Source organism: Phalangium opilio, unplaced genomic scaffold (genome assembly GCF_054372755.1).
Source record: "Phalangium opilio isolate 3A_F unplaced genomic scaffold, DU_Popi_V2 ptg000043l_1, whole genome shotgun sequence".
NCBI lineage: Eukaryota > Metazoa > Arthropoda > Arachnida > Opiliones > Phalangiidae > Phalangium > Phalangium opilio.
The window spans coordinates 5,144,485-5,205,432 of record NW_028324167.1 but is presented as its reverse complement, the minus strand read 5'-3'; the positions used below and the strand labels follow the sequence as shown (position 1 = coordinate 5,205,432).

General features: G+C 37.3%; 3 protein-coding genes, 1 long non-coding RNA gene and 4 other non-coding genes across 10 annotated transcripts; 5 read left to right on the top strand and 3 right to left on the bottom strand.

Moving 5' to 3' along the window:
* Window positions 1-243: 243 nt before the first annotated feature.
* Window positions 244-8,097, top strand: LOC149677890 (uncharacterized). The gene is made up of 8 exons (XM_089837402.1): window positions 244-412; window positions 472-556; window positions 2,699-3,179; window positions 4,230-5,410; window positions 5,513-5,637; window positions 5,757-5,961; window positions 6,031-6,606; window positions 6,648-8,097. The coding sequence occupies exons 1-8, from the start codon at window positions 244-246 to the stop codon at window positions 8,095-8,097; spliced, it is 4,272 nt and encodes a 1,423-aa protein (XP_089693528.1).
* A 3,145-nt stretch (window positions 8,098-11,242) lies between these two features.
* On the bottom strand, window positions 11,243-11,919 carry LOC149677889 (uncharacterized). Its single transcript, XR_016366435.1, has 3 exons — window positions 11,870-11,919; window positions 11,472-11,662; window positions 11,243-11,348 (listed from the first exon to the last, which is right to left on the bottom strand). It is a non-coding gene; the product is annotated as an uncharacterized LOC149677889 (long non-coding RNA).
* Window positions 11,920-16,674: 4,755 nt separating this feature from the next.
* On the top strand, window positions 16,675-16,746 carry TRNAP-AGG (transfer RNA proline (anticodon AGG)). Its single transcript has one exon. It is a non-coding gene; the product is annotated as a tRNA-Pro (tRNA).
* Window positions 16,747-17,156: 410 nt separating this feature from the next.
* On the top strand, window positions 17,157-17,228 carry TRNAP-AGG (transfer RNA proline (anticodon AGG)). Its single transcript has one exon. It is a non-coding gene; the product is annotated as a tRNA-Pro (tRNA).
* A 246-nt stretch (window positions 17,229-17,474) lies between these two features.
* TRNAH-AUG (transfer RNA histidin (anticodon AUG)) lies at window positions 17,475-17,546 on the top strand. The gene has a single exon. It is a non-coding gene; the product is annotated as a tRNA-His (tRNA).
* An 86-nt stretch (window positions 17,547-17,632) lies between these two features.
* Window positions 17,633-17,704, top strand: TRNAP-AGG (transfer RNA proline (anticodon AGG)). Its single transcript has one exon. It is a non-coding gene; the product is annotated as a tRNA-Pro (tRNA).
* Window positions 17,705-18,580: 876 nt separating this feature from the next.
* LOC149677884 (uncharacterized) lies at window positions 18,581-20,578 on the bottom strand. Its single transcript, XM_089837401.1, has 4 exons — window positions 20,575-20,578; window positions 19,154-20,000; window positions 18,825-19,013; window positions 18,581-18,701 (listed from the first exon to the last, which is right to left on the bottom strand). The coding sequence occupies exons 1-4, from the start codon at window positions 20,576-20,578 to the stop codon at window positions 18,581-18,583; spliced, it is 1,161 nt and encodes a 386-aa protein (XP_089693527.1).
* A 13,694-nt stretch (window positions 20,579-34,272) lies between these two features.
* On the bottom strand, window positions 34,273-35,717 carry LOC149677883 (uncharacterized). Of its 3 annotated transcripts, XM_089837311.1 has the most exons (4): window positions 35,516-35,717; window positions 35,125-35,455; window positions 34,620-34,762; window positions 34,273-34,546 (listed from the first exon to the last, which is right to left on the bottom strand). In XM_089837311.1, exons 1-4 carry the CDS (start codon window positions 35,685-35,687, stop codon window positions 34,503-34,505), a joined length of 690 nt encoding a protein of 229 aa, XP_089693437.1. In that variant the 5' UTR covers window positions 35,688-35,717; the 3' UTR covers window positions 34,273-34,502. The 3 variants fall into 3 exon arrangements, 2 of the variants coding, with proteins under 2 accessions (XP_089693437.1, XP_089693438.1); XR_016366377.1 differs by having other exon boundaries at window positions 34,273-35,433; XM_089837312.1 differs by having other exon boundaries at window positions 34,273-35,455.
* Between the last annotated feature and the right edge of the window lie 25,231 nt (window positions 35,718-60,948).

Genomic DNA, 60,948 nt, shown 5'->3' with positions numbered 1-60,948 from the left:
ATTTAATAGGCCTATTAATTTATCGTTAATCAAAGTTTATTTTCAGAATTGATTTCAAGTAATTATTTCTTTGCACAGTTTTGCTTAGGTTGTTTTAATTTTCTATCATTATCAGATTTATTTTTGTTAGGCCTATTTACGCGTAAATCAAGATTATTTTCAGATGTCTAACAAGTTATGAACTAAGTTACATTGGACTTTGTGCTATTAAACTCGGCTGTTTTACAAACACGGGATAGTTAAATGGCTTCTTATGTGAAAGAAACATCAGCCGAAAAGATGAGAAGGCTACGTTTGAATCCAGAATACAAAGAAAGAGAAAAAGCTCGAAGTCGAGAGAGATATGCGGCCAAAAAGAAGCTAGAGAGGCAGTTGGTGTTAGAATCTCCGGCTAGTCAGGGCCCTTCTACTAGTCAGAGTTCTTCAACTCTGCAGGACCCATAAACCAGTCAGAGTTCTTCAACTTTGCAGGACCCATCAACCAGTCAGAGTTCTTCAACTCTGCAGGATCCATCAACCAGTCAGAGTTCTTCAACTCTGCAGGACCCAGCAAGCAGTCAGAGTTCTTTAACTCTGCAAGACCCATCAAACATTCAAGATTTATTTAACTCTGCAGAACCGATCAACTAGTGTGGGATTTTTTACTGGTCTATCAACTAATGTTGGCTTTTTTACTGGTCAAAACCCATACGCCAGTCAACATCCTTTGACTGCAGTTGTCACTCAGAACACTAATAACAAGCAAAATTATCTTTTGAAAAGGATAAAAGAGCGTACAGATTCAAATTATGCCCAATCCGAGTTAGAAATGGATAATATTTCCAGGAAGAAAAAAAGAGGAAGAGATAATATTGCAAGGGAAACTAGGCTTGAAAATTCTGTGTATTATCAAGCCGAAAACCAGATAGATAATTTTTCAAGAACTGAGAGTCGTCAAGATGCCAATTATAGAGAAGTCGAAAACTAGAGAGATAACTTTTCAAGAATTGAGAGGCGTCGAGATTCCAATTATAGAGAATCCGAAAACCAGAGGGACAACACTACAAGGCAGATTAGAAGACTTGATGAAAATTATATGCTGAATACGAGCTTATAACAAATAATGCTAGTAGAACCATTAGGAGACAACACCCACAATATTTTGAAAGCAACTATCTCAAAAATATATCATATGGTCCACACTGTTAAAAATAAAGGTATTTTGAAGGTACTATAAAATACCTCCGCGACCTTTTTAGTACCCATGAACGTATTTTATTAGTTGTCTCACAGTGCGGGTATTAAATGATTTCGAAAAAGGTATTTTGGAAATATAAGGTATATAATGAAACCTTTTAGAGTTTCTGCGCTTCTGCTGGTATGTTATCGTACCCTGGAAGTAGAAAAGGACTTAACAGACTCCTTTAGAGGGAGTTTTTAGTTCCGGCGTGCTGATTATAATTAACACTACGAAAGTAAAATACATGATATAATACTTCAAGCCCAAATTCTCTAACACTAACTGTTTACTTCACCAGTAGCACTAGTAATGACAGCGTAGAAGAAATCTCTGTTGGAATATTATTAATAACCATAAAGAATAGGTTCGGTAGGGTAGAATAGGGTAGTGGTTTTCTACCCGAGATTTCAATTTCAATCTCAAGTTTCCTAGCTAGTGGTTTTTCTTAAATATATAATTACATATAATTAACATTAATTATTTTCTTTGACAGCTATATACACTAGCATACGTTACATCATTTAAAGGCAATACAATTATGATATAAGGCTTACATAGTTAATATAAAGGTTTGAATCCGAGCTTACGCCTTCAGTCGCCATTCAGAAAATATCCATGTATATGTGACCCTGAATTACCTTTACACTATAACAGTATCACACCTTCCTTAACAAGGGGAAGCTAAATATAGTATCGGGAAATGTAGAGTGGTTAATCCCTTGCTTACTATGCGAACTCTCACGACCCCGCAAGCCTATGGCGCAGACACTTAAAGGCGAGATGGAAGGCAAAATTTTACCCTCATCCCGTAAGCCCACAACACAGACACTAAAAGTTGAGATGGAAGGAAAATATTACTCTCGTGTCTTTCAGTCTCATTTGCATCGAAGTGGTGTATTGCTTACCATGTCTGAAAATGATTCAAGCCCGCGGTAATAAAGGAAAGTTTACTAGTTTCAAATGTGGCGCAAATATTTTTGATGGCGCGAAAGTATAATTTAGACCTGTTTGTGGGTTTTATTTGACACCTAATTCGGTAGCACAAAATACCTTTAGAAGTATATTATCGAACCTTTTCGAGTGTTAACAGGTACCCTTTTCGGTAATAAGGAGTACCTTTCACAATTTGAAAGTTTTATTCCGACCTTTGTTGAGGTTTAAATGATACCCATTACGGGATCACAAAATACCTTGTAGTCCTCAAAAGTACCTTCTTCAAGAGGTATTTCATAGTACCCTTACACAACGGTATTTTGTAGTACCTATATAGGTACGTCTGGGGATGCATTGAAAAATACCTTTAAAGGTACTAGACAGTACGGTTATTTTTTACAGTGCAGATCATGAATGCGAATGTTGTTCTGGACTATTTTTCAATACTTCTGTTAAAAAAACAGAGTCGGTTAAATACTTGTCGGTTGAAGGAATACACCAGAGAGTGCTTCCGTCACATGTATTGTTGTGTTCTTCTTGCCACAGCTACATTTCTCGAAAGAAAGTACCACCAATCTCCAAAGAAAACGGCTATTTTTTTGTTGATTTACCTCTGGAGTTGAAAGATCTTTCTGAACTTGAGTGTAGAATGATATCTCCACGATTACCGTTTACGCAGATAAGAAAACTAGGAATTGATCAGCAAAGAGGGATTTGTGGTAATGTCGTAAATGTTACAGTTTCAATCGATTGTTCTGTTTCAATTCTGCCCAGAGGCCCCACTGAAACTCAAGTTATTCAAATTAAACTCATGAGGAAGAAGGAATATCAACACCACTATATTTTTGAAACAGTTCGTCCCAGAAAAATTATGGATGCTTTAAAGATTCTAATAACAACTCCTTTGTATTTAAAACATGAAGTTACAGTTCCAGATGAAGTGGCTTTGGAACTCAGCGAATCAAGTACCGTAGATTTCGTGTCGAACGAAGAAGATATGCCAACTGAAGTAGAACACACGCCCTCTGTTTGTACAGATCCACGAAATAATTCTGTTGCAGATAGCGACGAGCGAGGGGCTACTCACTTCCCCAAAAAATGTACACCAGATTTCTTATTTCCAAATATTTCCGATTTATTTCTATTATTTTTGTATTTCTTTATTTCCCGATATTTCTCCTAAAATTTCCAATATTTTCACTATATTTCCCTTAAATTTCCAATATTTTCACTATATTTCCCTTAAATTTCCAATATTTCGATTATTCCTTCGTATTTCTAATATTTCTCAGTATTTCTATTATTTTTGTATTTCTTTATTTCCCGATATTTCTCCTAAAATTTCGAATATTTTCCCTATATTTCCCTTAAATTTCCAATATTTTCACTATATTTCCCTTAAATTTCCAATATTTCGATTATTCCTTCGTATTTCTAATATTTCTCAGTATATCTATTATTTTTGTATTTCTTTATTTCCCGATATTTCTCCTAAAATTTCCAATATTTTCCCTATATTTCCCTTAAATTTCCAATATTTTCACTATATTTCCCTTAAATTTCCAATATTTCGATTATTCCTTCGTATTTCTAATATTTCTCAGTATATCTATTATTTTTGTATTTCTTTATTTCCCGATATTTCTCCTAAAATTTCCAATATTTTCACTATATTTCCTTTAAATTTCCAATATTTCGATTATTCCTTCATATTTCTAATATTTCTCAGTATTTCTACTATTTTTGTATTTCTTTATTTCCCGATATTTCTCCTAAAATTTCCAATATTTTCACGATATTTCCCTTAAATTTCCAATATTTCCATTATTCCTTCGTATTTCCAATATTTCCGATATTTCTCATTATTTCTTAATATTTCCGATATTTCTCATTATTTCCTAATATTTCCGATATTTCTCATTATTTCCCAATATTTCCGATATTTCTCATTATTTCAGATATTTCCCTATATTTCCGATATTTCTCAATATTACGATATTTCTCAATATTACGATATTTCTCGAAATATTGAAATATATTTCTTAAGGCTTGTACACCATATTTCCTTAGTGGCTAGCCCCTCGGCGACGAGGAATGGGCCAAAATTGATGAAGAAACAGCATTGAACAATGGCAACAGTGATACCCTTTTGCTTTCATATGAAGATCTAATTACGCCCCAGATTGAGAGTATTGCTTATGCTCCTGGAGAAGGGCAGACACCACAATCAATTGATGAGGACTCCGAATACCTTTCTTTCCCGAGTATTTACGCTGGCCAAGCTTTGAAGCTACCACCTAAGGCAACGTACACACAGCAAATAAAATGGGAGTTCAGATGCAGCGATAGGCGTTGTGCCTCTAGTATTCCAAAAATGTTTTATTCCTATGTTAAATTAGTATCGTCAAAACTACGGAGCGCTACTAATATTTGCATGAGAAAAACCAAGTCCAAAGCTGGCCAAGCATACACAGCGGGAGCATTAACAGCGCCTGGAAGTTTGGATTCTTTGGTGAAACACGATGATGGTTACAAAGTTTTGGAAAGCGTCAGATCTTCCCCTGGCTATTTACAACAGCGTGAGAAAGATCTTCTGGCTATGGTTCGCCAACTTGGTAATCCTACGTGGTTCCTCACTCTGAGTGCCGCTGAGACGAAATGGGAAGAACTTTTGGAGTCCTTGTGCGTCATTGCCGGGCACCCTCGAGAAACTGCGAAAGAATATGTAAAAACCTTGGGATTTATGGAGAGAGCTAAGCTTATCAACGAGGACCCTGTCACCTGCAGCCGATATTTTGATTATCGTTTGAGAGAATTTTTCAAGTTTCTGCGAAGCAAGGAGTCACCGATTGGAATCATTGATGATTACTACATTAGAATAGAGTTCCAAATGAGGGGATCACCACACGCCCATATTCTACTCTGGAATAAAAACGCCCCACAATTGAGAAGCGATAACTCCAATCTAGAAGAGGTTATCATATTCATTGATTCCAACATTACCTGCTCGAAAGGGGATGGAAGTGAAAAATGGAACAACTTGGTCAAGCTGCAAACTCACAAGCATTCCAAAACCTGTCGTAAGAAGAACGATAGTGGACAGTCATCGTGTCGTTTTGGCATACCTTTTCCGCCAATGGGAAGAACCCTTATTTACGACCCTTCTAAGCGTGATGAAAACGAAAACGTTGGAGAGGTTGAAGCCTTAAGCAAATTGGTGCGAAATGCTATCGAGAAATTGAAAGTCGAAACTGCACCGTAAACATTTGAAGAATTTTTGGAAACGCTGAACATAACGGAAGAGCAATATATTGCAGCTATAACTTATCCAATTAGAAGGCTCACTGTCCTTCTGAAAAGGTCGCCGCAGGAAATAAGAATTAATCCATACAACAAGAAGATTTTGGAGTTATGGAACGCTAATATGGATCTTCAATACGTCCTAGACCCGTACGCCTGTCTCATGTATATAGTTTCTTACATCGGCAAAGCCCAAAAGGGGATGTCACAGCTCTTGAGGGGGCAATAAAGGAAGCAAAAATTAAAGGCAGCGGCGTGAAAGATAGACTAAAGGTTATTTCTAACAAATTTATTCATTGTGAAGAACTAAGCGCTCAGGAATGCTGCTACATACTGCTTTCCATTCCAATTTGTTGGAGCAGTCGTGCTCACATCTACGTAAACACTTCACCCCCAGAAGAAAGAGTCCACATTTTGAAAAGACCGTATGAATTGGAATTATTGCCTGATGACAGTACTAACGTTTTTCCGGATGCCATAATTGAGCACTACATTGCAAGACCGGATGAGTTAGAGAATCTCAGTCTAACCGCTTTAGCCTCATGATATGAGTTTTCTCCAAGCAAACGTCTAACAAGAACTCATGATTTGAATGAAGAAGAAATTCAAGAAAATGAGACGATATCTGTTGGAACCTATCTCGAATTGGAAGATTCTTCAGGTTACGTGAGAAAAAGGATACAGGCCAAAGTAATCAGATTCCGAAAGTATAGTATCGTGAAAGATCTCAAAAACTATCGCCTAGTGGAACTGATGTTGTATTTACCTTGGCGTTGCGAAGAAACCGAATTGATAGCAGCTAACGTGGAAGAAATCTATGAAGCCCATAAGGCGGAAATTTTGGAAGCTAGAAAGGAATTTGTAAATCTTGTGGATGATTTAGATCTGGATCAAATGATTAAAGAAGTAAGGGAAAACCAACACACAAATGAGCCTCAAAATATCCAGCCCATGATTGAACATCAAAACGAACGTGATAGAAATTTCACATTATACGACCCGGATTATTATGTAAACTCGCTTCAAGAAGCTGTTTGTGACATAACTTCCGGAGTCCAACATCCAAGCGTTGCCGACTTTACTCCAACAATAACCCTCGTTAATAATGAAGAATGTTACGATATGCTTCGAAAACTTAACTTCAAGCAGAGAGAGTTTTTCTACTATGTACTGAATCATTTCAAAACGTGCCAAGAACCTTTGAGAATCCTGATAACAGGGGTGCTGGTGTTGGAAAAAGTCTTTTGATTAAAGCCATTTTTGAAGCCATATCCAGGCATGAAAAGAACAAGCCTGGTGCGGATCCATCACAATTGTCCGTTCTAAGTACAGCTTTCACAGGGAAAGCGGCATTTAATATTAATGGTGTAACGCTTCATTCTGCCTTTAACTTGCCAACAAATCAATTTTCTGGGAAGAAGCACCCTTTGGACAGCGACATTTTGAACAGAAAAAGATGTTCTCTTTTAGGGTTGAAACTTTTGATAATAGATGAAATATCTATGTGTGGAAGCAAAATTTTCAACTATGTTAATATAAGAGCCCAACAAATCTTCGGATCTGCAAAGCATTTTGGTGGCCTTTCAATTGTTCTCGTGGGAGATTACAATCAGTTACCCCCAGTCGGCGATAATTACACATTCCTGCCTTTGAAGGAAAAGAGTAACCCATACGCAGCTCTGATTGGAAGCCCACTATGGGAAGAATTTAAGCTCTACGAACTCACTGAAATTATGAGACAAAAAGATGACAAAACATTTGCCTTGGCTGGAAACCGAATGTCCGTCGAAGAAATGACAGCCGCTGACATAGACTTATTTCAAAGTCTAGAAAAATCTACATCAAGAGCTCTACCTTTAGAATCTCTTCATTTATTTGCAACAAACCATGAAGTAAATGCTTTCAATACGTTGAAGTTATGTTCAATGAAAGCTGAAAAGATATGCTCAATCTCATTTGACGCGGCTACTGGTGATGCTATCAATGAAATTAAAACAAGAATTTTGGAATCGGTTAAAAGCTTGAAAACCCAAGAAACCAGTGGTTTACCCAGAGAATTAACTCTAATGGTCTGTATCAGATATATGGTAACCAACAATTTGAACACCGCTGATGGTCTGGTAAATGGAGCATCTGGTAGGCTAAGGAAAATTCAGTATGGTGAAAATCAAAGAGGAGATCAAGTACCTGTTCGAGTTTGGATTGAATTTAACGATAAAAAGACTGGAGCCCAGTCTCAAGGATTAATGGCAGCCAATAATATTTATGAATTATGGACTCCTATTGAGAAGACTGTCAGAAGTTTCACCTGGCGATCAGGACAAAAGAAAATTTATGTTTCAAGAAAGCAGTATCCTTTAGTAAGTGCTGAAGCTATTACTATACACAAGAGTCAAGGAGACACCTACAACGAAGTCGTCGTTCATCTTAATCAAAAGCGAGCGATGAAAAGATCTCAACTATACGTCGCTTGTAGTAGAGCCAAAATATCGAATGGCTTGTTCATTGTGGGAAAGTTCAAACCGCCTAACCCAGTGGTTAAAGGTAAAGACACTGTAATGTTAGAGATGGAACGGCTTCGAAAAGATTGCTCGTCATTTATACCTAATTGGGATGAAAAATATCTATTTCTGTACATAACGTAGAGTCTTTAAATTGTCATCTGCAAGATGTCAGCTCCGATTTAAAAATAATGGAATCAGATATGATATTCCTAGTTGAAACCAGGGTCAAAGAGACAGATGAATTAAAAATTCCTGTATTTTCTGAGCTTAAGGGCATTAATCTCTCTCGCGAGTCTCGACGAAAGGCATACGATTATCAGCTTACATCAAGGAAAATGTAACAAAAAATATTTTGGTGCTAAGATTGCTTTAGAAAAATCCAAACGGCTAGGTATTGGTAAAAAAGACATGTGTAAGCTATTTGTAGATGAGATAATTGTTTTACATGTTTTAAATGAGACTAAAACTTAGACTAAAAAAAGTGTTCGCAATGTATATTTTTTAAATATGACGGAATTGCGGTTGATATGATAGCGCCCTATTTGCGAAAAAATCCTTTTTTTAAACAGTTGAATCACTCTTTGATAGAATTTCAAAGGCAGAAGTTAAGCGTTAAATTTGCTCGATTAATTTAGTTCGGCAAATAATATATTTAAGCGTTACGTATTACTGAAGGAGATTGATTTTGCCAATCTCTGTGAGTATTTAACTGATTAATAATTAAATGGGGGAAGATAATAATTTAAGTAAAGAGGAAATCAGGAAACGTAAAGCAAGGGAAAGAATGAGGGCAAAAAGATCAGATCCTGAATTTAGGAACCGAGAAAATGAAATGAGAAGAGTGTTAGCAGCTGAAAAAAAGGTTGTTTCGGGAACAGCGGCCGTATTCTGCAGAAAAAGTTAAGCTCCTCCTTCTGCCCTTGGCTCGCTGGTTGGACCGTCAACCACTGCCCTTGGCGTTTTAATTGGCTACGCCTACCGATGACGTTACATGCCTTGGCTCAGTGATTGGAGGTTCAACCGGCAAAAATAAGCCTTTGAATTCAGTTCAGTTTGAGTTTCAAGTTGAACCAAATTTCGGTGTAAGGTCAGTGTATAGTGTAAATTTGTCGCCAAAGGTCAGTGTTGCAACCTTTCACCCGAAACGTTTAAGCTATTAACGCCACCTATCATATGAACTGAATAGTAATTTCGTGCCGTCTGCTCTTTTTTAATTTTAAATGATGTCAACGTATTTGAGACAGCCGCTTGTTAAGGTAACATCGTTTAATGTTGGGTAAGTTGTATATTTTGACGTAAATAATGTGCTTGACATATTTGTATAAAAAAATAAAAACCAATTGTAATTGCCGAATTAAGTATTAAACGTCAAATCTTTCCCTGTTTCCATGTTGTTACTTTGATAACATCGAACCACAACTACCGAAGCGTAATGAAGGCATAACGTGAAGGGCAAACAGATTTTTGTGTCAGTAATTTTATTGATAATATAATGGTGAAACAGTAATTTTTTCATTTCTGTGTAATTTATCTTCAACTTAAGAAGTTGTAATTACATGTATATTTATATGTTCTAATATTGGTAAGATTTATTTTTAGTTATTGTAATGAATTATACATAGTAATGAAACTTGTTTAAAAAACTGAAAAAGGCGCCGCATTCCCTCTATAAGTTGAAGGTTGTACCCTTGTTAGTCATCAGTGACTTAGGTAACACTCCCGAAGAGAGGACAAAGATGTGATAACATATCACAAAGCAGGTAAATGATGTCCACCGCCAACAGAGAACACTTTCCCGAGGTTACATTCCTCAACAATATTCCACTTGTTATAGAAGAACGTGAAGCTCTGCGTATTGCAAATTTGGTTTAGTTCTCGTAATGTATTAACCATGTTATTAACATTATTTTTTGTTGCAGGTGGGTGCAAGCTTCTTGAATAGCCTTCCTCCAGTTTTTGCTGAAGATTCCTCAAAGAGCCTTCTGCTTTCCATGAACATGGTGCTCATCCAATTGCCACTGAAGAACACAGAAATGGTCATAAGAATGGTTTCTATTCGACGTAGGGTATAATAGTCCACCTTCTGAAAATTTCATTTGGACATTTTTTTGAGATAGAGGGTTGCTGCAAAGTCAGTTTACCATTAAGAGTTACTGCGGTGTCCTTTTAATTTTATTCTTCACTTCAACATTTCATTGTTCTTTTTTCCATCAATCCTTGCTGATGTTTCTGCATGCATCGCCTTCCTTTATTGTTTCATTTATAAATGGGCTAAACTATCTTATAGCTTAGTCGCTGCCTATTAAGAAAAGCAAGAAACGCTCATAGCTTCCGCTAATGCATGTTTGGATGCCCTACTCATGTTTGCGTCTGTTTGGCAAATAATGACTGAAAATGAATGGGCTAAGAATGAATACGAAAAGCTAAGCTTTGAAAATAAAAGGTTTAGGCTGGAAACCGAGAGTATTCAAGCCAACATAATGACCGAACTGAAAAATTGCAGCCAGAAAATAATGACTAATTTTGTTTTTTGAAGACATGCTCAACTTTACTGTAGATAATTTTCTTAATGCCATGATAGGTTGTTTGAATAAAGTTTCCCTGTATTTCGATTATTTTCAATGTTCAATTTGGCATGCACTTTCTTCATGACGGCATGAACTCTCTCTGATTATTTGTGATTTTATAGTACTCATTGTAGATATTCTATTTATTCATTTTCACTATAGTTGCTTTAATATCCAATTTGACACGTACTTCTTTCATTCTCTCATTATAAATAGTTATTTTTTTCGCGTTTAATCCATTTAATATACTAAATGCGCTATTTGCATGTATTTTATGATTTATTTCTCGCATACGTGTTAGTTTACTGTTAACTTATATTGTAATTAAGGAGACGCTTCATTTAATAAGCCAATTAAATTTATTGCATGGGTTATATGCATGCATTGAATAATTTATTAGACAGACTTCATAACATTATTTGAATTATTTGGATTTTTGTTATCATTGACTGTTATTAAAAGGGGTTGTGAGCCTGTGTGGATAGTGCTTGTCATCCTCATAGAGCTAAGTGGAGCCGAGGAGGGGTTTAAAAAAGAAGAAAAAGTCGGTTACCGCCTTTAATGCATTAAAACCGTTAATGGCATGTTTTCAATCTGTTCACATTAGGATTATGTTGGTGATGTCTAGCTTTTACTCAAGATGACATTATTTATAACCAGCATGCCAGCACCCAATCAGTCCCGATACGCTCTCAAACCCAAAAATTCGGCAATTTGTTTTCCACGTGTATTAAACTTTACATATTTCTGACTGTCAAGAGTTCATTGCTTCTTTCTGTTGCATGATTGCAATTTACATCCTCCGAAGTCTTCATGACCACATACCTATTTTAAATATAACTTTAACTATTCTATTGTCATTCATTAGACCTATTTCAGATTTACCATATTCATATTAAGAGAAACAAAGGGGTGATTATACCAATTGTTGCATACTGAAATGCTTACCTTTCAAGTAAATGTTCATTGGGAAGGTGTAAATATGGTTACTGGTTATGTTTTATAAGTTATATCGACTTGCAGTTGTAAAGCGCTAAGCGGGTGATCCGCGACTTCCAGTTTTAGTTGAGAGGCGCAAATGGCTTGACACTCAGTGTCTGGATAAGCTTGTTCGTCAGCAGTTGGAAGATATACCTCGTCTGAGAGAGGAAAAGATAAATATTGATTAAAGGGTATGGGTGTATCTCGCTCATTAAGACACCATTCCATTAGAATATAGTAAGTGCGAAATTGTTATTGCCACAAAGCATGAACGAATCATGGAGTAGCTCTTGCGATTTCGGTCATGCTAATTGCTCAAATAAGACTTTAACCATTCAGCTACCACGGGCGATCAGCCCTCTCACCTTTTTACTGCAGTGCCTTCTATAGTGCGATCCACAGTTGCCACACAATCTGAATAAGTAATAAATAATAAAAGAAATAAATTAAATGGTGTGTTTTTATTTAAATCGGATTTTTAGTTGAATACTTCATAAATTAATTAATCCTTCATAAATTACACTCACCACTTTACTCGACACGTTGATCATCGTCGGGAGGTTGATAGAAAGTGTTGAAATGTCGTCTGCTGTAAGTGCGTTCAGCACATAGTGTTACCGAAGCAACCAGTAAAACCGGTGTTTAACCGGTAACTCATTTGTCAGTTTGTGAAACAACATTTTAAATTTGGTGTATAATTTGATAGTTTACATCTGAGTCTGCGCGGAATTTTCACCAATCACTGAGCCAAGGCATGTAACGTCATCGGTAGACGTAGCCAATTAAAAGGCCAAGGGCATTGGTTGACGGTCCAACCAGCGAGCCAAGGGCAGAAGGAGGAGCTTAACTTTTCTGCAGAATACGGCCGCAGGTTACAAACTAGATAGTATTAAAAAGTTGTGTTTTGGCTCCGTTAACAAGATTTTTTAAGAGTTTGACAGACCTTTTTTAAATCCAAATATATCAAAGATAGTTACTTTATGGAACCAGGCTGAACCAGGGAGTAAGGAACGTTAGAGGGAGTTTTGATCTAATGCTAAAAAACCGTCATGCAGTGGCAAATGGGAAAGAAAGTGGGGGTAGGAATTTTTCATTTCCGTTCCACAATTTTAGCTAACGCGCAGGCGCGAGTGACGTCGTTTACTACCGCCAGCAAAGAGAATTTAAAAATTCTCTCTGCCGCCAGCTTCCGCTTCTATCGACTGTTACCCCACTCACTCTGTTAAACCAACAATCAACGTCTGTTGGGAGGAAACCGAGGCTTAATAAAAATGCCAAATTGTTTTTGTAACGGTTGTAGGAATGATTCAAGGTATTCGCTTAAAAATATATGAAAGGAATATCCTTCCACGCGTTTCCAAAGCCAAAAACCCAGATAGAAAAATGTAAAAGATGGATATTAGCTAGTGGAAGACCGATTTCCACTAGCTTCTATTCACTTTCAATAAATTTCAAGCTTTGTTTTTGGTTTGGAAAAGGGTTTGAAAACGAAATTTACCATGTCGGGTCTTGTTTAATACTTAGGGTTGCTTGAACAATTAAAAAACAACACTTCTTATAGTTAACCATGGCAGAAATTCAAACACGACCTTCCCCTTCTAGTTCAAAGCCGGTTTTTAAATTTGATGCATGCGCGCGGACACCGCCATGAGTCCCTGAGTCAGCGCCAGAGAGAGACGATTTTAGCCACGAAGCGAAAGAACGCGCCTATTCACTTTTATAGCGATTTCCACTGACTGCTCCAAAGAGTGCTCTCAGGGTTAGGATGACGTAACTGCCCTCAGCGAGTTTTGGAGAAAATAGTTTCGTCAGTGAAACACGATCGAGAGGTCCGAGCGCGCTCTGAATAATCAAAATTGGCGCCGGAGACGAAATTGTAATAAAGTGTGTATATCTTGGCGCAAATGAGCTGAAACCAATTAATAGACTTAACATTTCAATTAATTTACAAAAAATCTATTTTGAGTAATGATCGACAACGTCTCTGATATAATTATTGGTTTAAGGACGAGGCGTAATATCTTTAAAGTAATGATAAAACCTCGTATTCTTCATCTTCAGAACTTTCAGAATATGATTCCAGAAATATATAAGCATAAGCGAGAGCCTGTCTTGTATGAGATACCGCGTGGTCCGCCATTTTAATTTCATTACGTCATACTCGAGCACCGTCGCTCCGTCGAATTTTTCAGAGCACGAAAGAGCAGTTCTCGGGCAGTTTTTGTGGTCAGTGGAAAACGCGATTCTGGGCGCGTGTTGCACTCGTGTTCCCAGTGGCGGACGAAAACGCGCCGAGAGTGCACTTAGAGTGCTCTAGTGCAGTCAGTGGAAATCGCTATTACACTCCCTCTCAAGTCTCTCCTCCCTGGCTGAACCTAGGGCGGACATTAAGGAAAATTGGTTCCGGAAAATTTACTCATTTAGAAAAATTAGTGATACAATATTAGTCGCGTGGCTTTCCGGTGATGAAGCTGAGTATGCAAAAACATTAAGTGAAGATGAAATAGGGGAATTTTGCACCAATGCTTTAAGGAAGTTCTTAAGAGATCCTTATATACCATTGTTAAGGCTTAAGAAATATTTATCATAATTTTTTTTAATTATTTACCCTTACACACAAGGATCTTACACGTCTATTGGTTTGAGAGGATCTCAAAAAGAAATTGAAATGTTGGAGAAACCAGTCTATGTTGACCCTTACCATCATAAAGTAAGGGTTAATTTTTATTCAATCCCGAAATGGCGGCCACCTGTTGTCTGCTACTCTTGCATAAGTCTAGAGTTTCAAATTTAAAATTTCTCGAACAGTCTGTTTTATTATTTTCTGGTGAAGCTACCCATTCCACATTCTATTTCACCGTCCATGGAGCATATTCATCATGCATTAAAGCTGCTGATATTTTGCTAGAAAAGGACGAATTAGAAGGAGGGGCTGTCAGCAAGGAGAGTAGAATTAAAAATTGGGGATCTTTCATCTTGGTTAAAAGGAATTGATCTTGATTAAGTAATTAATTACTCAACACTCAAGAGATGTTTTGATAAGAAAGTGTTGAGAGTTTTATGACAAAAATTTATATTCATGCCTTTTTAATAGGCACATCAAAAGATAAGACAGCAGAACTTTTGGAAATATTTCATAATAACAACCATTTGGGCCATGAAAAAAAACTCCTATTAGATTTTTTTAGTCAAAGAAGTAAGAAAAATAATCTTTACAGTTTATATACACTAATTATTAAGAAATCTTAATATTAAAGAATATTTAAGCCTTAAAAATGTAATTATATTATAATTAGTACAGTTATTAATTATTGTTATAAGAGTGTCAGGCATTTACTCAGGTTATTTTTTGTTTGACTTTATTCTGTGATAATTATTTAATTTTTACAAAATGTTTATTTAGTTTTGTAAACCTAATTATAGTACATTCCAACTAAAATTGGAACCAACTATAATAAGTACTTAATAGTTGGTATGTTTTGTAACTACTAAAGCCTGTTTTGAGCTTATTTAAACTACTGAATAGCTGTCCCACTTAAACTTTGAATTTACGCAGTTCAGAGTCTCATATGTAGAAAGCGCTAATCTTATGAACAGATCTGATCTGAATTACTGAAGTGTCATAAAGCCGGCCCGGGAATGCCGCTCTATCAGAAAGGCGGGAAACGGATAAAGTGGCAGACGGCGCTTCTTTCGTTCATTCACAAAAGTTGCTTGACTCTTTTTTGTCCGAAAATTATTTACTAATTTTAAAGAAAGCGCAGCAATAAAGGTTTTTTGGTTCCGTTATCTTATTTCTCATGGATTTTTCCGAGATAACACGAGAAACAAAGTGGCGGGAGAGAGATATATGGGGGTGTTTAAAAGGGGGTATTAGGCCTAACAGAAAGTAAACAAATCGAGCATGGTTGTAGTTCGAAAGACCGCTTATTTAAGGCCTTGCTTCGACCGCATTTATATCATTGGCGGAGGAAAATTTTCCCGACGCGCGCCGTCAGAATATGGTGCTGGTTTTAGTCATCGCATCGTTTGTACGTTCTTCTGTGCATTTGCGTTAAGATTTAAGTTCAGAAGAGTTTTTCATTCTTGCCAACACATTGCGTTCAATTTTTATAACACCCCGTGCTAAATTTGCGGTAACAAAAAGATCATCTATGACATATGTTAATGAATGATGTGATTCTATAGTTTAGCAACTTTGGCTTGAATACCAGTAATTAAATTAAATACGTAAACAATTCATAGCAATTTAGACAAATAAACAAACGGCAATGTGAACTGTGGAAATGGTGAGAAACGTAACCCTCCGTTTCCCACGTGATTACGTTTGAAAAATCTGCGCAGATGTAAACATGGAAATTATTTGACTAATTAAATTACAAAACGACACTGTCCTCCTGGATTAACCAGCAGCACTGTTATATTTATGAATTAACAAAATCCACTGTTGGTAACAAATAGTTTATAAAATGATTAACGTTATATACTGACTGTTCAATAGTATTGAAATTGTTTTAAAGAAGGATCTGGTCCTCTGGTCTTCTACGTTGGTTGAGTTTCAGGAATTATATCACGCACCTTCACAATTAGTAGCATTTTAGTGATATTAACAGATAATGAAACCCTGTATACCTCAAATGAGAATGTTGAATTAACTGCGCTAACGTAAACACCACTCTTTAACTGCCACACATTAAACTTTTTGTCATCTTTCCAGTAGTATTTTGAAGTTATAGATCTTTACAATGGGTGAAAAGCACTATCTTTATTTCAACACCTTAATAATTTGAATAAATATGGCATTTTTTACTTCAAACGGGAAGCGCACACGGTAAATACAGTAAAAAAAACCTAGAGTTAGCCTGGTTACCCTGGTTACACTGGTTAGGAATTAGGATATGTTTCTAGCATAAAACAGAGCAGACTATATACAGAATTCCAAAACAAATGAGAGCTGGAAATTAGCTTTTTTAATAATCTTTAAAGAGGACAGACACTATAAGGACTAAAATGCATTTTCCAGTAAAATACATGGTCCGTTGGTCTAGGGGTATGATACTCGCTTTGGGTGCGACGGACCCGACATTTTGCAGAAGTAATTAGTGAATATTTGAAAGCAACTTATTACAGGGTAGGTCAGTAAGATGAGCATTTTCCAGAAACTATAAATGGTCCGTTGGTCTAGGGGTATGATACTCGTTTAGGGTGCGAGTGGTCCCGGGTTCAAATCCCGGACGGACCCGACATTTTGCAGAAGTAATTTAGGGAATATTTGAAAGCAACTTATTACAGGGTAGGTCCATAAGATGAGCATTTTCCAGAAACATTCATGGTCCGTCTGTCTAGGGGTATGATACTCGCTTTGGGTGCGAGTGTTCCCGGGTTCAAATCCCGGACGGACGCTACTTTTTGAAGAAATAATTTATTGACTATTTAAATGCAACTAGTTAAATTGTAGGGCTATGAGTTTAGCATGTTTCAGTGTCGTACGTGTTCCGTTGATCTAGGTGTATGATACTCGTTTAGGGTGCGAGTGGTCTCGGGTTCAAATCCCGGACAGACCCGACATTTTGCAGAAGTAATTAGTGAATATTTGAAAGCAACTTATTACAGGGAAGGTCCATATTATGAGCATTTTTCAGAAAAATACATGGTCCGTTGGTCTAGGGGTATGATACTCGCTTAGGGTGCGAATGGTCCCGGGTTCAAATCCCGGACGGACCCGACATTTTGCAGAAGTAATTAGTGAATATTTGAAAGCAACTTATTACACGGTAGGTCCATAACATGCGCTTTCCAGAAACATACATGGTCCGTTGGTCTAGGGGTATGATACTCGCTTAGGGTGCAAGTGGTCGCGGGTTCAAAATTCCGGACGGACCCGACGTTTTTCAGAAGTAATTAGTGAATATTTGAATGCAACTTATTACAGGGTAGGTCCATAAGATGAGCATTTTCCAAACCATACATGGTCCGTTGGTCTAGGGGTATGATACTCGCTTATGGTGCGAGTGGTCCCGGGTTCAAATCCCGGACGGACCCGACATTTCGCAGAAGTAATTAGTGAAAATTTGAATGCAACTTATTACAGGGTAGGTCCATAACATGCGCTTTCCAGAAACATACATGGTCCGTTGGTCTAGGGGTGTGATACTCGCTTAGGGTGCGAGTGGTCCCGGGTTCAAATCCCGGACGGACCCGACAATTTGCAGAAGTAACTAGTGAAGTTTAAAGGGACTGTAAAGAAGTAACGGTGGTAGGGTAAAAATTATTTGAAATACGACACAGGCACCACGTGATGCCAAGGTTTTGGTGAGATTTTCTAAATTTCTTTTAACCACACCTCTCCTTGGTCACGTTCTTCAGACGTATTTCAAATTGTTTTTTTTACCCCGCCGATGCCTTCTTTGGAGACACTTTCACTCATAAAAGACAGGCACTCGACTATAATAAAACAAAGTTATTGGTTTCAATACACATGAAAACCTGTAATCAACCCCATTAAGCTCCTTTAAATTATTCCTCGTGTAAATTAGTCTATTAAGTTAAGTTGCCTTTTTCTCATTAATGTCCCTTACTGTGTGTTTGTCAAATTGAAGTTTAAGTCCATTTGCACAGGGTGTGTCGAAGTGGAATGTATAGCTTTCCTTCTTTTTCGTAATTTTCTAGTGCCTAGTAACTATTTAGTTCATCACCAGGCAATATAACTTTCCATTCTCGTGCGTCGCTAACTTCGCAGGAGTTGTAGTGCTTATTAAACTGGTTCGAAACATAGATCCTTCCACAGAGAAGCCATATATTAGAACACTGTATGATGTTAGTCATTTTAAAAAATAAAGGAATATCTTCATTGTGAAGGAGGTCTAAGACTATCACGGTATTCCGTTCGTATTTAACGCCGTTTAATTGAAGAATACGTGATTGGAAGAGGTCTTTGCAAATCGTTAACGGGAAGTGATGACGAAATATGATAATATTTCACTGCGGAGCTCTTCGGCCAACTGTGATGTTTTTAATCTGACCGACTTGCCGCTATCAACTAAATCCAGTGTCGAGCCAGTAGACCCACTTAGTTCTTAACACTGAAGGAACTGATGCCGTTTGGCTGCAGTTTTAGGGACTTTTTTGTAGTTTCTGCACCGTTTGATAATTTCCTTAAAATACTGGTGCTTCGCTTCGTATCTCATGCACCATAACCTTATAAGAGGTCCGAATTCAGAAATCAAACTTGGGTAGTGGATAAGATAATGCAATTTAGAAGTGAAAATTTTTAACTCGAGCACTGCAGTTAACACAAGTAAGTCTTCTATTATTTTATACAGATGAGGAAGCCAAGCCCTTTCGATAACAGGGGCGCAAATCAATTCCGAAATCTCTTGAAGTATTAGAAGGCATTCCCATATTTTGTTACCCTCAACCACTAAGTCACCATACAGTAATGAAAAAAGTTGCAAAAAGCACTGCTTTTGTGAGGCAGAACCGCAAATATTCGATTTCCCTTTAATTACGCTGTCCATATTTAAGGATTTAATTCTTTAATTTATAATGTCTAAATCATGCATGGAATCTGGGGGAATAGTTCGGAAACTTGAAAATTAGTAAGTTGTTTGAAACAGCATTTGTTCCTCACTCCATAAATTGTAGCTTACAGCTGATTTTTCTCAACGTTTTGAACTTTAAAATCAATAACTTCTTCCGTCCTCAAAACATACTGATTTTCTTTAAATTTCCTTCCTATTTCTTCACTAGAAGCAATGCAAAATCTGCACACACGGCCCTTTGAAAATGACTTCATAAAACCAGCTAGACCATGACTAGATAAATTGTCTCCAGCTATGGTTAATACCGTTCCTATGAACGTCACAGTTTGCGGACGGTTTGAAACTGTAATACCTTCTGTTTCCAGCATAAGCAGATCATCTATCAAAGGCTGGTAAACTTTCTCATAACCATATTGTCGAAGAGAGCGATCCAAGACTGCGACTACTAGATATATGCTCGAAAGTTTGCTTCGATATTTCGCGTTAATGTTGCCAAGTGTCATATAAGTCAAACTGAGTTTGTGAATACATTTTTTAGCGCCAATTGGATTTGACACTTCAATTTCATTTTTGTATAGATGTAAATGTAACGCATGCTTTATCTTTGAAAAAAGCCAATGATTTTTAAAGATAGATCCATCTTCTACGTCATCACTAGGACCAGGGTTCATCACTTCATTCCATACGTCAGTTTTGCACAGCAATAACTTCCAGAGATCCAAAATAGGAACGTATTGATAGGTATGCATTTTTTGCAATGCATTTCCGCCAAGGTTATATTCAACTGGTTCTATCATGTTGAAATTTGTTAAGCAATATTTCTGTAATGTTTCTGGATTTCTTATGACGTTATTAAAACTTTCTACATCTTCACCAGCGTCTGTGGAGCTACTCGTTTTAATTTCAATGGCCTCTGATAAAAGGGTGGCCACTTCTGTTGATATATCGTGAGCGACTGATGTTGGTCATTTATGTACCTCGCGTATTTTAAGTAAAACCCGTACAGCATTATTGCTCATTTGATTTAAGGCAGTACTCGTAGTCTAATAAATCTGTTCATCGTTTATAGGAATGTCATTAATCATGTCATAATTTCGAAATTTGGAAGACAAAAACTTGAAGATGTTTCCAAAAATTGTACAAGAAAACTCGGAATTAGGGTAAAAGTAATAGTTTGCCTTCTATTTTTAGGCTTTCAAGTATGCCTACACAAAAAGGGGTTTCTTTCTTTGACAAAACAAGACGACCCAAGAACTGAGCTCGTAATAGTAGCCACATCGTACTGAACTTAACAGGCGTACAGAAAATTTGAGTGAGTAACCCCTCGATGCGCTACCCCAATGAGTGAATAGCCCCGCCAAGCCCTACCCTAATGAGTGAATAGCCCCTCTATAACCTACCCTAATGAGTCATAAATTATTACCCGTACAATTTACTTATGCTATAATTGTAGTATCCCGGGAATAATAAAAACAGAGAGTTTTAGTGAATATCCCCTCGATGAGATTACAACATTGACTTATACTGACGCATACTTATCGGATCTTATAAATTTATAACATGGAAGCGTTTGAAAGAGGAAGAATTCGGTAAATCACCCAACTTGAGTTCTTTCTCTAAAGTAAATACTGAACTTTTTTGTTTAGAAATTTGTTCACATTCTTAGAATGGTCAATTCTTAAAGTATGAGAAATTTTAAACTCATTTTAGGTAAAAATTTGTATGTTCATATTTTTCTGGGACCTTCTAAGCATAATAAAAAATATATGTATGCCTTGACCATTGATCGCGTTACCTCTTTAATTCTTTAGATTGACTGTCAGAGAGATAATAGACTGCCAGCTTCTAGTTCCACGAAACAATTTGCAATTGTTTGAAGGGAGGGTGAAGAGGAAATCAAGCCAATTTTTTATAGATTCTTCTATTATTAATTGCATGGTTAATCAATCCGTAAGTATTTACGCAGCCCCTCCAAACAATCATACAACACCCTCACTTCCCAGCGAACAAAACATTCGTGTCATGCTATTATAGCGCTAGATAAGAACATGCCACAACTATTTTGTTTGCTGGAAAAATGATTGTTTGGAGAAGGTGCTTTATATTTATCTGTAAAATCTGAATATATTTTGATTTCTAAAATCATTTGGAAATACTTCCTAAATGATTAACCATTCAGAAGTGACTTGTAATTAATAGAAAAATCCATGAAAAAGAATCACTTGATTTTCCTCTTCACCCTCACTTTAAAATGAGAAGCGGCTGCTCTCTATCTTTCACTGCATTTGAGTATATGCGAAGAAATTGTGGAATGACATCTTACTAGTATACCCTTTCGGAGTTGATTTTTCGAAACTTACAGATCTCATTTAAAATCTAATTTCATGATGTGTCATTATAAATCGAAGCTACGAAATCTTATAGGCGCGAGGAACCCCTCGAGAAGACACCTCGTGTTCTTCTTGTAGGCGCGCTTTTCTACTTTAGCTTTATGATTTTAATGCTATTAAATGCGAGTACTATAATGAAAGTAACTAAACATTGGTTAAACAATTTCAATATAGCTCTCTCGGATGGCCTGATGTGAAATCACCAATTTATAGAGTAAAAAAAATTAAGTTCTTAATAAATAATCAAACTCTAACAATCATGGCCGTATACTCTGAAGGTCGGCAGTAATGTTAAGACTAGGCACTGACGTCATAATCAATACTAATACACCTCGTTAAAAGTAAAGAAATACCTTTACTTTGTTTGCTTTTCTAAACAGTGATATTAACTTAAATCAAGAAGGTATATCTAGTATCTCAGAGAGAAGGTATAAATTCGCCAGATTTCCAACTTTATCTCCAGTCCAAACGTAGGTCCGGAGTTAATCCCCGTCTCTAAATTACAACCAGCATCTCATTGGTTCTTGAAAACTCACGTCAGCGCGACGACGCGAGTGACGAAAATTACAGTCATATTTTCCGACTGAGGAGAGGCGAAATAGCCCGGCACCTCCTTTTCCGTCCCCTCTTGTATTTTGAAAGGGGGACTGGGACTATGGCACCTTCTCTCTGAGATACTGATATAACTTCTTGCTTAAATAAAAGGATTTTACTGAGACTGCACAATTTCTGTGATAATTGCCTTACCCTAAAATTATACTATTAAATATATTAAATACTTTATACAGACTTACCTTAAAGGACAACGTGATCCTCTTGTTAATTCAAAGCGGCTTTGAAGTTTTCCCTCGTTGCTGGCCAAGTTTAGTATCCACAATTAAGGAGAATGAACCGTGTGTTTACTGATTTGAATCATGTGATTCAAACAAGCAAGTAAAGTAAGTTCGCGCCTTGCGCCGTGGTAGCTATTTTTCTTATTTTATTCACACCTGCAGTTCTCCGAAATGAAGAACACGTGACCGATTTCCACGAAAAGGCAAAACGCGCGCCTACCACGATGGACTTTATAGGTATATCTATATACCTGTCTTATGCCACCTGACTAAAGGGAAATGGCCGAGGGGCTTCTAACTCGTGAATTCGGTGTACATCACTGGCTGAATTCCACGTGAATTCCAAAAACAAACTTCTGAATTCCACGAAATATTCCATGTATTCAAGTGAATTCAAACGAATCAAGAACTGCCCTTTGAATTCAAGTGAATTCCCAAAAAATTTCATGAATTCATGCGAAATTCCTGATCAAACTTTATGAATTCAAAAAAATGTTTCGCAAATTTACTGAATTCTCCGAAAAAATTTTGTGAATTCTTATGAATTCCAGCGTATTCCCAACAGTGTCAATGAATTCAATTGTATTCGCGACAATTAGCATGAATTCATTTGAATTCAGAAAAATGAGCTCGAATTCTTTAAGAATGCGCACGAATTCACTCAATTCCGCAATGAATTCTTTGGTATTCATTATTTTTTTCGTGTATTCATCTTTTCGATGAGATATTTTTTCAAACGATAGAGTATAAATACCGCTGGGCACAGTTTAAATCATTAAAAGTATTGTTCAGTGTTTTTACTTTTGCGCTCTTTAGCGCAGCGAAAGTATTGTTCCGACCTCAGTTGGCTGGACGGCTGGCTGGATTTGGTGTAACCGCATAATAAGTTTCGTCATAAATAAACTTTTTGAATTTCAAATTTCCCGCGAATTTTCGACTCCAAATTCATCCGTAGTTCACGTTACACCTCATAGGTGGCGTAACGTATTTAATTTCAATTGAAATTATTTTTCTGTCCGTGCCGGGCTTCGAACCTGCGATGTCCCAATCCATACGAAACGTCAGTGAAGACGCCCGCCCGCGCGCGTTACCACCAAGCCACGCTTGCTTGTAATATAGAGCGAGATAAATTATAGTGAAGAGAAGAGAAGAGAGAGGTACAACGATATGGACCCCCCACCTCCCCGACGCCCGCCACGAGACGAGAGAGAGAGCTGTCTGGCTTTAGATATGGACCCCCCTCCCCACCTCCCCGACGCTAGCCACTGGATGCTGTCGAATATATATTGTATCGCGCTCGAGGAGGAGAGATCCGAGAGACAGACAGACTTCGCACGCGCGCCAGACTGCCTTTAGCGCTGTGTTGCTTGCAATTTTTTTTGCAATTTATAATTATAATAAATCTTTTTAATCCTAGGCAAGATTCGATTTCTACTTGGGCACATAAACATTACAATTAATATTATCATATTAATCAAAAAAGAAATTAAAGTTCTCCCCGACTGAAGGCGCGATAAGCAGAGAGAGTTTTCTAATTTCACCAATGATATCGTTTTTTAAGACTCGTCTGCTTAAAAGTTAGGGAGGTTGATTTTCTAATAAAATTAAATGTATTAACAAAATGAAACTCGAGTCAGCGTTTTAAAACTATAACTAGTTTGGGACGGAGGTACCATAGCTCACTATTTGTTTGGCAAGTTTAAAATTAAATGATCACTTAACGGAACTGACATAAAATAATAGGTAGATTTTTGCAGAATTAAATTGCAGATTCATTGCAAAATTAACTAATAATTTTGGCAGTTTCCGCTCTCGCTGGGTTCATCTACTAACAACAGTTACGTAAGTGATAATAATAAAAATAAAATCAACAACTCAAAGATATAAAATGAAATTTATGATCAAATTTAAACTAATTTCAATCAACGACAAACGGAATCAACTAATCATTTTGGCAGTTTCCACTCTCGCTGGGTTCATCTACTAATAACAGTTACGTAAGTGATAATTATAAAAATAAAATCAACAACTCAAAGATATAAAATGAAATTTATGATCAAATTGAAACTAATTTCAATCAACGACAAACGGAATCAACTAATCATTTTGGCAGTTTCCACTCTCGCTGGGTTCATCGACTAATAACAGTTACGTAAGTGATAATTATAAAAATAAAATCAACAATCTCATAAAATCAACAACTCAAAATATAAAATGAAATTTATGATCAAAATGAATCTAATTTCAATCAACGACAAACGGAATCAACGTGTTCATCTCTCCATCCACGGAAATATGAAATTTCTACATGAAACATGAAAGTGCTATCAACCTAACAATTTTTAGAAATGTAATTTTAATCAATGAAACATACTCATTTAAAGTTAACTAATTATAAGTCGCTAATTTGATTATTATATTTAAAAAAATTATATTATTTAAGTAATAAATTTAACGATGGTGTTGATAGTACCAATAGAGTATTCAAGGATTGATTACGTTAATATCAACGTATCAATCAAAAAGTATTTAATTATTATTTGGAATTTCAATTTAAATTTATGCAGGTTTTTAAATGCCCATTGAGATTCAGAGTCTGTCACTGAATGTTGAAGACCTCCAGTCTCTGCCAAGTGATTTAAATTTTCAGACCCTCTCTGTGGGAAAGGGGGAATTAAATTAACGAGACTTACAAACTGACATCATCCTTAAATTAAATAAGGATTATAAATGAAAAGTTAAATCAAGGTGTTGAAGGTTTAATTAAAGTTACTATGAAAGTATCAAATTAAAAATTTACAACTTAAGCTCATCAATAAAAAGAACATTAAGATAATTATTAATAGGCATGGACAATTTACAACATAAAATCATCAATAAAAAGAACATTAAGATAATTATTAATAGGCCTTTCCTATAATGGGGGTAGTAAAACTGTACCAGTCCAGAAAGAACATATAATTTTGTTTAAGAATGGACTAGCAATATTTTACTATTTTGTCTTCCTTAAACTTTGCTCTGTTGCCAAGAGTTTTTTGTTAGTTTGGCAACCTAGGCCATCGTCACCAAAGCAATGTTTTTTCCTAACCTCAGGCTCATACGCCGAAGTGTGTACCTTATTCTAATGTTAGGAAAGGATTTTAAAATATCCATGCGGTGGCATAACTAGTTAAATATCAGCAACAGTTGAAAAACCTTGGCCTAACTTTTAGGGTGGTCTGCTACAGTATAAGGTACAATTCGTTCAGTAATATAAATCGGTTACATAATAATAAAAATATAAATTTAAATAAGATTTGCAAACGCTTCAGAAACTCCCGTTACTCGGACCCCGAGTCCCCGTCTCCCCGATAAACTAAAGACCGAGGCTTAAACCTCCTGAGCGTCCGTGTAGCTCGCAGCCATCTTTATTGTTTCCATGGGCTCGTCACTACAGGGTAGGAAATAAGACAGGTTTACAAGTCCCAAACCAGTTTATTAATTGCTCGGACCAGTTTATATATTCCAGAAGTTGGGGTCAGTGGTATCAGGGAGCACTTTATTAATTATGGTTTTTGGAAAAAATAGACGGTGGGACCAGTTTATAAATTCGGGGTTCCTTATTAGAATTTTTCTAGCTCAACACATTTTCTACCAATTCTACTCCTAGGTAGATAGTACTCCTTGGCTACAACTTCCTTACAAAAGTTTTGTATTCTATTGACTATTGATCTTGTCTAGCGTCTATACTCTAGAATGAGTCTCTTGTAGTCGACAGTCTAGACCATAGCCAGTACTAGTTGTCAGTAGTGTATGGTCACATTACAAGATTTTGATCTGGCTTACTGATAGCGAGAGAAGATATTGCCACCGAATTTATGTAAAATGCAATAAGGAATAAGGATAGTTCAGAAAAGGATTAAGAACTTCAAATATCATTAGACATGTTGATTGATATTTAGTGGCAACTAGTTGAAAAATTGTGATAAGAAATAAAAGTTAACTGTTATGGATTGTTATATGCTACTTTTTCCTACAGTAAAAAATTCAAATTCAATTAGAATTTTCAGCTTCTTTACTTTTGTGTCTTTACGTGCTTTTTATTCTCACCATTTTAGAAATTTAATTTTTAGTGGGACCGGTAAAATAATAATTAATGCGAGGGTCACTGGTCCGAAGGACCACCACCACATCCGCGACACCAATTCGCCTCCGCCCACTCCGAAACAGACGAGCGCCTGAAAGGCTCAACCTATGAGACAGCAGCTAAACCAAGTTTTCTCCATAATAGCAATAACCTCATGAAGGACAGTATAAATAATGAGTTTAAACAAACTTTTCACCATAATAACAATAACCTCATAAATGACAGTATAAATAATGACTTTAAAGAAACTTTTCACCACAATAACAATAACCTCATAAAGGACATTATAAAATAGTGACTTAAACGAAGTTAAATCTGAATTACAATCTACCTCATTAAGCTCAACCAAACTGTTACAAATGCATAGCGCAATATTAAAAGTTGCCAATGATCTTCGAATTTTATTGTTAAACCCTCACATTATCTTAAGACTCATACAGTCACTGGGTTTTAATCTCACGGGAGAGTATTGCTATATTCGTAATTCCCGCCTATTCCAAACACAACCTAGATGGCGCCCCATCCTAAGAAATCGATTGATTGTAACCCCCATTTTCTAAGCATAATAATAATCGTGAAATCCTTTTTGTGGAATGTATTTGACCTGTTTTCACTCATCTTCTTCGAACGTAAGTTCCTGTGGCTGTGACTCCCGTATTTAACAAGGCTATGAAAATTAACTACAGCAAAAAGAGTCTGTACTAGTCGGCACCGGACATTTTGCACTGGAAATCCCTGTTATAGTCATAGTTTTCAATTAAAGTGATTAGTTAGCAAATAGAATACCTTTTATGGTGTCTGGAAATAATCCTGACACAAACAGTCTCGGCACCAAAGTCTTGACGAAAAAAATTCTGACAGGTTAAAAATCCAGACGTGAAAAAAATTTCCGACCCCAAATATCCAGACACCGAAAATCCATTTACTTTTTTCAAAATACATTAAAAGAGATTAAATATCAAATTTGTGTGTAAATAGTAATTTTCTTCGTAAATAGTCGTTAAAAAATCAGTACAAGTTATAAATTAAATTAAAAAAATTAAAAGGCTATAAATGTAGATCAGACCTTTTTTTGCATATTTTGACATCTCTGGGGATTACTTGAGGTCACTGTCTAGAAACTAACATTGGTTCGTCGACTGTACCTTCAAGATATGCCCAAACTTATTTTCACATATTTTTGCCAATGATTACCGCGTCATCAACGATCGTGGCATTGGTTTACTTCCTGGTGCCCAAAAAGGGACAGTCCAACCTACAAAGAAGCCCTTCGACAGCTGAATATTCTCAATTCCAGTCTATCCCCTCAAACTGATATGAGTGACTTCGAGATCCCATGCACAGGCGTTCGAAGAAACTTATCGACATTTCGTGACCTGTGGTTGTTACACACATTTTTGGCCTTCAAATTTAATCTCTTTTAATGTACTCTTAATAAAGTCTTTGCATTTTTGAAACGGGTTTTCGATGTCGGGATCTTCGTTGTCGAGATATTTCCCGTTGAGATTTATAACCAGTCGGGATTTTGTCCATGAATTCATTTTAAAGGGCTTGCGTTTTTAAAACAAAAACAATAGAACTTCTTGCGCCTTAAGATCTTTGTTTTTAAACCATTGCCGTTCATAAAGTTAATCTTCTGTTCTCAAAGGTAATACATTTTGCATAATGCAAAAATAAGTTTGAGAGAGAAATCTCAAAAAACTCTTCCGTACAAGTTGTTAACGACCGTCATCATATTGAAACAGTTTTGCATTAATGGCAATTTTCCAATTTTAGCTCTGAACTCTTGGGTAGATCTACCAAGTGTCAAAATTCTTCTATTCACGTGGTTCATGTCGCTCACTTTCTTCCTTTGCTACTTGGGCTGTTTTTTAAAATCTGAATTTTATCTTGAAAGTTTCGGTTATATCGACAATTTGGAGGACTTAATAAGTCAAACGAAGGTAGAACCGTGTGTGATGATGAAAGGTTTTATGTATGATTTTCTACAAAATTGGGAAAGATAAAGTAGTTCCAGTATATCATTTAACCAAAGTTTAATTTTGGAAAATACCTAGGACAAATAAAAATAAAATAAACCTACAAACTGGGAGCTTGGATATGTAAAAATACTCACTATTATTGATTCCCATCTCTAATGTTTCGCAAGGCATTTCACTTAGGCGCCCATTCAGCAGAGAAAAAATATTACTTCTAACATCCCAACTTTATAAGTGTCTGAGTGAGAGGGATATGCATTTTCCAAATTTCAAACCCACCATTCAGGACTCTCCAGAGAGACTATAGCCGCGTTTACACGAGACACTTTGGAACCGTTTTCAACCGTTTTAGAAAGGCCTAATCTTTTTTGAAAAACAATATTTGCATTTTATCGTGAAAGATCTCTGCTTTTAACGGCATGAAATTCCTTTTTGTACTTTCCTAAACGGTTTAAAACGGTTTCAAAGTGTCTCGTGTAAACGCGGCTATAGTTCTGTTTTACCCTCGTCAACTAGCTCTTTGGTGCCCAGGTTTATTGTTTTAGTTTGGAATACATTATACTTTAGTATTTATACATATCCATGGTTCCACAATCTATAAATTCTTCTAGGCGCTTTGGGTCCAGAGAGTGCGCAGGGGTCAACCCCCTTATATGTCCCGATATTGAGGGTTGCCTACCTCCTTTTTTACATTGATCAGGCTTATTGGTTTATAATAAGAAATATATTATTTTAGTAGTTATTCATATTCATGTTGACAACTTTCATTGGTGCTTTTTCTCAACCTTTTTATTTTTGCACACGACATCATAGAAGGCGTTTGCAAAAGTATTACTCTACACTGACAATTTGACGAGGGGTAAACACCACCCTGTAATCTAGTCTTTATGCGGGTGTACGATGGAAAGTATATTATGCGGTATAACGCGGAAATAAACTCGGGGTTACTTTTTACCTCTCCTAAAGACGAGGTATTACACTGGACCTCCTAAGAGCTAATACCGGGGGAATACGCTAGTGTTAGGGCTGTGCGAATAGTGGTTTTTGAAACCGAATCGAATACGAATCGAATAGTAAATCTCCTATTCGAAATCCGAATCGAGTACTCGTTTAAACGAATATTATTCGTTTTTAAAGAAATGTAGTTCGAGCACAAGGAAGTGTGTTGTAGAATGAGTAGAGACTTGTAGCTCTGATTTTGAAGAAGATTTTGAGATTTTGAAGAAGATTTCGAATTTTTATAATGAATCTTCGGGATTTGTAAATTGCAGGATATTTCCAGATTTAGTATTACACTTCCGAGATTCAAAGGGAATTTTGAGATTTAGAAACAATGAGAATTTAATCCGAGATTATTTCTAGATTTTGAGGTGAAATTTCAGGATTTTAGGTTACGATTTCGAGGTTTTAGATTTTAAAGCTGAGGTTTCGTGATTTTTAGATTATGAAGTGAGATTTCGGGATTTTAGACTTAAAAGAGAATTTTTGGGATTTTTTGATTTTGAGGAGAGATTTTTAGGATTAAGAGATTTTAAAGATAGTTCTAACGAACTGGACTGGATTTTGACCAATGTCTGACCCCTCGCCACTGCTGGTACGATAAAAGGCCTGTAGCCCCAAGAGGGCGCTGTGATCGGAAACAATCTTGCTTAGAGATTGTTTGTAATACGTTGTAAGTCGTACTCTTCCCAAGATTGAATTCATAAACGTCTCCATGTACTACATACTTTTCTTAAGTTATTTCTTTTTATAATTTTACATTTTAAATTAGGTTAAAACCGATTCAAGACGGCACAAATGGTTCCAAAATGCTGTACAAGAGAACCTATTTCACGCCTCTGATCTTATGTCCATATATTTTTACGAAGATATAATAAAGGGCAAGGCGTTGATGCTTAGTGACTTTTTATTGAATTTCGCCATGCAATGCGCTATGAGCGAGCCAAATGAGCGATATTTGCAAAGTCTTTACGAAAAAGGTGGTTTTTACTCTTCAAAATCCAAACTACTTAGCGAAATATTAATAATTCCAGTGGAACGTTCAGTATTCTATGGAAAACCAAAAGAATTTTCGGAATATTTTACACTGGGGTAAGTAACGGTCTAATGGAAGGGAATTCACATGTCAATCATTCCTTGCGCTGATTATTATCAGGAATGTATATATACTGTCACTAGGAAATAGAAAGCGTCGCTCAAACATTTCATATGTAGAAGATAAAGACACAGTACCTTATCAGCTTAGATCGAGATTTTGAGGTTTTCACTCTGATTTTGAAATTTTGACTGAGGTCTTTAAAATCTTGAGTTTTCTTGACATCTTGTCCGACATTTTAAGATTTAGAATGATACTTAGAATCAGATTTTCAACTTTGAAAGAGATTTTGCAAAAGGTTTCAAGATTTCCAAGACGAATTTGAGGGGTTTTTTCTTAATGAGATTTCGCGATTTTGTCTTTTTGCTAGATATTTTGCAGATTTAGTATTTCTCTTCCGCAGTTTAAATTTGTAGTTTTTGAAATTAACTTATTTTAGGATGAGATTTCAGGATTTTAGGTTAAGATTTCGTGATTTTTATGTTTTGAGGTGAGAATTAGGGATTTTCAAATCCACCACTCAGGGTTCTCCGGAAAGATATGATATAGTTCCTTTTGCCAACGTGACCTAACTATACTCGATTTGGGGTGACCTCAAATCTGCGGGTGGAGGGCTGACCGGCTTTTGCGCCTAGTTGGGTATACGCAATGCCATAGTAATTATACATATCTATAGTTCCACTATCTATACATTGTTCTCCTTGAAGCGTAGGAGTAAAGTATCTAGTAGTTATGTAGCATCTATTGGGTTATAGTAAGAAATTTATTCTTTTATACTTTTCGTAAGTTAATATACATGTTTATGCTTCCCGTGATGACAAAAATATAGAAGCGTCTATCAGGAAAGCGAGTGAAGGTCATTGGCAGGTTGATTTGATTTAAATTAAGTTAAAAATTACTCGATTTTTATACTAAATCATTTGATTAAAATAATTTTTTCAAGTTTTCTAAAATTACAACAGATAGTATAAGAAACTTTACTACAAAATGCCTCTTAATACTACATTATTGACACAAGATACGATATTAGTAATTCATCTAATGATAGAGACAGTCGGCCATGGATTTTGCTTAACTAACAAAATTTGGATCCATTTAAGCAGTATATGTTTAAGGAAAATATAATGAAGACTATTAAAGCTGTAGATTTTTGGGTTTTGCTAGAAAATGATCTTACCGAGAACATTTTAGAAACTACAACGCTACTACTAACTGCCCAAGGCCTAATCAGTACTGACGGTTTGAGCTTAGAATTGTCTATCCATTATCCAGAAATTGGTGGATAAACGATTATTTATAATAAAAACGTTGTGGATATAATGGGACTAAACAAGTTAACGTAGAAGTTCTGTGGATAATTTTCGAGTACGGATAAAGATAAAATGACGTGGATAATAGATAGATGATCCCGAGCTCTATTTCGGTTTGGTACAGAGTAAGCGTCCAAAAAGGCTAAGAAATAAACAAGATGGCCCCGGCCATATTAACGTTTTGCCTTGGCTAGCTAAATTTATTGTAAGGTGACCCCGGCATATATACTTTACGGTTATTTTTTATTCTTTTAAGTATCAAATATCATTCCAATTATGAATAAAAATAATCTAGCTTGATTTTGGGTTATAGATTATTAATCAAGTAAATAATCAACTTCTGTCCTATGAACTGGAACAATTTTCTTGATATTTTTGTTGCAAACCTAATATTTGTGGGATAATTGATGCGTTTGGGTACTAAAATTATTCATTGATTGCACGCTATTAGCAATATGCAACAAGCACTTAGAATTAGCCCCGAGTCATGTTCTCTTGAAACTTAACGCAATAGAAATGAAGTAATTTGCATAAGCCCTAAAGAACAACGCTAGACGGGACACGGAAACGGATGGTGGAGATAAAGAACAGAGAAAATCGTACTGAATAGAAGGCAGGCCCGATATATATTACCGCCAAAAACAACCTCATTTCTTTTTGTTTATGACGTACTAAGCGTTAATTAAACAGAGAAGCTGGAACCGAAAAAACTTACAAAAATCTCATAATATTTGTGCCAAAAAAGTTAATTTAAAACAATTTTATATATTTTAATTTAGTATAAAACAATTTTAGAACTAAGAATGGGGTTGAAGGGAGGCCCAGCTTGCCAGCTAGGGTCGGACCAATACTTTTCCGAACCTCTAAAACGCGCGAAAGTAAAAACTTAGTAAGGAAATAATTTATAAATAAAAATGTGGTTGAAGGGACGCCCAGCCTGCCAGGCAGGGTCGGACCAATACTTTTCCGAACCTCTAAAACTCGCGAAAGTAAAAACTTAGTGAGGAAATTTTTCTCAGGCTTACAGGATTGGCAACTCCCTATGTTCGACGGCAGCTTATTCAATATAAAATTTGTTCTAGCTTTGGTTCTCAGCACGACCCTGGTTCCTATACTGGAGTGATTTTGCGGTAATCTATAACCTAGTTTTAAGCGTGCTGACAACACACGAAAGAAATATTTCGAGACAAAAGACGAAAAAATACTGATATTTAGGATTTAAAATCTCGACGTTTTAAATCGGAGTGAAAGAACTTTGACTCCCCTGATTAGTAGGAGATTCGAACACCAACTGCCTCTCTAGTAGAGGACTGCAAAGGCTTTGGGAAAACTCCAACTCCATAGAAAGCCAAGGGACTCCCTCATTTTTGGTCGGAGTTGGAGTTGGGTAAAATAAACCATTTGGCTTTGGGTGGCTTTGGGAATATTATCTCTGAAATGGAACGGAGTCGGAAGGAAGTGGAAATATTTCGAAAACCTCTACGGGAGTCGGTCGGGACTGGATTATTGTTGAATTCAGATTCCGCGCCAAGAACGAAAAAAAAGTTTCACTAGTGCCACCGTCCGGAGAAAACGCGAAGCTTGATCTAGGGGAAAAAAATGGCAGGCCTGAGACCTGTAGTAGCATCAGCGGGACGTTTAAACTTATAATTCAGTGCCAAATGAAAATTAGTACTCGAAATTTCTTGCAATGAATGAACCACAATTTTCAGAAGAGAATATTTTCAAAAATGGTAAGTGTTGAAAACCTAATCACCCTAATATTAACCAGATTAGTTATGTAAACTCTTAAGCCTTGGTCATAACATGAGTATAAAAATTGGTAATACTGTTTTGTTTTGTTTAGTACCTGTTGCTCTCTCTCTTGTCAAAATTGCTAGAGTATTACACATATTTTCCAAAAGATCCTACTGAAAAAATTCAAAAAGCTCTTCAGTCAAACTTTAAGGGAAATGAATTCACACAGTATGGAATTACAAACGAAAAAAAAAACACTTGTTGCTTTAAAAAAAGTCTCATTTAAAAGTACCGAAGATTGGCTTTGAAGTCAACCCTTCTTATCCATTCTTGGGGTGTTCCCCTGACGATCTAGTCAACGATAATTTGGTCGAAATGAAGTGTCCAGTCATTGGTGAAAAAGTAAACTTAGAAACAGTCCTCAAGAAAACTCCTTACGTAATCAAGAAGGACGGAACATTTTCTTTGAAACCCTAACAAATGTATTATTGGCAAGTGCAACTTAGTTTGGCCCCTTTAGGACTTCAAACTTGTCATTTTGGAATTTATTCTAAACTGGAAGATGACTGTTTTGTTATTGATGTGCCTAAAGACCAAAAATTTATTATCAATCTTTTACCAAGATTATAAATTACTTATTTTAAAAGGTTTTTTGCTTATTTTAATTACTACATTCCAAATTATTTGAAATGGAATAAAAAGGACGGAATGTAATGGCGCAAATAAGGCTGAAGAGATATTTTTAAGTTCCTTAAAATGTGATAGAATCTTACAAATTTATTAAATAAAATTGTTTTACAAAATGTCAGGAGTCTTGGTTCATTATTTATTTGCATTTTTTTTCACGGGTTTTAACAAGCTTGGGAACTGCGTAAGAGTTAATTTAAAATGATTTGAGGTCTGAACTTTACTTATTCCAAACAAAGCTGATAGAGCGGTGAATGAAATCAAATGCCAAGTTTTAGTTTCATGAGTGTCAAAAATACCCTATCTCGAGACTCGTAGTTTCCCCCATTCTTGGCCCTCTCTACCTTATTTGTCCATGAAAAAGGGGTATGAATTTACTGTTAATATTTTTAATGATCGCATCAAATAGACCAGTACTTTGTAATCCTGTTAATGAAATTATAGAGGTGGCATTCAATATTCCATTAGAAGCATTAACATAACATGTATGATTTTCCAAGGTGTTGACCATAATGCATTTACAGGGTTGCCACGGAATATTCAAAACCAAATTCCCTGACCTTTTTCTGAGATTTTCCCTGACCTTTTAGGCCGAAAGTGTAAATGTTTACAGCACGTTTTAAGTGCTTATAATTAAATAAAGTCTCTACATTTAAGTTTTCCAATGTATTTTTCACACCAAAACGATTAAGAAACATTTTAACTATAAATAACAGTCTGGTAGATTTCTTTAGAGAGCATTAACTTTTGAAAAACAATTCTAGACATTTTTTAGGATTGCTCTAGAGTTTTCTGTGTTAAGAGAGGATGAGAAACTTTCATTACTCTTTCAATAAAGACTTATCCCCAGAAATTTTACCTACTAAAATAAAATTCCCTGACTTTTCCCTGACCTTTTTGGCCCATTTTCAAATTCCCTGACTTTTCCAGGTTTTCCAGGTTCTCCCTGACCCGTGGCAACCCTGATTTATCATTGGGGTTTGGAGTGGTGCATTTGTCGGTCGTAGTTTCCTCGGTAGTTTGTTGAACAGCATCAATCCCCAATCTTTCAGCTAGAATTTCTGCGTCTGCTGGTCCATTTATTTCAGCTGTTTCACTTGCATGCAAAGTTGGAGATTGTGAGAGCTGATTCCTTTTTTTCAGTCTTTCCAATCTCCCATTAGCCTTGAACTTTTGTTGATCATGTTTCCTTAACGGGAGTTTTTTGGAAGGAACAGCCAAGGGTCTAAGCCTGGGAGGGTAACTCAACTTATCTACAATACTAACTCTTATTATAATTGGTTTTAAATTAATATTATACGCTTAAAACATACCTGAATGTTCATATTTCGGTTGAAGGCGGTAATCCTCTAATTTAAAATGAAGGGAGCAGACAACCATGGACTTGGTGTGTGGCTTACCCATTTTTAAAGCTATATCCCATTGTTTCGACAATTTAACGTCGCGTGGAAATTTACACCCATACACGCTGCAGTATTTAACCATTGTTTAATTACGTTTAAATAAACAGCAAAACTGACAAAAACTATCGAAATTATCGTTGAGCAGATAGTTGAGTTGTTGATTTAATTTTATAATTATCTTTGAGCAATTCAATTTAATTAACTTTAATTAAACCGTGAGTATGTTGATTGCGTTTGTCATTAATCATGGTATCGCCGGGATTAAGTTACATTTAAACACCTGATTAAACTATCTAATCATCGATCATCCGTTAAGCCTTGGACCTTGCAATAGGAGGCAGAGAGACAACAAACTAATATTTATGACATCTCATGTTGCCCTCTATTGAATCTCTCAACAACTATCGTTAAATTTATTACTTAAATAATATAATTTATTTTTCAATATAATAATCATATTAGCTAATTATAATTATTTACCTTTAAATGAGTATGTTTCATTGTTGATTTAAATCACATTGCAAAAAATTATTGGCGAGCGCAGGCAGTCTACGGAAAATTCTCTCTACTCTCTCTCCTCTCCCACTTACAAAATCCAGCTGCAGCTGGTTGGCGCGCGCCGGGAAGGGGAGGGTGGGTGGGTAGGGGATCCACATCCTTCTACCCGCTCGCTTCTACCTCTCTCTACTCTACAGTCTAACTTAACTCGGGTTTTGTACTAAGCGAGCGTGGGTCAGTTGGTTGAGTCACGGATTCAGGCGCCTTCACTGGCGTCTAGTATGGATCGGCACATCGCAGGTTCGAGGCCCCGCACCGACGGAAAAATAATTTCAATTGAAATAAAATACGTTACGCCACCTATGAGGTGTAACGTGGACTACGGATGAATTTCAAGTTGAAAATTCGCGGGAAATTTAAAATTCGAAATGTTCATTTATGACAAAATTCATCAGGTCACAACATTTCCAGCCAGCCGACCAGCAGAGGGCGGAACAATCGTTTTCCAGCTCTAAAGAGCGGCAAAACGAAAAAGCAGAATAGCTAGTTTTTTGTACAAGAATTTGAATACAATAGTAGCAATTAGAATTACTTGTAGAAAATATCTAATAGCTCCATAAATGTAATGATCCTTATTTGTAGAGGTGTGCGGTTAACCGTTTCAATCGAATAATTCGATCGAATATATACCGAACCGTATAATTCGATTTGGTATTCGATAAGCCCATTTTCACTATTCGATACGGATATCGAATACCGAAATGACTATTCGGTTAAAGTTCGACTACCAAAAATTTAGGTCCTTAGCACTAGAAAGACCCACCTTATTTTAAAAAATCATCCCAATTTTATTTGTCTCCCATCAAAAACAACCAGCAAGTGTCTAGGAAAATTTTAAAAAATACTTGGCGACAAACAGGGATATAGGAGCTTCTAAATGTTTTTCTCCTTGCTTGGTATTAACTATTCGCGAGTATTGGGGTTACACCCAGTTAATTGCGAATAGTTGGCCTAGTATTCACGAGTATTAGGGTTAACTATTTGCGAATAATAGGCTGAACTACTCACGATTAATCTCGAAGTAAAAAATTTACCAAGGCCTAAATATTCGGTATTCGATTTGGGATAAACTATTCGATTCGGTATTTTGATAAGGAAACTTTTTGGTATTCGGTAACCGATTCGATACCCAAAAAGCGCTATTCGAATACCCCTAATTATTTGCCTTTGGTTCATTTTGACTCAAATGTTTTCAGGTTGGTGATTTACTAACTAGTAATTCAAGAAAATTCACAAAAATCTCAATAAAATCTATCTTGTTAAATGGTGGCAAAAACCTTATGACCTAAGTCTGATTTTGGGATTGAGTTAAAGATATGGTCAATTTATGCCTCCTTTACAGTTTAGAACACGCATCCTAATCATTAACAATATTGGACAATCAAATTATTTAGGTTTAATTTTTCATTTGCAGAATGCTTTATATTTTCGAGACTAAACCCTTGGAATATCTCGAGTTCACCAGTCGATATTTCAGGGACTACTTAGAATGGGCAAAACCAATAAATGTCGAAACCAGCATAAGCTTATTCGCTCTCAATATGCCATTTTACTTGATGCCAATTGGATTTGCCATATCGTTGGCCGTACTGATTCTTGAAATTTGGGCTGGAAATGATTAAGAGTAAACATTTTATAATAATCAACTAAAATTTTATTTACCCAATTTGATATCACTTGGTTAAAACATAATTTGATCAAAATCAATTTGTTTTTACTTGGATGCAACATTACTTGATCAAACTCCATTTGATATCACTTGGATAAAACACTATTAGATCAAACTCAATTTGATATCAATTGGATGAAACATTATTTGATGAAACTCACTTTGATATCACTTGGAGTTAACATTATTTAATTCTATTAAATTTTATATCTGTTGGATATAGTTGGGTTAAACAATATCGCCCAACTGAACTTGATGTCAGTTTGATTTTTGTTTGATTTAAGCACTATATGAACACAACTAAAATTAATGTTAGATAAACACTATATGACCAAACAATTACCGCATTAACCGTTGTAATATTAGCACAACAAAGATAGTTTCTGCACATGTAATACACTCCTTTAAATAAATACACGCCGAAAGTATATATTTATAGATTTTTAATAGCGATTCTCAACCTAATGATCACGAATTCTTACTGACTCTTTAACGAAATTCAATGTCAAAAGCAACGCAGGCGCTGAATATACTCATTAACAAAATAATAATAATAGCATTTTAAAAATGTATAAATAAAAATACCTTCTATCATTCCAATATTTTCTAACCGCAATTAGAGCTCAGCATTTTCTATCCATTATCTACAAATTGGTGGATAACCGATTATTTATAAACTAAGCTGTGGATTATATTTATAATACGATTTAACATGTAAGCTCTGTGGATAATTTTCGAGTATGGATAAAGATAAAATAAAGTGGATAATAGATAGATAATGCCGAGCTATAGTTAGCAGTAGGCCTTGTGTTGATGTGTAAAGAAATCCTACAAAACCTTAATATTTCTTTTTTACCTCTCCGAGCGACGTATGTCACGGAGAGGTTTTATTTTCGACGTGTATGTCTGTGTGTCTGTCTGTCTGTTGTTACACCCCAGAAAACCGCGTTCGCAGTTGGTAAATCGGAGCAAATGTGTTCTCAGTTTCCGGACCACATTTACAGTTTTCGGAAATTCGGATAAATATATTCCACTTACACTGGCTATTACTTCATTGCTTGTCTAACAACACCATCCTCTGGTCATTTGTCCATCCTACATGGACACTAGTCTGTAGTTACTGACTTCTATACACCTCCATCATCTGGTCTTTTGTCCATCCCACATGGACACCAGTCTTTACTTGCTGGCTTCTAAACACCACCATCATCTGGTCATTAATCCAACACACATAGACACCAGTCTGCACTTAGTGGCTTCTAAACACTACCATCATCCGGTCTTTTGTCCATCCCACAAGGACACCAGTCTGTACATACCGGCTACTATCTGCATCATCATCATTAAGGCTATGACGCAAGTGGCGATCGGCTAGGGTTACGGCAAACGTCTAGCCTCCCAATGGTGGGGCTTCCACCAAAGGTTCACGCAATTGCGCTGTTCTTATCCATACCTAAGATTTCAAACCTTTATATACTACCGATTTGAGTTGGGCGAAACAACAGGTGTATCATTCATTTCAAACGTCGATATTATCAAGGCTCTCAAGGATATCGAATTATTTTTTTTTTAAATGATGTAACGCTCAATAAAGTGAATAACTAACAAAGAAAATATATAATATTTATTATAGTATTTAAGATAATCTTGTTTCTCAACTCAAAATTAATACAGAATGAGTTAAATGGCAATCTATGTGTTTGTCTGTGTGTGTCCGTCCATTGTTACACTAGTGCACCACCTTAGCAGTTCGCCTTGTGTAAAGAAATCCTACAAAACCTTAATATTTACTTTTTTTCATAATATAAAGTGAATATATGGAAATATTTTTCGTAATTTCGATGCCTTTAAGAGTTTTGTAGCTTTAAAGCTCTGATTCATTTTGATATTATTTATATTATTATTTTAAATGTCTGTTTATATATTACCTTAGCTATACTTCATCTGTAATAAAATAATCCTTGCTTTAGACATAGAAGAAGAAGGGTTCTTCTTCCATGCTTTAGAGAAGAACGCGAAGGCTTAGACTTTGTCGGTCAATTCAACTATTATCCGTAATAAGCCTAAAGAATCATAGAGTACACAATTGAGGCCCGAGGTGAATTTAAATATGGGCTTTGATATTCGTGTCTGTAATGAAAAGACATTAACGGTTCATTGTGAGCCGAAAGTTAAATACTCATTTAAATAATCGGGTTTAGATTTTAAACAAAAAAAAGCTTTATGGTGGCAATCAGATCAGTAAAGGTCTGGTCGTAATTGGTTTACAGCTATTATGAATATAGTTGAGGTGAAACGAGAGGATGGTGTTTACACGGCAATCCAGGTGTGAATGTAGCTTTGATCATAAAGGCTATATAGTTGAGGCGTGTACAATTGGACCTTTACCAACAAAAATGCTAATATCTCTCCAAAATGTATACTCTTTATTTCCTCTTTTTCGCATTGTCTGATTTCCATGTGTACAATGCATATCTTTATTGGATGTAAAATGTCGTCTGCTTTAATGTATATTCGCAAAGCTTTGAATGCTACTTTAATAATTCATAAATTTTAACTTCTGCAATTGATCTTCACAAAAAAAGAGAGAAATAATTCCATATCTCAGTAAATAAGTTTGTAAGTAGTCCTCTTGACTCGGAGAGGTATATTTGGTTTTCCCAACTTGTTTCATAATATAAAGTGAATATTAGGAAATATTTTTCGTAATTACGATGCCTTTAGTAGTTTTGTAGCTTTAAAGCTCTGTTTCATTTTGATATTCCAAGGATATTTTTTAATATTATTATTTGAAATGGCTGTTAATATATTACTTAAACTATACTACTTCTGTATATAGAATAATCTTTGCTTGAGCAAGAGACCTAGTGAACCAAAGAGTAAATAATTGAGGCCTGAGGTGCAATAAACTTTGGGTTTCGATTTTAGTGTCTGTAATGAAGTTTTTAGTATAATTTAACCAAAGTTTCTATTTTTAAAATCCATTGAAAAATCACGAAAACTCAGTTTCGATATATCAATAATTTTGTCTTGTCGAGCTTGTTCGCCCGTTTGATGACATCACTATGACGTGAGCAAAAAAAGGGCGGGAATCCTATACATGTCTCGAGCTTCTCGCCAGTCTAAACTCTGGGTCTGAAAGCAGCGAGAGTGCCACCATCTCACGTGAAAAACATATCTGTGACGTCAGCCTACGACAAACGTTTTAGTCTTTCAAAAAGTGGATTTCAAATAATTTCATATGAAGCATTTTCAAAGGCATATTGCCAAATAACCAGAAATCGGAGAATTAAAAGCTTGATATTTTTGAATTCACAGAAATTAATTTACTCTTTTGTCATATAAATCAGAGGTTTTTCAAACGAAGCTTCTCATTCCCTTTAAAGCAAAGCGCGGGTCCAGTGGATCCCCTACAAGGCGACTTTCCTCCTGTACTCCCGTTTTGGCTTGGCAAAGCCTAGTGGGCGGGATTTATATGGGCACTTATAAATCCCGCCCACAAATGCCTCCTGCCTTCGCCAAGCCAAAACTGGAGTTCGTAAGGAAAGTCAACTTGTAGGGGATCCACTGGACCCGCGCTTTGCTTTAACGTTAACACTCATGCTGTAAAACTAAGCATATCGTTGAGGTGAAACGAAACGATAGTGTTTACACTGCAAACCAGTTGTGAATATGGGGTAAACAGTTGAGGCGTAGACAATTGGTCCTTTACAAACACAAAAGTTATATATCTCTAAAATTTATACACTTCATTTCCTGTTTTTTCCCGATTGACTGATTTCAATGTGTCCAAGACATGTCCTCATTGGATATAAAATGTCGTCTGCTTTACTGTATATTCGCTAATGAATCGCTATGCTTGGAATACTGCTTTAATAATTCTTAAATTTTTACTTAAAAAAAGAGAGAAATAATTCCATATCTAGGAACATAAGTTTATAGAAGTAGTCCTCCCTTCACTCGGAGAGTTGGTTTTTCCAACTTGTTAATAATTCTCACATTTCCACAATTTTTTCATTTTTATAAAGATTTTGGTTTTTTATAAGATATCCTATAAATGAAAACAAAAAAGATTTTTCTATGCTTGTGTCCCATTCGACCGAATCCCAATCGACCGAACGCGTTTCCCATTCAACCGAAAACAGCCCAAATGTGCGGTTTTGGGAAAATATATATCAAAGTTTAAAAAGCAAACGTTTTCACTTTTTTTAAGGCTTTTTTTTACCCTACAGTTTTCGTTGTATATATATATATATTGATGTTTGAAATGCAAAATTTAACTTTAAGAGTGATTGATAACGGAGAGAATTGCTAATAAAGGCGGCTTTCTTTACATTAATAATGGCTACTTGTTTCAATTGAATAAGAAAAAGGATAAAACTAGTTACTATAATTGTAGAAATCCCTCCTGTAAGGTTCGAATAATAGAAGTAACCTAACCTAACCAAACCAAACCTAACCTAACCTAACCTAAACCTAACCTAAACCTTACCTTACCTAACCTAACCTAACCAAACCAAACCAAACCAAACCTAAACCTAACCTAACCTAACCTAACCAAACCTGACCAAACCTAAACCTAACCAAACCAAACCTAACCTAACCTAAACCTAAACCTAACCAAACCTAACCTAACCTAACCTAAGCTAACCTAACCTAAGCTTACCTAAGCTAATCTTACCTAACCTAACCTACCCTAAGCTAATCTTACCTAACCTAACCTACCCTAAGCTAATCTTACCTAACCTAACCTAACCAAACCTAACCTAACCTAACCAAACCTAACCTAACCAAACCAAACCTAACCTGACCTAACCTAACCTAACCTAACCAAACCTAACCTAACCTGACCAAACCTAACCTAACCTAACCAAACCTGAACCTAACCTAGCCTAAACCTAACCAAACCTAACCTAACCTAACCAAACCACACCTAACCACACCTAACCTAACCTAACCTGACCAAACCAAACCTGACCAAACCAAACCTAAACCTAACCAAACCTGACCAAACCAAACCTAACCAAACCTAAACCTAACCAAACCTAACCAAACCTGACCTAACCTAAACCTAACCAAACCTAACCTAACCTAACCAAACCTGACCAAACCTGACCAAACCACACCTAACCTAACCTAACCTGACCAAACCAAACTTAAACCTAACCAAACCAAACCAAACCTAACCTAACCTAACCTAACCTAACCTAACCTAACCAAACCAAACCAAACCAAACCAAACCTAACCAAACCTAACATAACAGTAATATTTTGGAAAAGGCATATTATTTGAGAAGTCAATGAAGCTAAACATGAACATTTTGGAAAAGTCGTACCATAGTAAAATGATTTGTAAAATATTACTAACCTAACATAACGAACCCAAACCTAACCTAACATAACAGCAAAGTTTTGAAAAAGGCATATTATTTGAGAAGTCAATGAAGGTATAAGACATCAATATTTTGGAAAAGGCGTAACATTGTTAAATGATTTATAAAATATTACTAATCTAACTTAACCTAACCAAACATAACAGTAATGTTTTGGAAAAGGCATATTGTTTGAGAAGTCAATGAAGCTAAACATAAATATTTTAGAAAAGGCGTAGAATAGTTAAATGATTTATAAAATATTATTAACCTAACCTAACCTAACTTAACTTACAATTTCCTTCTCTGGGTTTGAACCCGAGCCTCTGAATTAAAAGCCTGATATTCTACCATGCTGCTGCGGTGATTCGAAATCCTCACAGACATTTAATTAACTAATTCTTTCAAATAAATTCCCATTCAGCAGAAACCCGCCATTGGGCTGGAAATTTAAATATATTCTCCATAAAAAACCAAAAAGCGGTTTCGGTCGAATGGGATTCGGTCCAATGGGATAATACCTTTTCTATATATCGGGTTAGATAATGGTTTTTTTTTGAGGGGCTTTAAAAAAAGTTTATTCTAGTACTTAATGATTAAAATTTAGATTAGTTTTTAGCTTAGGAAAGAATGGTGATAAATAATAGGTGCTTTGAAGAAAAAACGAACATAAATAAAAACTAACATAAAAATTTTAAATTAAATGTAATTTTTATTCATTTTAACTGAGCTAAAATTGATAATCGAAATCCTATGCATCAACGTGGAACAAATTAATAGTGACAATTTACTAGTTGTAATTGTAGAGTTTTAATTAATAAAAGCAAAATGCCACTGTAAGCTGGGTGTAATTGATAAGCCTTGATTTTGTTGACACGATTGACAATTTAAAATAAAAATATTACAATTTTTTTTTCAGGGAAACGTTATATAAAGTCTGATTTAAATCGTTAACTGAAAGCTAGTTTCTATATTTAAAGCTATATTTTATAGGTACAGTATCGATTGGCCTCCATTGGCTTTGCTCTGCTACCAAGTGGTTATTTACACAAAAGAAAACTTCACTCAGTTGCGTACATATTAAAGCTTTTAAGGGAATGTGTGAAAACTTGAAATGAAATACATGTTATGGAAATTAATATATTGGTCATACGAACGGAAAATACAGAAAAATCGAACGGAAGGTGGAAAATACACCTAAATAAAGTTCCTATCGGAATTTTGCCATTTACTTCTGTTGCACCTAGCAATTGAAAGCAGGTTTACTGGAGTAAACAAAATTAATCGAAAGAAGGCATACAGACATAATGAACGGCGAAATTGCAAAAAACTACACAGCAGTCTATGGTGAAGTGAGTTGCAAAACTTCAATATTAAAATTCTTCCCACTTTCCAAACAATGTTAATTTTTTCTTATGCCAATCCCATGATTTTTGAAATCTTTCGAATCAGTTTTCACCATATGTTATTGTGAATAGCCAAGGAGAGATAGGTGGCTATATGATAAAATTCCTCCGCGTTCTAAAAGGTGTTGACAATATCAAGTAATAAAATTTGGAGTCAGTTTTCACGTTGTTTTTGCAATCCAATAAGCACATTCCTCAACATATTTTGGCAGCGTTACTATCATCCCCAATACGGAACATAGTTGGGGTGCGAAAGTTGGTAATTCGTGGAGTGGGGTTCTTGGTATGCTCCAGAGAAATGTCAGTCGTGTAATTTGAAATACGCGACGAGCTTCTTATTTTAATACAATGAACGCTTTCATATCACAGGAGGGAGATTTTTCTTTAAACCCATTGGTCATTGTTACGTATGTGTGCACGAGTAAATAACGACTAAGGTTAGTTCTAGTAAAGCTTGTTTATTCGGCAAGGTCTAGCACTGTAATGTCTATTTTAGAGCATACTAGTTTACAGAACAACTATGTTTATTGCTAGTCACGCCGCCTAGCGGTGTGACGTCATCTTATGTAACATGTTTCTTTTTTTTTTTTTTTTAGTTAAAAATTAGTTATAAATGCCTCCTGAACAAAATTCTGCTTAAATGGTAATTTACACAAAACTAGGTTAATTAAAATTCTGCTTAAACAGTAATTACATAAAACTAGGTTAATTAAAATTCTGCTCAGATAGTAATTACACAAAACTAGGTCAATTAAAATGCTGCCCAAACAGTAATTACACAAAACTAGGTTAATTAAAATTCTGCCCAAACAGTAATTACACAAAACTAGGTTAATTAAAATTCTGCTTAAACAGTAATTACACAAAACTAGGTTAATTTTAAGAATTTTGATAACGCTTCGGTGTGATTATTTGCCGCCCACTTCTAGAACTTTTGCCAGTTTCTTGCGGTTGAGCTTGAGGCATTTGAGGCCCTGGCAACTTTTCTTGAGCCGTTAGTAGTGGTCTCTCGGGTATCCTTGTTATTCCAATAGAGGTTGTTGTCCTTCTTCTCTGATTTTCTTGCTCTTTACCAATTCGCCAGGAAATTTGACATCTACTAATTTCTCCCTCTGTACGCTTCGGAATCATCGCTTTCGCCGTGATTGGCTTTGGGGTCATTGTATTTGTCATCGATGTATTGGTCATAATTTCGTGGTGAAGATTTTCATACGTTGGTCTCAGGTGTATTCTATTTCTTCTATATTGTGCTCCGTTCGGTGTCGTGATTATATAGGAATCGGGTTCATTTGCGATGCCAGTGATTGTTGCTTTTTGCCAGCTACGAGGGCCAACACTGAAGAGAATATTTTCGCCAATATTGAAAGAATTCATATGGGTATTGGGTCGTGAATCATGTTTTGCCATTCGCGCTCTTCGAGCTTCTAGTGCTTGCCATGTGCGTTGTAATGGGAAGTGAGGCTTCAAGATAGCGGAAGTTGTTGTTGCTGGTGTCCGAATCACACGACCCATTAACATTTCTGACGGAGCCGGAAGGTCTTGGAGAGGTGTGGCTCGATATTCAAGTAAAATGTAGTGTGGATCTACTCCAGTCTGAGCGGCTTTGTTGAGAAGATTTTTTACCGTTTGAATGTGCCTTTCTACCATCCCGTTGGATTGTGGGAAATGAGGACTTGATGTCCGGTGTTCTACTCCCCACTGCAATAGGAAGTGCGCAAACTCGGAAGAGTTGAAAGGTGGTCCATTGTCAGTAACTATCCTTTGTGGCGTCCCGTACCGTGCAAAATGAGGTTTTAAGGCTTTTATGACTGTTTTTGCATTTGTTGACCGTAATTCGTCAACTTCGACGAATTTGGAATGATAATCCACACATAGGAGAGCGGGTTTTCCTTCCGTATGAAATAAGTCTATTCCCACTGTTTCCCATGGGAGCATTGGTATTTCATGTGGTTTTGTTATGACGTGTGTATTTGCCCTGCTTCTTCTTAAGCAAATTTCACATTTCTGGATGACTTTAGAAATTTGATCTGTCATGCCTGGCCAGTACACATGCATTCTTGCTTTTCGAAGGCAGGTGTTAATTCCTTGATGAGCACCATGAAGTTGATCAATTATCATGGGCCGTAGCGATAAAGGGACGATCAAACGGTCCCCTCTGTACAGTAAGCCTTGATCGCTATGAATTTCATTCTTGATGGGCCAATAGGAAGCTAGATTTGCGTCAACCATAGATGCGTATTTGGGCCATCCGTGCTGGACATAGTGTTGAAGCTTCTGCATGTTCATGTCTTGGCGTATGGCATGTTGAAAGTCCAGAACTTTGTCCCGTGACATGACAGTCATAGAATACAATGCTGTTGCGGGCCCTTCCAGGAAATCGGTGTTGATGCCTAAGGTCGGAGTAGGTGAACGCGAAAGTGCATCGGCTATGTACATTTGCGACCCTGGCACATATTTGAGTGTCAGGTCGTAACGGGCAAGTCGGAGAACCATCCGTTGTAGTCGGGGTGATAGTGTAGCGATGGGTTTTTTCATTATGGCAAGTAATGGGTTATGGTCAGTTTCAACCGTAACCCTATTACCAACAATATAATAGTTGAAATGTTCAACAGCGTAGACAATCGCGAGCATTTCTTTCTCTATTTGCGCATAGCGCTGTTGTGTTTCTGTCAAAGTGGTGGAAGCGTATTCTATCGGTTGACCGTCCTGCAAAAGGACCGCTCCAATGCCAAATTGACTGGCGTCGACGGAAATAAGGTTCTCTTTGTCGGGATTATAAAAAGCTAATACGGGAGCTTTCGTGATGTCTTCCTTCAGGCGGTCGAAAAGGCGTTGTGTATTGGCGTCCCATATGAATTCAGATGTTGCTTTTAATAATGTCCTCAGGTGCATCGTCTTTTCGGAGTGGCGTTCTATAAATTTACTAAGGTAATTTATTATTCCAAGAAACCTTTGCAACTCTTTCTTGTTTCTCGGGGGAGTGAGAGACTGAACAGCAGCTATTTTCTTAGGATCTACTTGCACCCCGTACTGTGAGATTATATGACCCAGATAGGAAATTCTTGGAACCGCAAGTTGAAGTTTCTTGGCACTGAATGTTACTCCATTAGCCCGTGCCCGTGTTAAAACGGCTTTTAAGATGTCGTTGTGATGTGAGATTCCAGTACCAGCCAGCAGGAAGTCATCTGTCGATATATACACGCCTGGAATATCTCCAAAAATCTCATGCATTACCTGCTGACAGATTTCAGAAGCACTTGATATTCCAAAAGGGAGACGTAGAAAACGGAATCTACCGTACGGCGTGGCAAACGTACACAAGTACGAGCTTTCTTCAGTCAGCTTGATCTGCCAAAAAGCAGATGTTGCATCCAGCACAGTGAAGACTTTGCAACCTTGTAGATTGCTAAATATTTCTTGAGATGTTGGCAGTTTGTAGTGTTGACGTTTGATGGATATATTTAGATTTCTCGGGTCCAGACAGACTCGAATTTCTGTTTCTTCGTTCCGGTTAGTAGACTGAACTGTTTGTTGTGTTGGTTGTTTTTTAGCTTTCGGGACTACTACAATTGGGTGAACCCAGTCCGTGGGTTTCGTAACTGGCTCAATTACTCCTAGTGCGACCATCCTTTGAAGTTCTTTCTTTAAAGGCTCGCGAAAAGCATGAGGTATGCTACGCGGCGGAACAATTACTGGCTTGGCGTCGGCTCGTAAGGTAATATTATGAAATCCGGGCAGACAACCCATAGGACCAAATACGTCTTGGAATTCCGCAATAATTTCTGACGGAGCTGCGATAATATTTGGTGATTGGAGTACATTGACTTGAGTTGGTGCTAATGCTGATGTGACAATGTTCGGTATGTGAGCGTCTGTTTCGATACGCTGAATCAGACCCAATTGTGTTGATGTACTTGCGCCTAGGATGGGTAAGGTCTGCTGTGGCGTTATGTAAAAGTGGCAAGAGCGAGAGGCATTCGATGATGATGCAAAGATGTCAATACAGCCCAGCATGGGAACTTGATGTCCTGAGTAGGACATGATTCGTCGAGATGTTGGTTGTATCATGGGAGGATTTATCAGCTGGTGGTAGACATCGTAGGGCAAGACGTTCACCTGGGATCCAGTGTCGATTTTGAAGTGCACCGGGTAATTACCAAGGCATATCGTTGCCAGCCAAGTGTTGGCGTCGGTCTGGGTTGAAAGTTCATCAATAGTAAGGAGATGAACATAAAACGGGTCAGTGTCAAAAAGTGCCGCTTCCCCCAGGTATTCTGAAGGATCCGCAAATGGCGGAGGTTGATATGACTAAACCGCTGTCATGGCGTTATGGTCCTGAAAAACATCATTATCTGGTGTAGTCGGAGGGTAGATTTCATCTTGTTGGTAGTGGTTTTGGTTTGAATCTGAGGTATGGTGCCATGGATTAAGCTCAGTCAGGGCAAAGACGGAAGTACAGACTCTGGCCCAGTGATTCTGACCGCCACACTTCGCACATCTGGACCCGTTTGCTGGACAAGTGCGAGGAGCGTGTTGTAAACCACACCGAGGACAAGGTGGGTTAGTATGTGTTGCACGATAGTTAAGGCTGGCCCGTGGAAAAGCTGATGTTGCACGAGGTGGTCGCGGAAAGGATGTTTGAGATCGTCTAGGACCTGGAGACAAGGATTGATGACGTAAGGCGTTGGGATATTGTTGTCGTCTATGAAAAGGTGGTCGTGAACGATGATGCAATGCATCCACCGTAACTGGCGGTGGTGAGGTTGGTACACGTAGTGTATTGTTCGTTGTTGCTTTCATGACTGATGAGAATGCAATCGCACTCTCCACTGCACGACATTCGGAGATGGCTTGTGTTAAAGTAACATTTCGAATCGTTAAAAGTTTGGTTTGCAAGTCTTTACTATGAATGCCTTCAACTATTTGTGAGCAAATAAGCGAATCGCGGACTGCATCGAGATCACAGTGGTTTATTTTAGTTTTCAATTCAGTCACAAAAGAGTCAAACGATTGCGTTAAGCCTTGGCGAGTTGAAAAGAATAGATGCCGCGAAAGAGTCACGTTTTTGTACGGCGCGAAGTAAGCCGAGAAAGCGTCATAAATTTGCCGTAATGTTCGCGGAAGGGCCGTACCGTTAATATCCGTTAAGATTGGAATGTCTAAAATTTTATATAGCTTCCTACCTTCTGTTCCAATAATATGCAGGAAGGTATTGATTTGCGTATCCGCATTTTTCTTGCTCAGTTCTGTAGCCTTGGCAAAGATATCAAACTCCTCTAGCCAATCTTCCCAGGCATCCGCCGAATTTTGACCGGGGGTAAAGGGCGCCGGCGCGTGAAACGTAGCCATGTGAATCGCGGAACCAACAAAAAAAAACTTGCCGCAAAGGCTTACTTGTCTAATTTGTCTAATTCACGTTATCCGCGTTTAGTTCAATTGTTGGGCTCAGCGCTTGATTTCTTGTTTCTTTTCACACCCCACTTCTGACACCATGTTACGTATGTGTGCACGAGTAAATAACGACTAAGGTTAGTTCTAGTAAAGCTTGTTTATTCGGCAAGGTCTAGCACTGTAATGTCTATTTTAGAGCATACTAGTTTACAGAACAACTATGTTTATTGCTAGTCACGCCGCCTAGCGGTGTGACGTCATCTTATGTAACAGTCATGTCCCAGGATCGTTTCAATGGCTTTAATACTTCACACCCGTTTTTGATTGTGAGGACGGAAATATTATTCGGAACAAATCAATCAAACGAAAATGACGGTTACTCTGTTGTTGACAAATGGGTAAATTAACATTAGTAATTTCTAAAAAATTGTAAAAGCTAATAACGACACGAACTGCCGTAGACTAAACAGTTTAAAATGTTACCTTGAAATTTGTGGTCATTGTAAAAACCGTAACAGGACATTTGGGCGACGACACTTAGGCGCCGGGGCAGTTAGGCGCCGTGACATTTAGGTTCCGCAACAATTTGGCACCGAGACATTTAGGTGCCACGACATTGCAGTAAAATTTTCGCGAAAGATTTGAGATATTTAATAAGGGAACAAGACTAGTACTTTTATGCTTATATTGTTTTAATTCAACTGACATCAGAATTCAACCATATTGTTGTTTATCTTCAATGACTTCCCAAAATTATGTGTCTTTTCCAAAATATTGTTGGTTATCTTCATTGGCTTCCTAAAATAATGTGCTTTTCCAAAATATTGTTGTTTATCTTCATTGACTTCCCAACTTTGGTTAGGTTAGGATTTTTAATTTTTAATTTAGGATATGTTTTGTAAAAACAGGTAAGGTTTCGTGTCCTTTAATGAGGATTGCGAACATAGTCATGCAGTGACGCACAGGGACAATACACGGGTTGCCAAATTGAGAAGTCATTACGGATTTTTAGAAAAAATAGTGGAAAAATTATCAGCACGTAAATGTCTCGACGCCTAAATGTCGCGAAGCCTAAATGTCACGGCGCCTAATTGTCTTGGCTCCTACATGTCACGGCGCCTAAATGTCAAGGTGTCTAATTGTCTTGGCGGCTAAATGGCGGCGCCTAAATATCACGGACCGACTAAAAACACCGAAAATCATAATTGATCGTTATTTCATGTAGATAGTTTTGGTTCTCTTTGGGCTGGCTTTTCTCATTTACATTGCGGGGAAACTAAGCTCTATATACGGAAAAGTGAAATCGGAACTTCCTCCCATATTTTCGTTGCAATGCCTTCTGGGAACGAGTAAATCCCTTAATAGAAAATCTTCGTCCGTTTTACAATTTTAACCGTCTGCTTTCTTAAGGTCCCCAAGGTTTGAAGTGCGAGGGAGTTACTCGGTTTCTTCCAGTCGTGTGGAGTCTGGCTTCTTTCGTAGTATTGGTGTTTGTGTCTTTGGAAATGACATCGCAGTTTTCGAACAAACCAGAAGCCCTTCCTTTCGATAACATTGACGATGTATTTCACTTTCCGGATGCAGATCCTTTATTCACGAAAGGCACTGCAATTTCCAGTTTTGTCCAGGTAATTTTAGTAAGCAATGGTTTTTATGAACATTTCACTGTTTGTGTCTTAGAGGATGGAACCTTTTACTGAAGTGGCCTAAACTTGAACACTCGATTAAATAAACGAAAGAACGAAAACTATTTACTTTCCACAATCCTCTCCCTTTAATGGGTGTTTGTAATCACGGCATAAGATATTGGGATAGAAAATTTAGAGACACAGTTAGCCTCTAAGCTTGTACAATATTTACGATTAGGCTTAAAAATTAACAGGTTAAAACTTACTTGTTCTTCAATGCTCTATACATCAAACCGAACTCCATATTTTTGTCTTGGAGGACCCATCTTTTTACTATAGTTTAATTTGGTACGTAAAACACCCTATCCACCTGTTAACTAAACCTTGTAGTAGGGAACGCTGCCAGCCGTGCTGTCAGCCTGCTAGATATAGCCAGGAACTAGAAATTTGGTAGTTTTTCTGAAGACATGTCTCCTTTAAAATGGTTTTAAGAAAAATTAAGCATTATAGACTAATTTTTAAAATTTCCCTTTTAGAAAAATGCATTTACTAGTTCCGCATTTGCGGAAGTAACAAAACGAGCTGACGCGAACCCACATACGTGTTACCAGAAATTAAGCAACTTACTAAAAAATGGCAACATTCATGCCGCAATTGAAAATCGTAAGAAATTCATTATCCATTCTGGGACCTTTCTGTGGAATGTAATCAAAGCCAGATATGCCAAGACAGGAACTTGTAAAATGAAACTAAGCAAGCCTTTAATGACATCCTACATGGCGATGCATTTCAGCAACAACATTTCTCAAACCCTGATTGCGACAGTCAACAAAAGGTTAGTTCCCACCAGGGTTGGAAATAAGGTGAATTTTGAAAGTGGTCCTCGGGACCAGCGACCCCTCATGTTGGAATTATTAAACTGGTCCTTGGGACCAGTGACCCTCGCATTAATTATTATTTTACCGAAACTTCCCACCCTCTTTAGTTCTGCGTTAATTATGCTGCAGTTAAATTTCTCATTTGTCAGATTGCGACAGCTGACTGAGGGTGATTGCTACGAGGACCTGAACCCATCTCTCAAAGTGGAATCTCATCCTTGTCAGACAGTCGAAGAACCAGATGCTTTCGTCGTAATCAACTTGAAAGCTTTTACGGCCATTTTTAGCGTCTGTATCTTTGGTTTCTCCGCCTCCTTCATCGTTCTCTTTTTCGAAAAATACGTGAACTCGTTGAAAGTTCACATGTGTACAACCAGGAGTTCATAATAACCCGAAGTACGAAACTGGTTAAAAAGCCCGTATCAACAAAGTTTCGCCGTAAAGCTCAGCGGATTCATACACCGCTTAGCTCCCAAAGAAATAGTTACCCCATTTTTTAGCGCCCATGCGCATTAACTTACACACTTCCGGTTTAGCACTATTTTTATCTTGTGATTTTGGGAGCGAAAATGGCTCACGTCTGCTTCTTGGAACGGTGTAAATTAAGCCTTGGCTAAGAAGTTGTCTTTTAGTCAGGGTTTCTAGTTTTCTACAAAACATTTAAACGATCGTCAATGATGTTTTGTTGTGCTATGTGTGAGTGAGAATTCCGTGGTTAAATTAAAACGGTGTGGACAAATTTATTCCCAGTATCTTTAATATAAGAATTGCAACGTGTTTCTACGTCCACCAAATCGCCATTTTTCTTTTCGACGGAGATCCCAACCAACGGATGTTTTGGAACGAAAACCAAGGAGCATATACTGTAAGATTGTATGTCCATAAGCAGGCTAATCCATCCTATGCGCAACGACAGAATCTTGTTGTTCGCGATTTTTACCATTAGCTCTATGGCCAGTTTCATACTTCCCCCCGAAGGGGGGTTATTATGAATTTCTGGTACAACTTAAAACACCTCTTTCGTCTTTGAAAGAAAAGCTGACGATATCCTCATTTCATTAGTTTATTCTCCAAGAAAGTACTTGTTACTTTTTTAATAATACTAATTTCACCCGATAGAAATTGTGCAAAATTGTAAATATGCCGGGCTCATATAGTTTTGAAAGTACAATATAGAATACATAGAATAGCGTTAAAAATAGTTATTGTAGCCCAAAGTAGGAACTACTTTTCCATGTTGACTGGCACGTTATAGTAAAAGTTTAGACGCTTTAGTGTGCATAATGTTAAACTTAAAATGAAATAGTGTTAATCAACTTCTAATGTATGCACAAGTGTAGGGCTATAGCCTTGAACGAATATCGAGTAACACTCTAATGCGAAAGATCGGCAATGAAGTCCAAAACCGAGTTTAGTTTTCCTCCTAATAGTTCTGTTTGCGTATACGAGGAATGATCCCTTCAAAACAAATTAAACATATGTCAAATAAACATTGCGCCGATGTTACCAAATCGTTAGTAGGACTCGACTTGAGAACGAACCAAATTAGCTGACTCTTAATAACGCTTCATTTCACTCCTTAATATACAATACTAGTATTATCAGGAATACATCGATTTTTCTACTTGGAATCTTTAACAGGCCATTTTCTGGGTCTTTCTGCTTGACTTAAAAGGGAGGAGGTGTGGAAATCGTCACCCCTGACGTCATGCATCATGTATTTGAACTTACAAACCACGTGATATTGACATAGATAGCGACCTGCTCCGCGATTCCCGCGACCTATGAGCGCCAAACCCTAATGTAAACAAATTCTCTTTGCGTGCGCTGAACGAGTAGTCGTAGGGTTGTAGATATTTTTTAAGTTTTATTTTTTGGAGTTAAAGTTGGAGTTAGCCTTAAGTAAATGTCTATTTTTTTTGTTTGAGCTACTTTTTTACTATTATTTTTTGTTTTTAATGGCTAGATGTATATTGACAACAGAAGTTGTTTGTATAATAAGTCACATGCTTAGTGTGGAAATCCCTTCATAGACAAAAGCTTAGATTAGATTATTATAAGCATATGAGTTATTTAGCGTCGTTGCAAGAGGATTTATTTTGTTGTTTGATTGATTAGGTGACAATGAAACAAAACGAGGGAGGCGCGAGCTGTTAAACAAATTTTTAAGCCCTCCCCTAACATTCAATCAGTAATTAGTATGGGGTTTCTGGCCTCTTAAAGATTCCAAGAAGAAGAAATCTATGTATTCCTGGCATTATTTAATGGACGTCGAAAAATACTACGTTAGTGACGTGAGTTTTAACAGAAGACAGATGATACTAGAAGTACTGAGCTATCCAAATTCTTCACTTGGCGAAAGTGAATATTTTTGATAACACACCAACGGTTGGCCCTCTGGTAGCGATTTCTGAATTTTCCCTCCAAAACGTGAGACGCTCGCGGCGGTAGACGGCCGAACTAGATTCTAGCATCCACGTCCGTGTTCCGCGGCTTTAGGTTGAGGGGAAGGGGGTAGGAAATGTTTTGGAACTCGACCAATTTTTTTCTCTCTAGTGTAGGCGCCATGGAAGCGGCATAAAATCCTCAAATTTCTTCACTAGTGCCTGGATCTACTACAACCAATGCTACTTACTTCTGGTTTTAAGCATTTAATTTTAAAATTCTTGCCACTTCCCTAGTAATATCAATTTTCGCGCTTATACCAATGCCAAATAAGGCTTTTTATGATCTTTCAAATGATTTTGTAAATTTTGGTTAGACTTGAATTTGATATATAGTTTTTGTTACCAGTATTCTCCATATATTATTGTGAATAACCAATGAGAGATAGCTATATGATAAAAAGCCTCCGTGTTCTAAAACGTTTTGACAGTATCTTCTTTATGTCCATTGGCCCTGTCCAAGGATCCTAACAATGCCTACCCTAGTTCAAACCCGTTTTTGATTTATAGGACGGAAATATTATTCGGAACAAATCAATCAAACGGAAATGATATTTATTCTGTTACAGACAAATGGGTAAATTAACATTAGTATTTTCCAAATATAATTGCATGAAAGAATGGACGGGAGTTGGAATGGCTAAGGTCAAATCATAATAGGCGTGAAATGATCTTGGAAACATCTGGCGTGGCTTATTTTATGTTAGCGACATCATAGACTGACGAAATACGAATATTTCCCGCTTAAATATTTTCATTGGCTGACAAAAAGTGAAAATTCTTCTGCTAACTCCACCCACTATTCGCTCGGTCCCTAGTTTGAAACGACTAGACATTTACCGCCTTCAGGAGATGGCTAAGCCGACGATGGGGGAGGAGCTACACTTTCCAAAAAAAATAATAAATAAGGCCTCTCCATATGTTTCCACCGTCAAGGGAACACCGGGAGCCCCTTCACTCATTCCAACCCCCTCCATACATTCCTGTAATTGTAAAAGACGATAACGCCACGAACTGCCGTAGATTAGACAGTTCTATACCTTTCCGAGTGACGATGACGTCACGGAATGACGTCACGGAGAGGTATTATACTGGACCTGTCTGTCACCTCGTTCTCAGTTGGCAAATCTGAGCAAACGTGTTCAGTGAAAGCAATTTACGGCTTCTACTCCCATCGTTAGGATTAAGAAGTGCGCGGTGATCGGCTAAGGTTACCAGAAACGTCTGGCCTTCCAATGGCAGGGCTTCCACCAAAGGTTCATGCAATTGCGGGTTTTCTTATCATTTAGTGTGAATCAATCGCCTTATATACCCTAAATTTCCAAAAATTGTTAAAGAGGCATACGCTTGATTTCAAACGTCAACAATAGCTATGTTTAAAATTATTTTCAGAATAAAGTTTCTTAAAACGATGTAACTACAATTAAGGTAAATCAATGACAATCATAATAATTAACGCCAATTATTTTTATTTAATTATTTAAGAAAAACCTCTTAATTGCGTCTCGACTCTTCCATCTGCGAAGATGGTGGTCTATAGTTTGGTGTTTTACAAAACTTTTTAAACGCTATTGCACCATGGCTCTCGGGTTAACTATTTATATTATCACATAAATGGTGTTAAGATGCGTCTTTTTTTGAAATGATTAGTTACATTGAGCGTCGACTTTTTTCCTAATTAGCAAAGAAACATAAGCTATTCAAAATCGAAACTATAATGCTATTACAAACTTCACGCTAATCACGACACTGACGGCGGTCTGGAAGCCATTACAATCAACCGAAAGTTAACGGAACTCCAGATCCGGGTTAATGGGCAAATTAAACTTGTAAACCTACATGGGTTGCTTAGTTGTAACTTCATATTTTGTGAGTTAAAATTATAGAAGCCTAAAGAGTATAATAATTTAAACTTAAATGAACATTTAAACTAGTTATGCGTACAAAACAATAACATGTAAAAATATGACAAGCTTCACTTTGGACCTGCTACACGGTAAAGTGTTCTGATATAACATTTACAGCCTAGTTATAAATAAAATTTTATGAAGTTTCTTTTCTACATTTATAATGCATATCTTCACTTGGTAATAATATTGGTAATATTATTATTACTTTCTCATTTTCGCTGTGCTATAGCCAAGTGGCAATATGTTTTATATAAAGTGTATAAAATTCAAACAATATTTTTATGTAACTTGGCTGTACATGGGATCTCTGAGCTTATGCGGCGTAGCAGTTCCAAAACGAAGCTTCGTATATTTTTGCACGTTGGTATTTTTGTTAGGATGTCACTTCTTTCTATAGGTAGTTTTTAAATTGAGATCTGAAAAACCATTTAAAGAAATTTCCCTATTTTCAAATTTTTCCTTACTTAATAATTTTGTTCCCAAAAATAAATATCACTGGAGAAATTATATAGCTAAGGCTTTTAATAAACAAGGTTCCTAGAAGAAAGAAAAGCCCCCCCATTCTCAAGACAAAATCCCCCGGTCATTTTCCCTCAACCTAGAAGAAAGTAAAGCCCCTCATTCTCAAGGCAAGATCCCCCGGTCATTTTCCTTATCCTAGATGAAACTAAAGCCCCCCATTCTCAAGGCAAAATCCCCCGGTCATTTTCCCTCATCCTAGAAGAAAGTAAAGCCCCTCATTCTCAAGGCAAAATCCCCCGGTCATTTTCCTTATCCTAGAAGAAACTAAAGCCCCCCATTCTCAAGGCAAAATCCCCCGGTCATTTTCCCTCATCCTAGAAGAAAGTAAGCCCCCCATTCTCAAGACAAAATCCCCCGGTCATTTTCCCTCATCCTAGAAGAAAGTAAAGCCCCCCCATTCTCAAGGCAAAATCCCCCGGTCATTTCCCCTCATCCTAGAAGAAAGTAAAGCCCCCCATTCTCAAGGCAAAATCCCCCGGTCATTTTCCTTATCCTAGATGAAACTAAAGCCCCCCATTCTCAAGGCAAAATCCCCCGGTCATTTTCCCTCATCCTAGAAGAAAGTAAAGCCCCTCATTCTCAGGGCAAAATCCCCCGGTCATTTTCCTTATCCTAGAAGAAACTAAAGCCCCCCATTCTCAAGGCAAAATCCCCCGGTCATTTTCCCTCATCCTAGAAGAAAGTAAAGCCCCCCATTCTCAAGGCAAAATCCCCCGGTCTTTTCCCTCATCCTAGAAGAAAGTAAAGCCCCCCATTCTCAAGGCAAAATCCCTGGTCATTTTCCCTCATCCTAGAAGAAAGTAAAACCCCCCATTCTCAAGACAAAATCCCCCGGTCATTTTCCCTCAACCTAGAAGAAAGTAAAGCCCCCCATTCTCAAGGCAAAATCCCCCGGTAATTCCCTTCATCCTAGAAGAAAGTAAAGCCCCCCATTCTCAAGGCAAAATTCCCCGGTCATTTTCCCTCATCCTAGAAGAAAGTAAAGCCCCCCATTCTCAAGGCAAAATCCCCCGGTCATTTTCTCTCATCCTAGAAGAAAGTAAAGCCCCTCATTCTCAAGGCAAAATCCCTGGTCATTCTCCCTCATGCTAGAAGAAAGTAATCCCCCCCCCATTCTCAAGACAAAATTCCCTGGTCCCTTTCCCTCATCCTAGAAGAAAGTAAAGCCCCCCATTCTCAAGGCAAAATCCCCCGGTCATTTCCCCTCATCCTAGAAGAAAGTAAAGCCCCCCATTCTCAAGGCAAAATTACCCGGTCATTTTCCCTCATCCTAGAAGAAAGTAAAGCCCCCCATTCTCAAGGCAAAATCCCCCGAACATTTTCTCTCATCCTAGAAGAAAGTAAAGCCCCCCATTCTCAAGGCAAAATTCCTTGGTCATTTTCCCTCATCCTAGAAGAAAGTAAGCCCCCCCCCATTCTCAAGACAAAATCCCCCGGTCATTTTCCCTCATCCTAGAAGAAAGTAAAGCCCCTCATTCTCAAGGCAAAATCCCTGGTCATTTTCCCTCATCCTAGAAGAAAGTAAAGCACCCCATTCTCAAGGCAAAATTCCCCGGTCATTTTCCCTCATCCTAGAATAACGTAAAACCCCCCATTCTCAAGACAAAATCCCCCGGTCATTTTCCCTCAACCTAGAAGAAAGTAAAGCCCCCCATTCTCAAGGCAAAATCCCCCGGTCATTTCCCTTCATCCTAGAAGAAAGTAAAGCCCCCCATTCTCAAGGCAAAATTCCCCGGTCATTTTCCCTCATCCTAGAAGAAAGTAAAGCCCCCCATTCTCAAGGCAAAATCCCCCGGTCATTTTCTCTCATCCTAGAAGAAAGTAAAGCCCCTCATTCTCAAGGCAAAATTCCCCGGTCATTTTCCCTCATCCTAGAAGAAAGTAAAGCCCCCCATTCTCAAGGCAAAATCCCCCGGTCATTTTCTCTCATCCTAGAAGAAAGTAAAGCCCCTCATTCTCAAGGCAAAATCCCTGGTCATTCTCCCTCATCCTAGAAGAAAGTAATCCCCCCCCATTCTCAAGACAAAATTCCCTGGTCATTTTCCCTCATCCTAGAAGAAAGTAAAGCCCCCCATTCTCAAGGCAAAATCCCCCGGTCATTTCCCCTCATCCTAGAAGAAAGTAAAGCCCCCCATTCTCAAGGCAAAATTACCCGGTCATTTTCCCTCATCCTAGAAGAAAGTAAAACCCCCCATTCTCAAGACAAAATCCCCCGGTCATTTTCCCTCAACCTAGAAGAAAGTAAAGCCCCCCATTCTCAAGGCAAAATCCCCCGGTCATTTCCCTTCATCCTAGAAGAAAGTAAAGCCCCCCATTCTCAAGGCAAAATTCCCCGGTCATTTTCCCTCATCCTAGAAGAAAGTAAAGCCCCCCATTCTCAAGGCAAAATCCCCCGGTCATTTTCTCTCATCCTAGAAGAAAGTAAAGCCCCTCATTCTCAAGGCAAAATCCCTGGTCATTCTCCCTCATCCTAGAAGAAAGTAATCCCCCCCCATTCTCAAGACAAAATTCCCTGGTCATTTTCCCTCATCCTAGAAGAAAGTAAAGCCCCCCATTCTCAAGGCAAAATCCCCCGGTCATTTCCCCTCATCCTAGAAGAAAGTAAAGCCCCCCATTCTCAAGGCAAAATTACCCGGTCATTTTCCCTCATCCTAGAAGAAAGTAAAGCCCCCCATTCTCAAGGCAAAATCCCCCGAACATTTTCTCTCATCCTAGAAGAAAGTAAAGCCCCCCATTCTCAAGGCAAAATTCCTTGGTCATTTTCCCTCATCCTAGAAGAAAGTAAGCCCCCCCCCATTCTCAAGACAAAATCCCCCGGTCATTTTCCCTCATCCTAGAAGAAAGTAAAGCCCCTCATTCTCAAGGCAAAATCCCTGGTCATTTTCCCTCATCCTAGAAGAAAGTAAAGCACCCCATTCTCAAGGCAAAATTCCCCGGTCATTTTCCCTCATCCTAGAATAACGTAAAAACCCCCATTCTCAAGGCAAAATTCCCCGGTCATTTTCCCTCATCATAGAAGAAAGTAAAGCCCCCCATTCTCAAGGCAAAATCTTCCGGTTTTCTCCCTCATCCTTGAAGAAAGTAAGCCCCCCATTCTCAAGGCAAAAACCCCCGGTTATTTTCCCTCATCCTAGAAGAAAGTAAAGCCCCCCATTCTCAACGCAAAATCCCCCGGTCATTTTCTCTCATCCTAGAAGAAAGTAAAGCCCCTCATTCTCAAGGCAAAATCCCTGGTCATTCTCCCTCAACCTAGAAGAAAGTAAAGCCCCCCATTCTCAAGGCAAAATCCCCCGGTCATTTCCCTTCATCCTAGAAGAAAGTAAAGCCCCCCATTCTCAAGGCAAAATTCCCCGGTCATTTTCCCTCATCCTAGAAGAAAGTAAAGCCCCCCATTCTCAAGGCAAAATCCCCCGGTCATTTTCTCTCATCCTAGAAGAAAGTAAAGCCCCTCATTCTCAAGGCAAAATCCCTGGTCATTCTCCCTCATCCTAGAAGAAAGTAATCTCCCCCCATTCTCAAGACAAAATTCCCTGGTCATTTTCCCTCATCCTAGAAGAAAGTAAAG

Excerpts from the sequence above, each read along its gene's own strand:
- LOC149677890 (XM_089837402.1), top strand. The coding sequence starts at position 244 with ATGGCTTCTTATGTGAAAGAAACATCAGCCGAAAAGATGAGAAGGCTA. Across the intron at positions 413-471 it reads TAGTCAGGGCCCTTCTACTA|GACCCATCAACCAGTCAGAG; the intron begins GTCAGAGTTCTT and ends TCAACTTTGCAG. Across the intron at positions 5,638-5,756 it reads GTATATAGTTTCTTACATCG|AACTAAGCGCTCAGGAATGC; the intron begins GCAAAGCCCAAA and ends TTCATTGTGAAG.
- LOC149677884 (XM_089837401.1), bottom strand. Across the intron at positions 19,014-19,153 it reads AACGTTGAGAAAAATCAGCT|CGTAATTAAAGGGAAATCGA; the intron begins GTAAGCTACAAT and ends AAATATGGACAG. Across the intron at positions 18,702-18,824 it reads AGGGCTTGGCTTCCTCATCT|GTTATGGTGCATGAGATACG; the intron begins GTATAAAATAAT and ends ACCTCTTATAAG.
- LOC149677883 (XM_089837311.1), bottom strand. The coding sequence starts at position 35,687 with ATGGTTAAATACTGCAGCGTGTATGGGTGTAAATTTCCACGCGACGTT. Across the intron at positions 35,456-35,515 it reads ACCGAAATATGAACATTCAG|ATAAGTTGAGTTACCCTCCC; the intron begins GTATGTTTTAAG and ends TTAGTATTGTAG. Across the intron at positions 34,547-34,619 it reads TTCATTAACAGGATTACAAA|GTAGAGAGGGCCAAGAATGG; the intron begins GTACTGGTCTAT and ends TGGACAAATAAG.